The sequence below is a fragment of the Pseudophryne corroboree genome, chromosome 3, assembly GCF_028390025.1.
Source record: "Pseudophryne corroboree isolate aPseCor3 chromosome 3, aPseCor3.hap2, whole genome shotgun sequence".
In the NCBI taxonomy this organism is placed as follows: domain Eukaryota; kingdom Metazoa; phylum Chordata; class Amphibia; order Anura; family Myobatrachidae; genus Pseudophryne; species Pseudophryne corroboree.
In genome coordinates, this window is record NC_086446.1 from 386768690 (window position 1) to 386840778 (window position 72089).

At 46.0% G+C, this 72089-nt stretch overlaps 1 protein-coding gene across 1 annotated transcript; it reads left to right on the top strand.

The window, feature by feature from the left end:
• Positions 1-714: 714 nt before the first annotated feature.
• COASY (Coenzyme A synthase) lies at positions 715-50578 on the top strand. The gene is made up of 10 exons (XM_063960022.1): positions 715-898; positions 4025-4695; positions 5735-5949; positions 8285-8416; positions 14690-14879; positions 16368-16432; positions 17299-17383; positions 19853-19950; positions 33289-33435; positions 50055-50578. Exons 2-10 carry the CDS (start codon positions 4038-4040, stop codon positions 50136-50138), a joined length of 1674 nt encoding a protein of 557 aa, XP_063816092.1. The 5' UTR covers positions 715-898; positions 4025-4037; the 3' UTR covers positions 50139-50578.
• Positions 50579-72089: the final 21511 nt, after the last annotated feature.

A 72089-nucleotide genomic window follows, 5' to 3' on the forward strand; every position in this document is an offset into this window, starting at 1 on the left:
TCCCTCTTAATTTATGATAGCCATCACCTGTGCTGAAACGCCTTTCTTAGCCATTAACCTGTTCAACACAGGTGCCAGCAATCATAAATTAAGAGAAAAGTCCAGAAGTAGAGCATTGTGTCCCTCCTGGAGAGGGACATGTTGGGAGGTATGCCTCTAGTGTCTATGCTGTGCTATGGGAGAGACGTCATGACGTCTTTCCCATAGATCCGAGGAGAGGAGAGGAGCGGCGCCGGCGGAGGTCTGCAGCGGTCGGAACTCAGGAGCGGGGATTGTAAGTATTCATTTTTTTTTTTTTAAGCGGCGCTACTAGGGTACAAATGGGGGCGCAACTGGGGGCACAACTCTACAGGGGGCGTGACCGACCACGCCCCTGTATGAAGCCACACCCCTATTTTCCGCCTGGGGCGCCACAAGGGCTAGAACCGGCCCTGGCACCAACCCCGACTACTATATTACTATTATAGCTCTACTAACTGCCACCAACAGCATGCCAGCAGAGGACCTAGGAGTCTTATGAGTTTGAAGCTGTCATTTTTCTTTACCTATTTACATACAGTGTATATGTATTGCCCAATTAGCGAAGTGCTCTTCGGGAAAATGGCCGCCTCCTTAGATCTACATTGCAAAAGAAACCACGTCTCTTGTAAGGACGCCACTGTGTACAGTACAGTCAGTGTAGTTACTTCTGCAGCTCTATGCCTGACGCTCAGCACGTTCACCATTCTGTCCGCTTTTCATAAAGTTGTTGTTGAATAAAAAAAAACCGGCAAGTAGAGCTGTCAGAGAGATCTGCAGACTCGATCTCAGCAGGGAATCCGGAGGTGATCCTGCAGGAGGAGGGGGCACCGGGCGGCCTGGCTTACCTGGGGCATCTTAAAGGGGGCTTCCATTTGCTGTGAGTTTTTGTTATCTGTTCACGTTACAGTACATGCATGTGATCAAGTGTTGCACCCCGTATACCGGTGTCACTGCGGCTTGTATCTTGCATAATTCAGGTGTGCTGCTGCTACTGTGTGTTACAACCTGGATGGCTGTGTTGTGGGTGTGCGGCAGGCCATTAAAGAGCTGAGTTTACGCATTTCTGTACAGTTCTTATCTGTCACTCTTTGTGCCAAAGATGAAGCACTGATAGCCATGCCTATTGTTTCATCCATAACACATCTGATCACTATTTCTTTTTCCATTTTGGATATAAAGTGAATTCACTTACAGAAAATGATTCCCATTGTTCACTTTAGTCAGAATTCTCAGAATATTCTTCCTAGAATATCACTGCACGAGAAACATTTCCATTTTAAAAATGTGGATCTTTATCCAATAAGCTGAGAACTATGGGATCCGTCTTAGTAAATTCGAGGTGGTATAATACAGAGGTGTGATTGTAGTCTGGCATGATTGCGTATAAGATTGGATCTGATAGCATAAATAGCACACAGTACAGTACACTGTGTGACTGACAAATACTTTAATTTTTTTTATTTATTTGACTGATTAAAAATACAAAACCGTACAATAACAAATTATAACTTTCTCAGCTGGCAAGACACCTACAAAAACTCTCATGGAAAGTTGTATATCAGTGGCGTAAATCTCGTATTCTAAGCGGCTTCCTCACATAGAGACTGTTTATCACTCTTATCGTAATGCCCATATTTCCAAACTCTCATCTCTTCTCAAGCCTCTACCCCCAAACAACTTTTTAATACATTTAAATCACTTCTGATCCCTTCCTCACCCAACCCACCAGCCACTATCTAGACGCAAGATCTTGCTTCCTACTTCTCGGACAAGATTGATAAAATCCAAGATGAAATGATATGCGCTACCTCAGCCAGTGACCTACTCAATTCTCTACCTGAACCCTCTGGCACTCTCTCTCTCTTCACTTGATCCCACAAATGAAGATGAGTGTCAACACCCTTCTCATCCTGCTACTCTACTACCTCTCCTCTTGAGCCTCACAAGTAAGTACATTTCTGTCTCCTGTGCTCATCCCAACATCAACTAAAATCTGTAATCTCTCTCTCTCTACTGGTATATTTCCTTCACTGTTCAAGCATGCAGTGATTACTCCCATTCTGAAAAAAACAAAATTCTGACCCTAACTCTCTCTCAAGATACCGCCCCATCTCTCAGTTTCCATGCCTCTCCAAGCTACTTGAGAGACTTGCCTACGCTCGCCTCAAACACCTTCTTAATTCACACAATTTATTGGACCCACTTCAGTCAGGCTTTCGTTCCCAACACTCTACAGCAGGCATGTCAAACTCATGGTCATCCAGCTGTTGTAAAACTACAAGTCCCAGCATGCTTTACCAGCTGATCAGTGGAAGGTATGCTGGCAAAGCATGCTGGGACTTATAGTTTCACAACAGCTGGAGGGCCACAAGTTTGACATGCCTGCTCTACAGAGACCGCACTGACTAAAGTAGTGAATGATCTGGTCACTGCAAAGTCCAAAGGCCATTACTCACTACTTATTCTTCTAGATCTCTCTGCTGCTTTTGACACTGTTGACCATTCTCTTCTCATACAAACACTGCAATTCCTAGGTCTTCAAGACACAGCCCTCTCTTGGTTCCTATCCTACTTATCTAATCGCTCCTTCAGTGTCCGCTTCTCTGAATCCTTCTCCTCTTCACTACCTCTTTCAGTTGGAGTACCGCAAGGCTCGGTCTTAGGTCCTCTGCTTTTCTCAATCTATACCTCATCTCTTGGTAAACTAATCAGCTCTTTTGGATTTCAGTATCATCTGTATGCAGATGTTACTCAAATCTACCTATCCTCCCCAGATTTGTCACCATCTGTAATGGTCCGAGTCGCAATGCCTTTCTGACGTTTCATCTTGGATGTCATCTCACCACATCCAACTTAATATTTCCAAAACAGAGTTAATTATGCTTCCACAGGCCAATAGTAGTTACCAACCTGATGTCTCTATCACTGTTGAGAACTCAACAATCAATCCTACCCCACAAGCTCGCTGCCCAGGTGTCATACTTGACTCAGAACTGTCCTTTGCACCCCACATTCAGTTTGTCTCAAAATCATGTTACATGCATCTGAAAGACATATCCAAAATACAACCATACCTTACACAAGACACTGCAAAATCTCTGTATTGTATTGGTAAGAGACTCTTACCAATACAATCCATTCTGAATGCAGCTGCAATGCTAATCTTCCTCTCTAGATGTTCATCGGTTGCAGATCCGCTCTGTCAGTCCCTCCATTGGTTACCTGTATTCTACCGTATTCAATATAAAATACTTTTACTCACACACAAGGCCATTAACCTAACTACACCAATGTGCATCTATTCGCTTATCTCAAAATATCTCTCAATTTCGACCTCTCCGTTCTTCACGAGATCTACGTCTTTCATCCACACTCATTACCTGCTCCCAGGAACGATTCCAGGACTTTCTTCGGGCTGTATCCACTCTCTGGAATGCCCTACCACGTACAATAAGACTCTCCCCTAGTATCCAAACTTTCACGCGTTCCCTAAAAACTCACCTCTTCAGGCTAGCTTATCACATTCCAGAACCAGTCATTCAACCTCATAAGCTTTCCTATCTACTTATATCCCCACTGTACAGTCCATACATATATATTCCTCCACATATTTTTTCTTACTTCACTTTCCCTTCTTTCTGACCCTGGTTCATCATTGCTGTGATGTGATGTCATGCAGCCCACCAAGAACTTTTGCAATCCAATGGACAACTATGCAATAGATAGCACCTATCCTTACGTATCAATGCCTATTTCCCTATATATTGTAAGTTTGCGAGCAGGGCAAACCTCTATGACTGTTTGTAATTACCCAGTTTTGTTTTATCATTGTGTCCAATTGTAAAGCGCAACGGAATGTGCTGCGCTATATAAGAAACTGTTAATAAATAAATTGCTATGTGCCAGCGCTATTTTAGATTTAACAGTTTAATTTATCTTTTGTTTTATCTAGAAACAAAAATAAAGGTCATCCAAGTAACTGTTTGTTATTTCTGTTTTAAAGGTGAGCTTCAGCAATGTCTGTCTTTCGCTCGGGTGTACTGGTGTTAACCTCTCCACTCTCTGCGTTGTCTATGAGGCTCGCACCCATTTTAGCCTGTGCATCAAAGATTGTCCAAGAAACCCTATATGTCCATCTCCAACCAGGGCTTCTCCTAACGGGTTCATCTCAGCCAAGTTCCACCTACATTCCCGCCACCCAGGAAATCTGCAACCTCATCTCCAAACTGTATTCAGATGCAGATGTTCATAGCAATCTGGATGTACGTGTGCTCTTAACCAATATTAAAAACCAAAGCAACAACCAGCAGACTCTTTCCCTTGTTCAGAACCTGTCTCACCCCCCAGAAGTCGTTCTCACAGACTTTCAGACCAGTGATGGTGGGCAGTATAACCCTGTCAAGCAGCAGCTGGAGCGTTATGCTACAAACTGTTATAGTTGTCAACCAAACCTAATATCTGTATTACTGTACCCAGAATATGGTCTGACAGACGAAGTTATTAATCATAAAGAACCGGATGGTGGAGGAAAAGTACTGCAGAGTCACAGTGATGTTGTGGTCGGAGGAACCTTTGATAGGTTACACAATGCTCACAAAATCTTACTGAGTGTCTGTTGTTTGTTGTCTGAAAGGCGTCTTCTTATCGGTGTTGCTGACAAAGAACTGCTGGACAGTAAGTAATATTCCCATTGAAGGTTGTATCGTATGGTGGGGCAGATGTCCTAAGCTTTAGAGAGTGATAAAGTGAAGAGATACTACCGACCAATCAGCTCCTGACATTTTTCAAACACAGCCTGTAATGTTACTTAGGAGCTGATTGATCGGTACTTTCTCTCTCCACTTTTTAATCTCCAAGGCTTAGTTCATCTCCCCTGTTGTCTGAACAGTTTTTGAAACATGTGAACCTAATGGTGGGCAAAAAATCTATATGACAGGCGATTGTATCAGTGAACAGTTTGGCAAAACCGTTCTGGCCAGATTTTCCCAAACTAGTTATTTAAATCCAGATTGATCAAGCTGATATGAAAGTTTGTATTGCCACAACCACTTCTGGAATAAATGATAAACAAACACGTGCCACAATGAAGGATCATTATTTATACCTATTGCACCATATCAAAACAAATCTGATCTAAATAATTAGTTTTTGATTGTGTAGAATTGGCTCCAAACAATTGTTGGTTAGATTGAAATAACAGAATTGCAAAGGTTAGGAGCCAATCGTTTTCTAACCATTAATTATGAGCCATACAAAAAATATGTTTGGTGATATATGATGCACATTATCAGGTGACATAACATATTAATGATAGATATAGCTACTTGTATGATAATTGTAATATGCCAGCATTTTTAGTGGCCACAAGGTGGGGCTGATATGTGCACTAATCTCTAATAAGCCACCACTATCAGAAAGACAGGTGCTTGATTAGTTTCTCCATGTGGGCTAGTCCCCTCCACAGCAGCTCCTCATTGAACTGAATGGTTTCATGCCTGCATCATGCAGTGTCAGCCTGAAGTTGATTTTAGATACAGGTGTAAATGACCACATCTAAGCAAGCATCTGTGTAGGCAGATAAAACTGGTGGCTCAGAGCAGATTAAGCCGCTATGGTGATTTGCCATCCAGGACTTGTCTTTGTACGCCCATGATACCAATTATCTCGGAATCCTATAAATAACACTAACGTACGTATCTCTTTATTGTTTCAGATAAGGTCTTAAAGGAACTGATTGAACCCTATGAGAAAAGAGTAGAAATATTGTCCCTGTTCCTGGTTGATGTGAAGCCATCCCTGCTATATCACATAGTGCCTATATCTGATCCTTATGGTCCTTCGATAACTGACCAAGAGCTAAAATGCATCGTGGTCAGTGAAGAAACCCACAAGGGTGGACTGTCCGTGAACAGGAAACGACAAGAAAATGTAATGTTTATTATACTTTTTTTCCTCCTTATTTATAACTATAATATGTACTCTTTGGAGGTGTAAGACTTTATTACTTTTTCCTAGGCTGAAGAGCTACTTGTCCAATCTATAAATCTATAGTAAGATATTATTTTATTTTTTATTCCAAAGATTTTTGGAAAATTCGTAAATGAGGTGAAGGGGTACAGGATGGAAAAAGGGTGGGAATATTTGTACAGGAGAAGGGGTACATATATATTACATGTTATCAATATGATTTGATAAACAGTCTTGACATATCAGCAGGGGAAATTACACTTAAAAGTATAAGTTGGTTGCAAGTGCATTGTTAGAGAAACAATTGCAATTTTTGATTGAGGGCTTTTAGAGGGGTAGGGCGATAAAGAAAGGCATTAAACAAGGAGAAGATGGTGGGTTCAAGTCTGTGTCTTCATATATTGAATTATACAAGAGGCCTGAGGTGAGTGGTGGGTGGGCAGTGACTGACTCTAAGGTAGGAAGACCAATATTTATTTAATGTGGAATTATTGCTTATTACATTTTTTCTGAGAGAGATGCCATGTTATATTTATTATGGGGGTAGCGAATGAGGTTCTGGAGTCTTTCAACAAGCTGCAATTTGGCAGTTGTGCCTTTTTTATTTTCTCTGTACATCTGAATTCCTGGAATATATTGCAGCGTAAAAGAAGAGAGTAACATGCACTTGGAAGCAATGTTTTGGTGATTCTGCAAATTTGCCTGTGCATTTCATTTCCAAGAGAAGCTATCTAGAACTGTCCCACCAAATGTGAGACAGAATGCCCTGACTGCACAATCGCCACCACAAAATAGAGGTACTAGGAAACATTGGGCCCGATTCCGATTTGTATGGCAGTGCACAACCGCAAGGAAGTGGCTGTGCAGTTTTGTACAATTAAAATGCAAATGCAGCAGGAGACGTCTGTTGGGGATAGACGCCTTGAGTTGGGCTGGGTGTTGGTATAACGATGCCTGAGCTGGAGGTATTGCTAGCTACTTAAACAAGGCATGTGGAACATTTTTTGATTCTGTCTGTAAAAGTTGGGGGATAAAAATATATATTTTATGACTTCATAAATCCAATGTGAGAATGGTCAAAGGCTCAAGTCTTAGAAGAGGAACACTGTTGTTCCTCGGAATGAGCATCATTGTTTAGGTGTTGGTGAAATGACAGTATGTTGTTGAATGCTGGACTCCCAAATTATGTTGAAAACCTTATACCAGGTATCAGAGCTTGGAGACGTTGCAGAGGGACAGACCTTAAATATAGTGGATGTGTTGTTAATGATCATGAACCCAATCTTCGCCCATACTTTTTGATAGGAGGAGGGATGAAATAAAAATAAGTTACAGGCCAGACGTTCTGACAGGTCTGCATTTATCTTGAAGCTGTATGCACACTTTTGGGCAGGTTGGAGAGGAAGAGAAGTGGTTGAGATATTGTGATATTAACATCAGCTATGTACAGTACTAGCTTATGCTCTTGGTGTAGACTTGATTTCAGAGATGTGTGTATTAGTGCGGAAGACTAATTCATTCTGGGTTATGGTTGGTGTAAAAGTAGTGGTAGAAACTCCAAGAAGTATAACACAAATGTCACTCCCCATCACCCTTTCTTTGAACCTTAGTAAGCATGTCTTTTTTTCCCCCCCACAACGTTTGTTGACTATTTTGTATGGCGTAGACATTGCAGATACAGGTACAACATTGATTATCCAGCACCTGATGGTTCAACACCTCCTTTAATCTGGACACATCAGGCGCTGGGGGGAGTTAGGCTGCCGGAAGGCTCAGTCGGGGTGGAAGGAAGGGGGGGGGGGGGTGTATTAGTCTGCAGGAGGGCTCAGGTAGGCTGTGGAAGAGAGTTAGGCTGCTGGCGATTTAGGATTAGATGTGGGGGGCGGGAGGATAAACCGCCAGGATGCCACTGTATGTACCTCCGTTAATCCGGCAAAATGGATAATCCGGCACAGTGCTGGAACCAAGGATGCCGGATTATCTGTGGTGTACCTGTATTTGTTATTTTGCAAATTAATAGTCCATGATACAGAAGCAAAAACTTAATCCAAACACTTGGACAACTCGTGGTTCAGTCGCTGACTACAATAAACCAATACCTTTGCTGTAAGTGTATACTTGATGTGAAATATATTGAGTTCTGTCATTGGATTGGCATTTTAAGTATACTAAATGTATTTCCAAATATTAGAATGTGACTTTATAGAAATGTACCTGCACTTTAGATTTTGGAGCCTTATAGGTCTGCAATACACTTTATGCCTTTCTTATTTACACGTTATCCAATATTCCTCAGGGCCTTGATGATCTGGCCATTCAAGAAATCAAGCTTGTTACAGATCCTCTACATTCTGAAAATGAAGAGGAGAAAATCAGTTCTTCCAGCTTCAGGAAGAGATTGTTGGGGACTCTGCTGAAGCTACCAGCTGTAAGAACCGTTGGCTCCAACTTTTACCAGTAAACGCGGCACTTGTTTCTAAGTGCCTTTAAATATTATTATTATTATGGTTGTTTGTTTATAAAGTTCCACCAGTTATATAAATAGAATATATGTAATTCAGATCATTTAAAATTTCTGTCATGTAATGTGCTGGCTGTTTGTTAAACCATTTTTGGGATTAGTATACAGTAGACCAAATATTGGAGAATGGAAATTAAATATAGTAATTTCTCTAACGTCCTAAGTGGATGCTGGGGACTCCGTAAGGACCATGGGGATTAGCGGCTCTGCAGGAGACTGGGCACAACTACAAAGAAAGCTTTAGACTACTGGTGTGCACTGGCTCCTCCCACTAAGACCCTCCTCCAGACCTCAGTTAGATTCTTGTGCCCGGCCGAGCTGGATGCACAGTAGGGGCTCTCCTGAGCACCTAGAAAGAAAGTATATTTAGGTTTTTTATTTTCAGTGAGATCTGCTGGCAACAGACTCACTGCAGCGAGGGACTAAGGGGAGAAGAAGCGAACCTACCTAACAGGTGGTAGTTTGGGCTTCTTAGGCTACTGGACACCATTAGCTCCAGAGGGATCGACCGCAGGACCCGACCTTGGTGTTCGTTCCCGGAGCCGCGCCGCCGTCCCCCTTACAGAGCCAGAAGCACGAAGAAGGTCCGGAAAATCGGCGGCAGAAGACTTCAGTCTTCACCAAGGTAGCGCACAGCACTGCAGCTGTGCGCCATTGCTCCTCATGTACACCTCATACTTCGGTCACTGATGGGTGCAGGGCGCTGGGGGGGGGCGCCCTGAGGGCAATAGATAACACCTTGGCTGGCAAAATATACATCATATATAGTCCCAGAGGCTATATAGATGTAAAATTACCCCTGCCAGTATCACAGAAAAAGCGGGAGAAAGTCAGCCGAAAAGGGGGCGGGGCTTCTCCCTCAGCACACTGGCGCCATTTTTCCCTCACAGTTCCGCTGGAAGGAAGCTCCCTGGCTCTCCCCTGCAGTCTGAGAAAACTACAAAAGGGTAAAAAAGAGAGGGGGGGCACTAAATTTAGGCGCAGTATACATACATATATATGTAATATATATAAAAAAGCAGCTATAGGGAAAACACTCATTGATAGTGGGATCCCAGTGTTCTATAGCGCTCTGGTGTGTGATGGTATACTCTCTCTCTGTCTCCGCAAAGGGCTTTGTGGGGTCCTGTCCTCTGTCAGAGCATTCCCTGTGTGTTTGCGGTGTGTCGGTACGGCTGTGTCGACATGTTTGATGAGGAGGCTTATGTGGAGGCGGAGCAGATGGCTGTAAATGTGATGTCACCCCCTGCGGGGTCGACACCTGAGTGGATGGTGCTGTGGAAGGAATTACGTGATAGTGTCGACTCCTTACATAAAAGGTTTGACGACATACCTAATGTGGGACAGCCGGCTTCTCAGCCTGTGCCTGCCCAGGCGTCTCAAAAACCATCAGGGGCTCTAAAACGCCTGCTACCTCAGATGGTTGACACAGATGTCGACACGGATACTGACTCCAGTGTCGACGACGATGAGACTAATGTAACTTCCAGTAGGGCCACACGTTACATGATTGAGGCAATGAAAAATGTGTTGCACATTTCTGATGTTACCCCCGGTACCACAAAAAAGGGTATAATGTTTGGAGAGAAAAAACTACCAATAGCTTTTCCTCCATCTGAAGAGTTAAATGAAGTGTGTGAAGAAGCGTGTGCTTCCCCTGATAAAAAGATGGTAATTTCTAAGAGGTTACTAATGGCGTACCCTTTCCCGCCAGAGGATAGGTCACGCTGGGAAACATCCCCTAGGGTGGATAAAGCGCTCACACGCTTGTCAAAGAAGGTGGCACTACCGTCTCCGGATACGGCCGCCCTGAAGGAATCTGCTGATAGAAAGCAGGAGGCTATCCTGAAATCTATATATACACACACAGGTGTGATACTGAGACCGGCTATAGCTTCAGCCTGGATGTGCAGCGCTGCTGCTGCGTGGTCAGATTCCCTGTCAGAAAATATAGATACCCTAGACAGGGACACTATTTTGCTGAACGTAGAGCATATAAAAGACGCACTTTTATACATGAGGGATGCACAGAGGGATATTTGCCGGCTGGCATCCAAAATTAGTGCAATGTCCATTTCTGCCAGGAGAGGGTTATGGACTCGGCAGTGGACAGGTGATGCAGATTCCAAACGACACATGGAAGTTCTGCCTTTATAAGGGTGAGGAATTGTTCGGGGATGGTCTCTCGGACCTCGTTTCCACAGCAACAGCTGGGAAGTCTACATTTTTGCCCCATGTTCCCTCACAACCAAAGAAAGCACCGTATTATCAGGTACAGTCCTTTCTGCCCAATAGGGGCAAGCGGGTTAAAGGCGCGTCCTTTCTGCCCAGAGGCAGAGGTAGAGGGAAAAAGCTGCAGCATACAGCCAGTTCCCAGGAGCAAAAGTCCTCCCCCGCTTCCTCTAAGTCCACAGCATGACGCTGGGGCTCCACAGGCGGAGCCAGGTACGGTGGGGGCCCGTCTCAAGCATTTCAGCAAGCAGTGGGCTCGCTCACGGGTGGATCCCTTCAAATAGTATCTCAGGGGTACAAACTGGAATTCGAGACGTCTTCCCCCCGCCGTTTCCTCAAATCTGCCTTGCCAACCACTCCCTCAGGCAGGGAGGCAGTGTTACAGGCAATTCAAAAGCTGTATTCACAACAAGTGATAGTAAAGGTGCCCCTACTTCAACAAGGAAGGGGTTACTATTCCACAATGTTTGTGGTACCGAAACCGGACGGTTCGGTGAGACCCATTTTAAATTTGAAATCCTTGAACACATATATTAAAAAAATTCAAGTTCAAGATGGAATCGCTCAGGGCGGTTATTGCGAGCCTGGACGAGGGAGATTACATGGTATCGCTGGACATCAAGGATGCTTACCTACATGTCCCCATTTACCATCCTCACCAGGAGTACCTCAGGTTTGTGGTACAAGATTGTCATTACCAATTCCAGACGTTGCCGTTCGGTCTCTCCACGGCTCCGAGGGTCTTTACCAAGGTAATGGCGGAAATGATGATACTCCTTCGAAGGAAGGGAGTTTTAATTATCCCGTACTTGGACGATCTCCTGATAAAGGCGAGGTCCAGAGAACAGTTATTGGTAGGGGTAGCACTATCTCGGGAAGTGCTGCAACAGCACGGCTGGATTCTAAACATTCCAAAGTCACAGCTGGTCCCTACGACACGCCTGCTGTTCCTAGGGATGGTTCTGGACACAGAACAGAGAAAAGTGTTTCTCCCGGAGGAGAAGGCCAAGGAGCTGTCATCTCTAGTCAGAGGCCTCCTAAAACCAAAACAGGTGTCGGTGCATCACTGCACGCGGATCCTGGGAAAAATGGTAGCTTCCTACGAAGCGATTCCATTCGGCAGGTTTCATGCAAGAACCTTTCAGTGGGACCTGTTGGACAAGTGGTCCGGATCGCATCTTCAGATGCATCGTCTGATAACCCTGTCTCCAAGGACAAGGGTGTCTCTGCTGTGGTGGCTGCAGAGTGCTCATCTTCAAGAGGGCCGCAGATTCGGCATACAGGACTGGGTCCTGGTGACCACGGATGCCAGCCTTCGAGGCTGGGGAGCAGTCACACAGGGAAGAAACTTCCAAGGACTATGGTCAAGTCAGGAGACTTCCCTGCACATAAATATTCTGGAACTAAGGGCCATTTACAATGCCCTAAGTCAGGCAAAACCCCTGCTTCAAAACCAGCCGGTACTGATCCAGTCAGACAACATCACGGCAGTCGCCCATGTAAATCGACAGGGCGGCACGAGAAGCAGGACGGCGATGGCAGAAGCCACAAGGATTCTCCGATGGGCGGAAAATCACGTGTTAGCACTGTCAGCAGTGTTCATTCCGGGAGTGGACAACTGGGAAGCAGACTTCCTCAGCAGGCACGACCTCCACCCGGGAGAGTGGGGACTTCATCCAGAAGTCTTTCAAATGATTGTAAACCAGTGGGAAAAACCACAGGTGGACATGATGGCGTCCCGCCTAAACAAAAAGCTAGAAAAATATTGCGCCAGGTCAAGAGACCCGCAGGCGATAGCTGTGGACGCTCTGGTAACACGTGGGTGTACCGATCGGTTTATGTGTTCCCTCCTCTTCCTCTCATACCAAAGGTACTGAGGATAATAAGAAAAAGAGGAGTAAGAACTATACTCATTGTTTCGGATTGGCCAAGAAAAGCGTGGTATCCGGAACTTCAAGAAATGATGTCAGAGGACCCATGGCCTCTACCGCTCAGACAGGACCTGCTGCAGCAGGGGCCCTGTCTGTTCCAAGACTTACCGCGGCTGCATTTGACGGCATGGCGGTTGAACACCGGATCCTGAAGGAAAAGGGCATTCCGGAGGAAGTCATTCCTACGCTGATAAAAGCTAGGAAAGAAGTAACCGCGAACCATTATCACCGCATTTGGCGAAAATATGTTGCGTGGTGTGAGGCCAGGAAGGCCCCAACGGAAGAATTTCAGCTGGGCTGGTTCCTGCACTTCCTACAGTCAGGGGTGACTATGGGCCTTAAATTGGGTTCCATTAAGGTCCAGATTTCGGCTTTATCGATTTTCTTCCAGAGAGAATTGGCTTCACTACCTGAAGTTCAGACTTTTGTTAAGGGAGTGCTGCATATTCAGCCCTCTTTTGTGCCTCCAGTGGCACCTTGGGATCTCAACGTGGTGTTGGATTTCCTAAAGTCACATTGGTTTGAGCCACTGAAAACCGTGGATTTAAAATATCTCGCGTGCAAAGTGGTCATGTTGTTGGCCTTGGCTTCGGCCAGGCGTGTTTCAGAATTGGCGGCTTTGTCATGTAAAAGCCCTTATCTGATTTTCCATATGGATAGGGCAGAATTGAGGACTCGTCCCCAGTTTCTCCCCAAAGTGGTATCAGCTTTTCATCTGAACCAACCTATCGTGGTGCCTGCGGCTACAAATGACTTGGAGGCTTCCAAGTTGTGGGATGTAGTCAGGGCCCTAAAAATTTATGTTTCCAGGACAGCTGGAGTCAGAAAGACTGACTCGCTCTTTATCCTGTATGCGCCCAACAAGTTGGGTGCACCTGCTTCTAAGCAGACTATTGCTCGCTGGATCTGTAGTACGATTCAGCTTGCACATTCTGCGGCTGGACTGCCGCATCCTAAATCAGTAAAAGCCCATTCCACGAGGAAAGTGGGCTCTTCTTGGGCGGCTGCCCGAGGGGTCTCGGCTCTTCAACTTTGCCGAGCTGCTACTTGGTCAGGGGCAAACACGTTTGCTAAATTCTACAAATTTGATACCCTGGCTGAGGAGGACCTTGAGTTCTCTCATTCGGTGCTGCAGAGTCATCCGCACTCTCCCGCCCGTTTGGGAGCTTTGGTATAATCCCCATTGTCCTTACGGAGTCCCCAGCATCCACTTAGGACGTTAGAGAAAATAAGAATTTACTCACCGGTAATTCTATTTCTCATAGTCCGTAGTGGATGCTAGGCGCCCATCCCAAGTGCTGATTGTCTGCAATACTTGTATATAGTTATTGCTTAACTAAAGGGTTATTGTTGAGCTATCTGTTGAGAGGCTCAGTTGTTATCATGCTGTTAACTGGGTATTGTATCACGAGTTATACGGTGTGGCTGGTATGAGTCTTACCCGGGATTCAAAATCCTTCCTAATTGTGTCAGCTCTTCCGGGCACAGTATCCTAACTGAGGTCTGGAGGAGGGTCTTAGAGGGAGGAGCCAGTGCACACCAGTAGTCTAAAGCTTTCTTTGTAGTTGTGCCCAGTCTCCTGCGGAGCCGCTAATCCCCATGGTCCTTACGGAGTCCCCAGCATCCACTACGGACTATGAGAAATAGAATTACCGGTGAGTAAATTCTTATTTTAGATTGTTGAATAATAGGAAAGGAGAATAGATGACTTTAGAAGTCCATCAGTAGTTTGATTTCTGGGAAATGAAGCATTTTTAATTAAAGGTGATCAGTGGCAAGGCTAATCTGCCCTCGGGAAACAGGCATGTCTCCCAATAGCTTTCACCAGACAAATCAAAGATGTCTTTTTAAAAAAATTAAAAAGTGAAACCATGGGAACTGTATCAAGTGCATGGGGAGTCAAACCCCAATGTCTCCCAAATGGTGACTACAGTTTTGTAGCCCACAAGATTGTCTTTATAAAAGTCTACGTTCTGCATCCATTGTCACAAGTGAAGATTGCAGTGTGTTTCCACAGGAGAACCCCAACATCCCTGCCCGACCCTACGTCATTGGTCTGACAGGAGGCAGTGGCAGTGGGAAGACCTCTATTGCAAAGAGACTGGAAGCATTGGGAGCGGCTGTGATCGACTGTGATCGGTTAGGACACCAGAGTTACAAACCTGGAGGAGCAGCCTATCAGCAAGTTATAAATGAGTTTGGTTCAGGTATATTTTGTATTCCTACATGTCAGTCTACAGCATAGATCGGGGTGGGGGAGGGTATGTTTTTTTTTATTCTGGGCTTCATATTGTTCCTTTTATCTGTGGAACTCAACCACTAGGTAGGAACACATACATGCTCATTCATGAGACGAAGGGGTAAATTTACTAAGATGGGAGTTCTATTTAAGATGTGTTAAGTTCGTTTAACTTACAGGGAAAAAGGAGTACCTTATAATACTATGGTGCCGTTGAATGCAGATAATACCCCTATGACTTGAATACACATCGTGTATGCATGCCGACACGCTATGCGCACTATACAGCGACACATGTGGCTGAATACACTTCTATACCCAAACAAGAACGGAATGCGACACCAGTTGTATATGTTATGTTGTGGTCCAATGCAGCAACAAATATTTACTAAAAGGGATATACACAGAAATACAACAATATCACAGAGAAGAGCTACAACCAATAATACATACGTTTGTTCGCGAGCACTCCTGGACCCAGGACTCAGTCTGTCTTAGCAAGATGACCTTCAGAGAATTAGCACTGAGCCTGGCCAGGAAGCCTCTTTTAAACAATGGGTCCAAAAACAATACAATAGGAAATGTAAGCTCTTCTTCCATTGGTCCAGGGGTGGGACATATCCAATATACTACTCCCAAACAATTGGGGCAAACAACGGTATTCACACATTCCCTCAGTCCAAGGTCCATCTTCCATGATCACAATGTCTGCTTAAACAAGACAGTCTGATACGTTTAGGAAAAACACTGTTTGTATTGTATTCTTGGAAGTATCACCTTTGAATGTGTGTATAAGAGAGATTTGCTATTTTGTGACAATATGATTTTTAATTAACACATGCATCTTCTACAGTAATGCACACAGTAACTTGGTTGAGCTGGTGAAGTGTGTATAGACTATGTGTAAATTATGCACTATATAGATAAAATATTGAATATGGCTTTGTGGCTTTTCCATGCGAATGCGTATGTTACCGTATTTACTCATACCACGCGCTAATACGCAGGGCTTCACGAGCCAATGTACGCAGCGTGTGGGCATGCGCACGCACGGCAAGTACGCACTCGCACAGAGGCCACTCTGTGTCGTGTTTGCACGTGTTGAGTGTAGGTGTAATATTTTCGACTTCGACAGATGGGATGTTGCCCATAGCAACCAATCTGATTCTACTTCTTATTTATCTACCACCTTCTAGAAGATAATACCTGGAATATGATTGGTTGCTATGGGCAACATCCTAAATAGAACTCCCATCTTAGTAAATTTACCCCTAAGATTATGTGCATTTCTGTAGATTGCTGCGAAAGGGCATGTATCTTGTTCGAGCATAAATAGCTATGTAACTGAATCCATGAGATAATGAAACTCCCAGTATCCATATGAAGACTTCCTGCAACTTCATTGGCTATGAATCTTTATAGACTGTTGCACAATGACCTTTGTGTCTTCTTCCAGATATTCTCTGTGCAGATGGGACGATAGACAGAAAGACGATGGGAAGCAAAGTGTTTGCCAATAAGGTGAAAAATTAACACAATTAACTTCTCTTGAATGTGATTAATTTGCATATTCACCTTTGTACAATAACCTGCATGCATATGTCAAAGGCTAATTCCAGACAAAGCTTAGAGTTCAGTTTTGTGTGGAGTTTCGTTAGTTATATCAGGTCCCTGGAGATTTCTGACCTGAAGTCTACTGATCAGGCCATTTGGAGGGTACACTGCTGGAGCTGACCTTCTTGTGCACTGTTCCGCAGTGGAAAACACACTAAGTGAAAAAAAGACAAAGCCAACAGGAACAGAGATAGTGGGCTAGATGCATCTTCGCTTGTAAAGTGATACAATGGAGAGTGAAAAAGTACCAGCCAGTCAGCTCATACTGCCATCACACAGGCTGTATTTGAAAAATGGTAGTTATGTGCTGATTGGCTGGTACTTTTTCACTCTCCATTTTGTCACTGTCCAAGCGATGATGCATCTAGCCCATAGTGTCAGAAAATCCAGAATGCAAGGCCCCAGGTACTGGTTTCACTTAGGATGTTCATCCCAAAAGTGAATTTGAAGTTGGCTGTACACAGCTTATTCTAGCTGCAACAATTCAAGACTGTTTCACATGTTGTACCTGTCTTCCCTTCATACCTTTTAAGCTCATCCTATTCACCCAAAATTATTTGATTCCCAATATTCAGTAATATGCTGACTTGTCTTAATTATCATAGTTTCTCTTTTCCAGAATGCTCTCTATATTTCAAAATATTTGTAATATTCTATCATTACCTTGATAAATACACTGTATTATAAAGCAGTAATAGACCTTGGACAAGTAGCAACTGTAATACATGTATATGCACTTTTTTCTCTAACAGAAGCCATTTTGTTCCTTGTAGGACCACTTAAAGCGCCTGACAAATATTGTGTGGCCAGCGATAGCTGCACTTGCTAAAGAGGCTGTGGCAGTCGCTGCATCCAAAGGTTACATTTGTATTCACATTGCAGTGTTATGTTGACTTGGGTGGGAATGTACAGATTAGAGATAAATTGGCCTTTTTGCAGAAAGTGAGTGTATCCTCACCCGGTTTTTCACCTTGACACACAACCAATATTATACCATGCAAAGTTTCTCTGCAGTGACGCCCCAGATCGCTGGTTATTTTTCACTGAAGCACACGTACTGACCTCAGTTGACTAGTACTACACACCAGGGACGTGCAGTCAGGGGAGGCAGGGGAGGCAGTGCCTCCCCTGTCATTAATGAGTAAAATAATACAAAGAAGATACTTATGACACATAAGTATCTTCTTTATTATTTTACCTATCATTATATATGTTAAAATCACTTTGGGAGACACCGATCGTGGTGCCTCCCGTAGTGATTAGGAAAAGTATGGGGGGCGGGCACAGGCGGGCCCTAGCAATGGGCTGGAAAAGCCCATTGAAATAACATGGGAAAGCGGCACCATTAGTGGTGCCGCTTTCCTACAGGGACGTGCTTTCAACCTATGAAAGCACGTCCCTGTGAGTGAGGCCACAGTGATTGGCCAGCGGATCCGTCACTGGATCCGCTGTCAATCACTGTATGGGGCGGCATCGTTACCTGCGGAGGTGCGGAGGTACGGGAAGCGGCGGGCCGGGCGGCGGAGGTACGGGATGCGGAGAGGCGGGCGGCGGTAGCAGAGTTTTGGCAGCGGAAGCGGTACCCATTTCAAAAATGGCGCCTCAGCGTCATTTTTTAAATTCAAGATGGCCGCCGCGAGCCAATCATGGCTCGCCGCGTCATCGCCCCGCCCCCTCCCGCTGACTTATATAAGTCAGCGCGAGGCAGCGGCTGTCAGTCCGACGGCGGAGGAGGAGCGGAGAAGAGCTCCTGAAGACGCCGTGGAAGTCCTGGATGGGCGGCGGCTATGCAAAAGAGCTTAGCAGCCGCCGCCCACCAGGTGAAGATGCTGGAAGTCCTGGGAAGGCGGCGGCCATGCAAAAGAGCTTAAAGGCCGCCGCCTCCCAGGTGAAGACGTCGTGGAAGTCCTGGATGGGCGGCGGCTATGCAAAAGAGCTTAGCAGCCGCCGCCCACCAGGTGAAGACGCCGGAGGAAGACCACAGAAGCCCTGGGGAGGTGGCGCCCTCCCAGGTGAAGACGCCGGAAGCCCTGGGAAGGCGGCGGCCATGCAAAAGAGCTTAAAGGCCGCTGCCCCCAGGTGAAGACCCAGTTTAATAAAGGATTTTTTAAAGAATGTGTTGTGTTTTTTTTTTAATATTTTCTTTACAGGTGGACTACAGGTGCCAGCGGGCCCTTTATGTCCGGGCATGCTGGCACTTGTGGTTCTCCAAGTGCCAGCATGCTGGGGCAGGCTTGCTGGGACCTGTAGGCCACCTGTAAAGAACAATATTACTATTCTTTGCAGGTGGACTACAGGTGCCAGCGGCCCTATATGTTCGGGCATGCTGGCACTTGTGGTTCTCCAAGTGACAGCATGCTGGGGCAGGCTTGCTGGGATCTGTAGGCCACCTGTAAAGAACAGAACATACAATGAACCCCGCACCCACCGCCACCAGGGGTGCGGGGCATAGCACTGGGCTATCAGCCCAGTGCTGGTTGTTGCTCGGGAGGGGGGACCCCATTTTGATTTTTTGGGGACCCCACTTTCCGGGGAATTCCAGCCCTGGGCTGACTGGTTTGGGGGGTGTTTAATGGCATGGCAGGGGGACCCCACACTGAGTGTCTCCCCTGCTATGGCATTATCCCCCCTGGCTGGTTCTGCCTGGTGCTGGTTTTAGTGGTGTGGGGGGACTGCACTTTTTTTTTTTTTTTGGGGGGGGGGGGGCGAGTTTAGCTGCAGTGCCTCCCCAGGCCCTGACCTCACCGCACGTCACTGCTACACACTGACCATGTGTCAGGTCTCCACTGGGCTTCAGTATGATATCCCGGCTGTCAGAAGACCACGCCGGTATCTCAAAGGTTGCAGTGTTCTCCCCTAACACTAACCCTCCCTTCCCGCAGCCTAACCCTAACCTCCCACTATAGCGCATAACCCTAACCTCCCTGTGGCTGTACCTAAACCTCCCTCCCTGCAGCCTAACCCTAACCTTGGCGGCTAAATTATCCCCCTCTCCCACCCCCTGGCTCTAAACCTAAACCTGCCGCTATACTTGCATAGGTCGGGATGCCAACTGTCGGGATTCCGAAGTCTGTTTCCTGACAATTTCTGGATTCCAGCGCAGGCATTGTGACAGGTGTCAGGATTGTGGCGTCTGCATTCCGACTGCTGGCAAATGAACTGCATCCCCTCCACTGATAGGGCCAAGCTACAGTTAGCTGGGACTTGACACTTTGGGTCAACCCTTTGCACTTGTTGGGAAGAAGTGTATATATGTGGTGGCGTGTGTGAGGAGCTTATTGTGTTGCCTTCAGACCAAGAATGATTAACTGTGCATTTTTAATGCAGGCATATCCGTATGTGTGATGGATGCTGCTGTACTTTTAGAAGCTGGATGGACAGAAATGGTTCATGAGGTTTGGACAGCGATCATACCAGAAAAAGAGGTGGGCGGTTTTCTTTCTGCCATAAACTAATAATGGAAGTATGGTTCTGAGTGTTGCATTCATCCATACAATGGCTGTCTCTACAGTGTGTAGGTGACAACTGCACTTTATATTCGATCAGTACTTTCTGCACACTTAAAATGAATGGACAAAGGTAGTGTAATGCATCTTTTTTAGAAACATGAAACCGAGTACTGTTTGTGCAGTCTGTTGCAGGACCTTTTGTCCGAGAACCGTCCTCCTTATTCATGGTTCAGAAATAGCTCGCATTGATAGACTTGTTGTAGATCTTAGGGGGTCATTCCGAGTTGATCGCTCGCTAGCTGCTTTTAGCAGCCGTGCAAACGCATAGTCGCCGCCCACGGGGGAGTGTATTTTCGCTTTGCAAGTGTGCAAACGCCTGTGCAGCCAAGCGGTACAAACACATTTTGTGCAAAACAAGACCAGCCCTGTAGTTACTTATTCTGTGCGATGATTGCAGCGACGAAGGTCCCACGGAATTGACGTCAGATACCCGCCCTGCAAACGCCTGGACACGCCTGCGTTTTCCCAAACACTCCCAGAAAACGGTCAGTTGACACCCATAAACGCTCTCTTCCTGTCAATCTCCTTACGATCGGCTGTGCAAATGGTATCTTCGATAGATCCAGTGTACAGCAGGGATGCTCTTTGTGCCCGTACGATGCAAGTGCGCATTGCGACGCATGCACACTTTTGCCGTTTCTTCATCTGACCGCTGCGCTGCGAAAATCGTCAGCGAGCGATCAACTCGGAATGACCCCCTTAGTGTGAAGCCCAGTACCCTGTGTCACTTTATCTCAACCTTAAACCCTGAAAATTTAGATTGTAAGGTAACAACAAGCGATATCTGAACTTGCACTATAACAAGAAATAAACAAACTACTGACATTCCGAAGTACAAATATAGAATCGGCCTCATCCCTTGATGATTTCACTGGCAATAACAAATAAACTCTCATAGGAGTAATTAGGTAACACATGTAGCTTAACAATAAAGGTTACATAGAGACGTACAACAAGGGACACAAAACATATACTTCTAATCTTCCTGTAGTGAAGCTGTATTATCTGCAAAGCCTGACCCAGGTTCTACGTGCAGGTTTTTTTTTTTTTCCTAGCATGTTTTTATGCGTATAAGTGGTGTTACTGTACTGTATTTATTGCTGGGACAGTATAAAGTATAATTATATGTCCTATGTATGAATCAGCAAAACAAGGCCTCACATGACCTGTTGCTGAATGCTTGTATGGAATTCTAGAACCTGAGAAATCATTTACACCTTTCCCCTATGCCAGATAAACTCTACACATCTGTTTTAGAAATACCAGTTATTTCTCGGCAGAATCTATAAAAAAAAGAAAGATACTCTGCGCTATATAACACTGTATCAAACAGAAGTGTGCAGTCTGTCATAGAGAGTAATTGACTCAGTAAGACTTGAATATGAATAAACAAATTTATATTAAATCTGTTTTCTCTAACGTCCTAGAGGATGCTGGGACTCCGTAAGGACCATGGGTATAAACGGGCTCCGCAGGAGACATGGGCACTTTAAGAAAGACTTTGGATCTGGGTGTGCACTGGCTCCTCCCTCTATGCCCCTCCTCCAGACCTCAGTTTGATACTGTGCCCAGTGGTGCTTTCAGGGAGCTCTCCTGAGTTTCCTGTAAAAGAAAGTATTTTAGTTAGGTTTTTTATTTTCAGGGAGCCTGCTGGCAACAGACTCCCTGCATCGAGGGACTGAGGAGAGAGAAACAGACCCAATTCTCTGAGTTTCAGGGCTCTGTTTCTTAGGCTACTGGACACCATTAGCTCCAGAGGGATTGGTACGTAGGTCTCACCCTCGCCGTCCGTCCCAGAGCCGCGCCGCTGTCTTCCTCGCAGAGCCGGAAGAAAGAAGCCGGGTGAGTATGTGAGGAAAAGACTTCAGAGGCGGCAGAAGACATGATCTTCATAAGAGGTAACGCACAGCAGTGAAGCGGTGCGCCATTGCTCCCATTCACCTCACACACTCCGGTCACTGTAAGGGTGCAGGGCGCAGGGGGGGCGCCCTGGGCAGCAATAAACGCCTCAGGCGGCAAATACACATATATACATGTACAGCTGGGCACTGTACATGTATAAAAAGAGCCCCCGCCATGTTATTAGTAAATTTGAGCGGGACAGAAGCCCGCCGCCGAGGGGGCGGGTCTTCTCCCTCAGCACTCACCAGCGCCATTTTTTCTCCACAGCACCGCTGAGAGGAAGCTCCCCGGACTCTCACCTGCTTGACACACGGTGAAAGAGGGTTTTAAAGTAGAGGGGGGGGCACATAATTGGCGCATATACATTATACATAAGCGCTGCTGGGTAAACATTCTGTGTTTTTTCCTGGGTTATATAGCGCTGGGGTGTGTGCTGGCATACTCTCTCTCTGTCTCTCCAAAGGGCCTGGTGGGGAACCTGTCTTCAGAAAAGAGCTTCCCTGTGTGTGTGTGGTGTGTCGGTACGCGTGTGTCGACATGTCTGAGGTTGAAGGCTCACCTAAGGAGAAGGGGGAGTGTATGAATATTAGGTCTCCGTCGGCAGCGCCGACACCTGACTGGATGGATATGTGGAATGTTTTAAGTGCTAATGTTAATTTATTGCACAAAAGATTAGACAAAGCTGAAGCTAGAGTACAGTCAGGGAGTCAACCCATGTCTGTCCCTATGTCGCCGGGACCTTCGGGGTCTCAGAAGCGCCCACTATCCCAAATAGTTGACACAGATACCGACACGGATTCAGACTCCAGTGTCGACTACGATGATGCAAAATTGCAGCGAAGGGTGGCTAAATGTATTCGATATATGATTATCGCAATTAAAGATGTTTTCCATATTACTGAGGAACCCCCTGTCCCTGACACGAGGATACACATGTATAAGGGAAAGAAACCTGAGGTCACCTTTCCCTCCTCACATGAGCTGAACGAATTATGCGAAAAAGCGTGGGAAACTCCAGACAAAAAACTGCAGATTCCCAAAAGGATTCTAACAGCGTATCCTTTCCCGTCACAGGACAGAATACGGTGGGAATCCTCCCCTAGGGTAGACAAAGCTTTGACACTCTTATCAAAAAAGATAGCGCTCCCGTCCCAAGATACGGCTACCCTGAAGGATCCTGCTGACCGCAAGCAGGAGGTTACCTTGAGGTCCATTTACACTCATTCTGGTACGTTGCTCAGGCCGGCAATTGCGTCGGCCTGGGTTTGTAGTGCTGTAGCAGCATGGACAGATTCTTTATCAGCGGATATTGAGACCCTTGATAAGGATACCATTTTAATGACCCTAGGGCATATAAAAGATGCTATCTTATATATGAGGGATGCTCAAAGAGACAGTTTACTGGGTTCCAGAATAAACGCTATGTCCATTTCTGCTAGGCGAGTCCTATGGACCCGACAGTGGACGGGGGATGCCGACTCAAAGAGGCCGTACAAGGGTGAGGAATTGTTTGGAGAGGGCCTCTCGGACCTCGTCTCCACAGCTACGGCAGGTAAATCAAATTTTTTGCCTTATGTTCCCTCACAATCTAAGAAAGCGCCTCATTATCAAATGCAGTACTTTCGTTCAAATAAAAGCAAAAGAGTACGTGGATCGTCCTTTCTTGTCAGGGGTAAGGGCAGAGAAAAAAAGCTGCACAACACAGCTAGTTCCCAGGAACAGAAGTCCTCCCCGGCCTCTGCAAAATCCACCGCATGACGCTGGGGCTCCCCTGAGGGAGTCCGCTCCAGTGGGGGCACGTCTTCGACTTTTCAGCCACATCTAGGTTCGATCACAGGTAGATCCCTGGGCAATGGAAATTGTTTCACAGGGATACAGGCTGGAATTCGAAGAGGTGCCTCCTCGCCGGTTTTTCAAATCTGCGCTACCAACTTCTCTGGAAAGGGAGATAGTGTTACAGGCCATTCAAAAATTGTGTCTTCAACAAGTGGTGGTCGAGGTTCCCCTGCTTCAGAGGGGGAAGGGGTACTACTCAACCCTGTTTGTGGTCCCGAAACCGGACGGTTCGGTCAGACCCATTTTGAATTTAAAATCCCTGAACCTTCACTTAAAACGGTTCAAGTTCAAAATGGAATCGCTCAGAGCGGTCATCGCCAGCCTGGAAGGGGGGGATTTTATGGTTTCGCTGGACATAAAGGATGCATACCTGCATGTTCCCATATATCCTCCTCATCAGGCGTACCTGAGATTTGCGATACAGGATTGTCATTACCAATTTCAGACGTTGCCGTTTGGGCTTTCCACGGCCCCGAGAATTTTCACCAAGGTAATGGCGGAAATGATGGTGCTCCTGCGAAAGCAGGGTGTCACAATTATCCCGTACTTGGACGATCTCCTCATAAATGCGAGATCACGGGAGAAGTTGCAGAACAGCGTATCCCTTTCACTGAAGGTGTTACAGCGACACGGCTGGATTCTCAATATTCCAAAGTCGCAGCTGGATCCTACGACTCGCCTGTCCTTCTTGGGCATGATTCTGGACACAGACCAGAAAAGGGTTTCTCTTCCGGAAGAAAAAGCGCAGGAACTCATGACTCTAGTCAAGAACCTGTTGAAACCGAAACAAGTGTCAGTGCATCATTGCACTCAAGTCCTGGGAAAAATGGTGGTGACATACGAAGCCATTCCCTTCGGCAGGTTCCATGCAAAGACTTTCCAGTGGGACCTATTGGACAAATGGTCCGGGTCACATCTGCACATGCATCAGCGGCTCACCCTGTCCCCCAGGGCCAGGGTTTCTCTCCTGTGGTGGCTGCAGAATGCTCACCTTCTAGAGGGCCGCAGGTTTGGCATTCAGGATTGGATCCTGGTGACCACGGATGCGAGCCTCCGCGGTTGGGGAGCAGTCACACAGGGAAGAAATTTCCAAGGCCTTTGGTCAAGTCAAGAGACTTGTCTTCACATCAACATCCTGGAACTGAGGGCCATATTCAACGCCCTACGTCAAGCGGAGACCTTACTTCGCGACCGACCGGTGCTGATTCAGTCGGACAACGTCACCGCAGTAGCTCATGTAAACCGCCAAGGCGGCACAAGGAGCAGAGTGGCGATGGTGGAAGCCACCAGAATTCTTCGCTGGGCGGAGAATCATGTAAGTGCACTGTCAGCAGTGTTCATTCCGGGAGTGGACAACTGGGAAACAGACTTCCTCAGCCGACACGACCTGCATCCAGGAGAGTGGGGACTTCATCAGGAAGTCTTCGCACAGATTGCAAGTCGGTAGGGATTGCCCCAAATAGACATGATGGCGTCGCATCTCAACAAAAATCTACAAAGGTATTGCGCCAGGTCAAGAGATCCTCAGGCGGTAGCTGTGGACGCCCTAGTGACACCGTTGGTGTTTCAGTCGGTCTATGTATTTCTTCCTCTTCCTCTCATACCCAAGGTGTTGAGAATAATAAGAAAAAGAGGAGTGAGAACAATACTCATTGTTCCGGATTGGCCACGAAGGACCTGGTATCCGGATCTGCAGGAAATGCTCACAGAAGATCCGTGGCCTCTTCCTCTAAGACAGGACCTGTTGCAACAGGGTCCCTGTCTGTTCCAAGACTTACCGCGGCTGCGTTTGACGGCATGGCGGTTGAACGCCGGATCCTAGCGGAAAAAGGTATTCCGGAGGAGGTCATTCCTACGTTAATACAGGCTAGGAAGGGCGTGACTTCTAAACATTCTCACCGGATATGGTGAAAATATGTTTCTTGGTGCGAGGCCAGGAATGCTCCTACGGAAGAATTCCATCTAGGCCGTTTTCTTCACTTCCTACAGACTGGAGTGAATTTGGGCCTAAAGTTAGGCTCCATTAAAGTTCAGATTTCGGCCTTATCCATTTTCTTTCAAAAGGAATTGGCCTCTCTGCCTGAAGTACAGACTTTTGTGAAGGGAGTACTGCACATTCAGCCTCCTTTTGTGCCTCCGGTGGCACCTTAACGTGTTGTTAAGTTTTCTTAAGTCACATTGGTTTGAACCACTTCAAACAGTGGAGTTGAAATATCTCACTTGGAAGGTGGTTATGTTGTTGGCTTCGGCGAGGCGAGTTTCGGAATTGGCGGCTTTATCACATAAAAGCCCTATCTGGTTTTCCATATGCGGACCCGTCCTCAGTTCCTACCTAAGGTGGTCTCATCCTATCATATGAACCAACCTATTGTCGTGCCTGTGGCTACACGGGACCTGGAGGATTCCGAGTCCCTTGATGTGGTCAGGGCTTTGAAGATTTACGTGGCCAGAAAAACAGAAGCACTGTTTGTCCTATATGCAGCCAACAGGGTTGGCGGCCCTGCTTCAAAGCAGACTATTGCTCGCTGGATCTGTAACACGATTCAGCAGGCGTATTCTACGGCAGGATTGCCGTTACCAAAATCGGTTAAGGCCCATTCCACTAGGAAGGTGGGCTCGTCTTGGGCGGCTGCCCGAGGGGTCTCGGCACTACAGCTGTGCCGAGCTGCTACTTGGTCGGGGTCAAACACCTTTGCAAAGTTCTATAAGTTTGATACCCTGGCTGAGGAGGACCTCCTGTTTGCTCGTTCGGTGCTGCAGAGTCATCCGCACTCTCCCACCCGTTTGGGAGCTTTGGTATAATCCCCATGGTCCTTAAGGAGTCCCAGCATCCTCTAGGACGTTAGAGAAAATAAGATTTTAAACCTACCGGTAAATCTTTTTCTCGTAGTCCGTAGAGGATGCTGGGCGCCCGTCCCAAGTGCGGACTATTTCTGCAAGACTTGTATATAGTTGTTGCTTTCATAAGGGTTATGTTATAGTTTTGTCGGTTATGGACCGATGATATGTTGTTGTTCATACTGTTGACTAGATTGTATATCACAGGTTATACGGTGTGATTGGTGTGGCTGGTATGAATCTTGCCCTTAGGTTAACTAAAATCCTTTCCTCGTACTGTCCGTCTCCTCTGGGCACAGTTTCTCTAACTGAGGTCTGGAGGAGGGGCATAGAGGGAGGAGCCAGTGCACACCCAGATCCAAAGTCTTTCTTAAAGTGCCCATGTCTCCTGCGGAGCCCGTCTATCCCCATGGTCCTTACGGAGTCCCAGCATCCTCTACGGACTACGAGAAAAAGATTTACCGGTAGGTTTAAAATCTTATTAAAAACAACAAATGTAATAAACATTCAGCATGCAATTATTAGCATGGATTTTAACAAACCGATGACAATTGTCTCGATTTGTTTTTGAAATTTCTCGGCAGAATGGCCATTGTGATATAGCAGGCATGTGGTATACAATGCTGGAACACTATCCATGTGTGCTTCAACCTAATGTAATAATAAGATTTTAAACCTACCTGTAAATCTATTTCTCCTAGTCCGTAGAGGATGCTGGGGACTCCGTAAGGACCATGGGGTATAGACGGGCTCTGCAGGAGAGAGGGCACCTAAAAAGAACTTTGACTATGGGTGTGCACTGGCTCCTCCCTCTATGCCCCTCCTCCAGACCTCAGTTAGAGAACTGTGCCCAGAGGAGATGGACAATACAAGGCAGGATTTAGCAATCCAAGGGCAAGATTCATACCAGCCCACACCAATCATACCATGTAACCTGGAACATACATAACCAGTTAACAGTATGAACAAAACAACAGTAACGGTCCAAGACCTATTCCAACTGTAACATAACCCTTATGTAAGCAACAACTATATACAAGTCTTGCAGAGTTTCCGCACTGGGACGGGTGCCCAGCATCCTCTACGGACTAGGAGAAATAGATTTACCGGTAGGTTTAAAATCTTATTTCCTCTTACGTCCTAGAGGATGCTGGGGACTCCGTAAGGACCATGGGGTTTATACCAAGGCATCCAATCGGGCGGGAGAGTGCGTATGACTCTGCAGCAGCGACTGAGCAAACGCTAGGTCCTCATCAGCCAGGGTATCAAACTTGTAGAATTTAGCAAAAGTGTTTGACCCCGACCAAGTCGCCGCTCGGCAAAGCTGTAATGCCGAGACGCCTCGGGCAGCCGCCCAAGAAGAGCCCACCTTCCTAGTGGAATGGGCTTTAACCGAATTTGGTACCGGCAAACCAGCCGTAGAATGAGCCTGCTGAATCGTATTACAGATCCAGCGAGCAATAGTCTACTTCGAAGCAGGTGCGCCAATCTTATTAGCAGCATACAGGACAAACAGAACCTCTGTTTTCCTAATTTTAGCCGTTCTGGCTACATAAATCTTTAAGGCCCTGACTACATCCAGGTATCCGGAATCCTCCAGGTCACTTGTAGCCACAGGCACCACAATAGGTTGATTCATATGGAACGAAGAAACCACTTTAGGCAAAAATTGCGGACATGTCCTCAATTCAGCTCGATCCACATGAAAAATCAAGTAGGGGCTCTTGTGTGACAAAGCCGCCAATTCAGACACTCACCTTGCTGATGCCAAGGACAACAGCATGACCACCTTCCAGGTAAGAAATTTCAACTCAACCTTGTTAAGCGGTTCAAACCAGTGTGATTTTAGGAACTGCAACACCACGTTCAGGTCCGATGGTGCCACTGGAGGCTGGATATGCAGCACTCCCTTTACAAACGTCTGTACTTCTGGAAGAGAAGCCAATTCCTTCTGAAAGAAAATCGAGAGGGCCGAAATCTGTACCTTAACAGAGCCTAATCTCAGGCCCATATCCACTCCTGTCTGTAGGAAGTGGAGAAAACGACCCAGATGAAAATCTTCCGTAGGTGCATTCTTGGTCTCACACCAAGATACATACTTTCGCCAGATACGGTGATAATGCTTAACCGTCACCTCCTTCCTAGCCTTTATTAAAGTAGGGATGACCTCTTCCGGAATCCCCTTTTTCGCAAGGATTCGGCGTTCAACCGCCATGCCGTCAAACGTAGCCGCGGTAAGTCTTGAAATACACAGGGCCCCTGTTGCAACAGGTCTTCCCTCAGAGAAAGAGGCCAGGGATCTCCTGTGAGCATCTCTTGTAGATCTGAGTACCAGGCCCTTCGAGGTCAGTCTGGGACAACGAGTATTGTCTGTACGTTTCTTTGCCTTATGATCCTCAACACTTTTGTGATGAGTGGAAGAGGAGGAAACACGCAGACCGATTTGAACAGCCACTGTGTTATTAGAGCATCTACTGCCACTGCCTGAGGGTCCCGAGACTGGCACAGTACCTCTGAAGCTTTTTGTTGAGGCGTGACGCCATCATGTCTATTTGAGGAGTTCCCCAAAGACGTGTTATGTCTGCAAAGACTTCTTGATGAAGACCCAACTCTCCTGGATGGAGATCGTGTCTGCTGAGGAAGTCTGCTTCCCAGTTGTCCACTCCCGGAATGGAGACAGCCGACAGAGCGCTTACATGATTTTCCGCCCAGCGAAGAATCCTTGTGGCTTCCGCCATCGCGACTCTGTGACATTGTCTGATTGAATCAGAACCGGTAGGTTTCGAAGAAGACGCTCCGCTTGTCGAAGGCCGTTGTAAATGGCCCTGAGTTCCAACACATTGATGTGTAGACAGGACTCCTGGTCTGACCAAAGACCCTGAAATTTTTTTCCCTGTGTGACCGCTCCCCATCCTCGGAGGCTCGCGTCAGTGGTAACCAGGATCCAATCCTGAATTCCGAACCTACGACCCTCCAGCATGTGAGCACTTTGCAACCACCACAGGAGAGACACTCTGGCCCCTGGGGACAGAGTTATTTTCCGATATAAGTGCAGATGGGACCCAGACCACTTGTCCAGAAGGTCCCATTGAAAAGTCCTTGCATGGAACCTTCCGAAGGGAATGGCCTCGTAGGCCGCCACCATTTTTCCCAGAACTCGCGTGCATTGGTGAACTGACACCCTTTTCGGTTTTAGCATGTCTCTGACCATATTCTGGATGTCCTGGGCTTTCTCTATTGGGAGGAAGACCTTCATTTGTTCCGTATCCAGTATCATACCTAAGAACGGTAGTCGAGTTGTCGGAATCAACTGTGACTTCGGTAGATTTAGAATCCAGCCGTGTTGCTGGAGCACTCTCAGAGAGAGCGCCACACTGCTCAGCAATTTCTCCCTTGATCTCGCTTTTATCAGGAGATCGTCCAAGTATGGGATAATTGTGACTCCATGCTTGCGCAGGACCACCATCATTTCCGCCATTATCTTGGTGAAAATCCTCGGGGCCGTGGAAAGTCCAAACTGCAACGTCTGAAATTGGTAATGACAATCCTGTACAGCGAATCTCAGGTATTCCTGATGGGGGGCATAAATGGGGACATGAAGGTACGCATCCTTTATGTCCAGAGACACCATAAACTCCCCCTCCACCATATTGGCTATTATCGCTCTGAGTGATTCCATTTTGAATTTGAATCTTTTTATATACAGGTTTAGGGATTTCAGATTCAAAATAGGTCTGACCGAACCGTCCGGTTTCGGGACCACAAATAGGGTTGAGTAGTAACCTCTTCCCTGCTGGTGCAGGGGAACCTCGATTATCACTTGCTGTATACACAGCGTTTGAATTGCGGCTAACACTATATCCCTCTCCGATGTGGAAGCTGGTAGGGCCGATTTGAAAAATCGGCGCGGGGGACACCTCCTCGAATTCCAATTTGTAACCCTGGGAAACTATTTCCAACACCAAGGGATTCAGGTCTGAACTGACCCAGGCCTAACTGAAAAGTCGAAGACGTGCCCCCACCGGTGCGGACTCCCTCAGGGGAGCCTCAGCGTCATGCTGTGGGTTTTGGAGCAGCCGGGGAGGACTTTTGTTCCTGGGCACCTGCCGAAGCAGGTGCTCTTTTGCCTCTGCCCTTACCTCTGGCGAGGAAAGAGGATCCCCGACCTCTTCTGGACTTGTGCGACCGAAAGGACTGCATCTGATAGGGTGTTACTTTCTTTTGCTGTTGGGGAATATATGGTAAAAAAATTTGATTTACCTGCTGTAGCTGTGGAAACCAGGTCCGTCAGCCCATTCCCAAACAATACATAACCCTTATAGGGTAGTACTTCCATATGTTTTTTGGAATCCGCATCACCCGTCCATTGGCGAGTCCATAAGGATCTTCTCGCTGAGATAGACATGGCATTGGCCCTAGAAGCTAGCAATCCAATGTCCCTTTGAGCATCCCTCATAAATAAGACTGCTTCTTTTATGTGGGCTAGAGTTAAGAATATAGTATCCTTAATCCTTATCCATATTATCAAAGTGATCTGTCAGCACATCTGTCCAAGCTGCAATTGCGCTACACACCCATGCCGACGCAATTGTCGGTCTTAGCACAGCACCCGTATGAGAATAAATACACTTTAAGGTAGTTTCTTGCCTGCGATCTGCAGGGTCCTTAAGGGCCGCTGTGTCAGGAGACGGTAGCGCCACTTTCTTGGACAAACGCGTCAGGGCCTTGTCCACAGTGGGGGATGATTCCCAAATCTCCCTGTCCTGCTTAGGGAAGGGGTATGCCATATAAATTCTTTTGGGGATCTGCGGTCTCTTTTCCGGAGTCTCCCAAGCTTTTCCAAAGAAATCATTTAATTCATGAGATGCGGGAAAATTTATAATCTGTTTCTTTCCCTTAAACATGTGTACCCTTGTGTCGGGGACCGAGGGTTCATCTTCAATATGTAACACATCCCTTATTGCCACAGTCATACACTGAATGGTTTTAGTCAGCCTAGGGTGCAATTTTACTTCGTCGTAGTCGACACTGGAGTCAGAATCCGTGTCGGTAGTAGTGTCTTGTGTTAAGGGACGCTTTTGAGACCCCGACGGGCCCTGTGAGTCGGTCCAATCCGAGGATTGACCCCCTGATGTCCCCCCTAATTCAGCCTTATCAAGCCTTTTATGTAAAGATGCCACACTTGCATTCAACATATGCCACATGTCCATCCAATCCGGAGTCGGCACAACCGACGGGGACACACCACTCATTTGCTCCACCTCCTCCTTGGAGAAGCCTTCCGCCTCAGACATGTCGACACACACGTACCGACACCCCACACACACACAGGGATTAACCTATAAGGGGACAAAACCCCAACCAGGCCCTTAGGAGAGACAGAGAGAGAGTATGCCAGCACACACCAGCGCTTAAAAACACTGGAAAAAATATGACCAGATAGCGCTTTTTTATATATAATATACCAATTCCCACTCACTGCGTCGCTAATGTGCCCCCCTCCTCTTTTTTCCAGCCTGTGAAGTTCAGCAGGGGAGAAACCAGGGAGCCAGCGTTCATGCATGCAGCTTCTGTGGAGAAAATGGCGCTGGTTAGTGCTGAGGATCAAGCCCCGCCCACCCGACGGCGGGCTTCGGTCCCAGTGACTTTTCTATTAAAATGGCGGGGGATCTTAGATTTACTGCCTCCGCAGCCTAATCTATCTGAATTTGCCCAAAAGTGAGGAATATTGCTGCCCAGGGCGCCCCCCCCTGCACCCTTCAGTGCTGCTCTGTGTGTGTGACTGGGGGCAACCTCATGAAGATCTGATATCTTCTGCCTTCTCATCCGGCTTCTATCTTCGGCATCTGTGAGGAGGACGGCGGCGCGGCTCCGGGACGAACCCCAGGTGAGACCTGTGTTCCGACTCCCTCTGGAGCTAATGGTGTCCAGTAGCCTTAGAAGCAGTGCCCAACTTGACAAGCCAGCTCTGCTTCTCTCTCCTCGGTCCCACGATGCAGGGAGCCTGTTGCCAACAGGACTCCCTGAAAATAAAAAACCTAACAAAATTCTTTAAAACAGAAAACTCTGGAGAGCTCTCTGCAGTGCACCCATTCTCCTCTGGGCACAAGATCTAACAGGTCTGGAGGAGGGGCATAGAGGGAGGAGCCAGTGCACACCCATAGTCAAAGTTCTTTTTAGGTGCCCTATCTCCTGCGGAGCCCGTCTATACCCCATGGTCCTTACGGAGTCCCCAGCATCCTCTAGGACGTAAGAGAAATAGAAGAACTAGAAAATGATTAGAACATACAGTATGTGCTATGTTACCTTATAGCAAAGTGGTTATTTATATGTTTACAATGGAGCTATCTAATAATGAGTTATGTATGATGTCAAATATCCTTAAAATGTAATTTATTTTAACCCCTTCCCAAACATTTTTGCTGCGTAGGCACCACAGAATTGTGATATGACTTAAATTTATGTTGCACGGTAAGTAACCGTGTCTGACCTTACATAACAGTGTTGTGCCTGGGAAATGAATAGCTCACTGATACAGAATAACGGATGAGAACAACTCACCATATCCAGTTTGCCCTTGTATTATTTAATAGAGCTAGTCCTGTAATATGAATGTAGTAATGTTTCCTTGTTAAGGAGAAGGGTACAGTGAAATAATCCATTTATGTCTGCATTCAGGCTGTTCTGCGTATAATGAATAGGGATGGTGTCAGCGAGGAATCGGCTAAGAACAGATTGGCCAGCCAGATGTCTAACAGTGAACGGGTAGAATTATCCAATGTGGTCTTATGCACTCTATGGGAGCCAGAGATCACACAGAAACAGGTGAGTAAGAAGGGTCTTATGGTGCGGAAGTGAAAGTAATAGAAAATGACACCATGCTCCACTGTCTGCTGTCCCTGCTCTGCCATTCACCTCTGTAAACTGCTGTCTGCAGTGCACTGGAGTCATCATCATTTACTTGTTGCTAGAAAAACCCACAGTGCCAGACAGTGAGAATTACATTATTATACAAATTGCGTATAAACCAGGAGAAGTGAGAGGGCCCTGCTCGTACAGCCCAGTCGGAGAGAGCTATGCTGAAACAATAGGAGCTAGTGTGATATGCAGTGGTAGAACATACAGCGGGCGTAGTAATATGTTAGGGGAAAGGACAGGTTATAGTGAAGAGGTAAGTGTTCACAGCACTTTGAGAGAGGATTTAGAGAGACACTATTCTGAAAGACCGGGTCAGGTAACCCCAACCAGGGCATTTCCTAGATGGGGAGCAGCATGGAAGAAATCTTGGAGGAGGGAGTGAATTTCGTGATGAGATTAGGCATGTATGAAGGGGAGGAGTTGGTGAAGGCTTTGATGGTGAGTAGCTTTAAATTAAGGTAATGGAGAGGAAGGCTAGGGATTTGTGGACTACAGTTTTGAAGTGGCATTTAGGTCAGGTTGGAGACGGGTCAAGGAATGGTCAGATAGCAGAAGGTTGCAGTAGATGAGACGTGAGATAATAAAAGAATGGAGACGGAACATTTATGTTAAGAGGACTCTAAACTCCTATATCAGAAGGTTGATGATTTTCATAAGGTCCATCTACCCTCATTCATACGCCCTATGTTGGTGGCATTGTGGGCGAAAGGGTTCCATCCTTCAAATTTAGTTGGATTGCCTGATTGCACTCCCCCAGGAACTATGGGATCTGTTATTGCTCTTCCCACTGTGCTATCTGTGCCCTTTTGGATCATCTGTTGCAAGACCCGACCTCCAGCATTTTACCCTACTACTTAGTTGCAATGGCCAAATTATTCCTCATGGGTGTGGCTCATTAGATCTACAGTCAGTAGGTTGACCACTAATGTCAACTTATTGGCCCTGTCGACCTAATGCATGTCGACCATTAGTGTAGTTCTATAGACCGGATACCATTCCTTACTGCCCCCTCCCATCCTCTCCCTTCCTGACATTTTGTTTCCTCCCACTTATTCCTTCCTTAGATGCCCCTTATATGGCTGCACATTCTTTATCTCTAATATAAATAGCCAAGCAGTGTCTTTTACCTCCTTTTGTATATGAGGTTGTACTCCTACACATCTCTGACTTGTTCATTTCCTACTTTCCCCATGTACTACAGTATTTGCCAGATCATTATGATACGCTTTTCTTAGTATTGCTTTTGTATATTTTGTTGTTTTGCATACCTGTATACCGTTTTATACACGAAAACTCCTGTTATATGACCTATGCCTCCCACTGCTGTCATAAGTAGAGACTTAACAAAATCCTTGAACATTATTTTTTTAACATCCTTTCAATATTCCAAGATCTACCACCTGTGTTTATAAGTGGGAGCAAATGACAGGACACAGATATCAGTGGCATAAAGAGAGCCTGGTGGTATAAACCTGGTTAGAGCTGATCACCCTTCTGCGGCCAATATCTTGGCCTCTACCAGAGATGGAAAAAATAGGATTTAAAATAACCTACCTGTAAATCCTTTTCTCGTAGTCTGTAGAGGATACTGGGGTCCATTTGGTACCATGGGGGTATAGACTGGTCCTTTAGGAGCCTTGGGCACTTTAAGAAATCAATAGTGTGTGCTGGCTCCTCCTTCTATGCCCCTCCTACCAGACTCAGTCTAGAAACTGTGCCCGAAGGAGACGAACATACTTTGAGAGAAGGATTTAAAGGACAGTGGTGAGATTCGAACCAGCACACACAAACAAGAGGAAAGCCATGCTAACCAAACTTGACGAGGGACAGCAACAGCTGAACCAACAACAATATTTAACCAAGTAACAATGCAGGAACACACGAAGCACTGGGCGGGCGCCCAGTATCCTCTGCGGACTACGAGAAAAGGATTTACTGGTAGGTAATTAAAATCCTGTTTTCTCTTACGTCCTAGAGGATACTGGGGTCCATTTAGTACCATGGGGACGTACCCAAGCTCCCAAACCGGGTGGGAGAGTACTGAGGTTCCTGCAGAAGTGATTGACCAAACTGAAGGTCCTCAGAGGCCAAAGTATCGAACTTGTGGAACTTAGCCAACGTGTTCGAACCCACCGACCCAGTAGAGTGGGCCAGTACAGGATTAGGAACCGGCAAACCTGCCGTACAGTAAGCACGCTGGATAGTAAGCCTGATCCAGCGAGCCATAGACTGCTTTGAAGCAGGACACCCAATTTTATTGGGATCATAGAGCACAAACAGCGAGTATGATTTTCTGTGACGCGCTGTCTGCTTAACATAGATTTTCAAAGCCCCACAACATCCAGGGACTTTTAAGTAGCAGAGGTGTCGGTAACCACTGGGACCACAAGAGGTTGGTTGATATGAAACGCAGACACCACCTTTGGAAGAAATTGCTGATGAGTTCTGAGTTCAGCTCTATCTTCATGAAAAATCAAGTAGGGGCTCTTATGAGACAACGCCGCCAGTTCCGACACACGTCTTGAAGAAGCCAAGGCCAACAGTGTTATGGTATTCCACGTAAAAGAAACTTTACGTCTACCTCCTGTAAAGGCTCAAACCATTCAGATTATAGAAACTGCAACACCACGTTGAGATCCATAGGTGTCATGGGAGGCACAAAGGGCAGTTGGATGTGCAGAACACCCTTCAAGAATGTCTGAACCTCAGGGAGGGAAGCTAAATGTTTCTGGAAGAAAATGGATAAGGCCAAAATCTAGACTTTTATGGAGCCCAGGTGTAGGCCCACATCCACACCTGACTGCAGAAAAAGCAGAAAACGTCCCAGTTGAAACTTTCCTGTTTGCACACCAAGAGGCGTTGCCCCTTTTCTGGCTTGGATCAAGGTAGGAATTACCCTGTCCGGAATGCCTTTCCGGGCTTGAATTTGACGCTCAACCTCCATGCCGTCAAACGTAGCCGCGGTAAGTCTTGATAGACAAACGGCCCCTGTTGCAGAAGATCCTCTCAAAGAGGTAGAGGCCAAGGATCCTCCAGGAGCATTTCCAGTAGATCTGCTTACCAAGCCCTTCTCTGCCAATCCGGAGCAATGAGAATTGCTTGAACCTTTTCCCTTTTTATTCTTTTGAGAATTCTTGGGATCATTGGAAGTGGTGGAAACCCATATACCATCTGATAGACCCATGGAGTCACCAGAGTGTCCACTGCCACTGCCTGTGGTTCTCTCGACCTGAAACAATACCGCCTGAGCTTCTTGTTGTTGAGACGAGATGCCATCATGACGATCTGTGGAATTCCCCACCGACGTGTCAAGCACCCGAACACTTCCGGGTGAAGGCCCCACTCTCCTGGGTAGAGTTTGTGTCTGCTGAGGAAGTCTGCTTCCCAGTTGTCTACTCCTGGAATGAAGATTGCGGACAATGCCACAGCGTGTGTTTCTGTCCAGAGGATAATCCTTGTTACCTCTGACATTGCAGTTCTGCTCTTCATTCCACCCTGTTGGTTTATGTACGTTTACCGCCGTCACATTGTCCGACTGAACCTGGATGGCCTGATCTTGAAGGAGATGTGATGCCTGTAGAAGGGCGTTGTATATGGCCCTTAGTTCCAGAATGTTGAATGGAAGAATGGTTTCCTGACTTGACCATTTTCCTTGGAAGTGTTCCCCCTGGGTAACTGCACCCCAACCTCTGAGGCTTGCATCTGTGATTAGCAGAATCCAATTTTGAATCCCGAACCTTCAGCCCTCTGTCAGGTGAGAAGTCTGAAGCCACCACAGAAGAGAGATCCTGGCTCTTGGCGACAGATGTAGCCTCTGGTGCATGTGGAGATGCGATCCGGTCCATTTGTCCAACAGATCCAGCTGGAAGGACCTTGCTTGAAACCTTCCGTACTGCAGCGCCTCGTAAGCAGCTAACATCTTTCCCAGAAGGCGAATGCATAGATGCACCGATATCCAGGTTGGTTTTAGAACATCCCACACCATTGACTGGATTACCAATGCCTTTTCCAATGGAAGGAATACCTTCTGTGTCTCAATATCCAGTATCATCCCCAGGAACGGAAGCCTCCGTGTTGGTTCCAGGTGAGATGTTTGTAGGTTCAGAATCCACCCGTGATCCCGGAGTAGTCGAGTTGAGAGGGCAATGTTGTCCAACTACTGCTCCTTGGATGGTGCTTTTATCAGCAGATCGTCCAGGTACGGGATTATGTTCACTCCCTGTTTGCAGAGGAAAAACATAATCTCTGCCATTACCTTGGTGAACACCCTCGGTGCGTGGGGAGGCCAAATGGCAGGGCCTGGAACTGGTAGTGACAGTCCTGTAATGCAAACCTTAGATAAGCCTGATGAGGCGGCCAGATTGGGATATGAAGGTACGCATCCTTGATATCCAGAGACACCAAGAATTCCCCTTCCTCCAGACCTGAGATCACCACTCTGAGACTCCATCTTGAATTTGAACACCCGTAAATATGAGTTCAGTGACTTGAGGTTTAAAATGGGTCTTACTGAACCGTCTGGTTTCGGTACCACAAACAGGTTGGAATAATAACCTTTGTTCTGTAGCTGAGGTGGAACTGGAACAATGACCTGAGTCTGTACCAGTTTTTCAATTGCATCCTGTAAAATTATACTTGCCTCCTGAGAAGCTGGAAAGCCTGATTTGAAGAATCTGTGAGGTGGGAGTTCCTGAAACTCCAGTCTGTACCCCCGGGCGATGAGCTCTTTCACCCAGGGATCCTGGCATGATGTCGCCCATATGTGACTGAAGTCTCTTAATCGGGCTCCCACCTGCCTATCTTCCAGGCAATGCGGTCCACTGTCATGCTGAAGGCTTTAAGGAAACAGAACCTGAGTTCTGTTCCAGTGAACCTGCAGTTGCTTGTTTTCTGGGTTTACCTCTATTGCCTTTGAAGGCTGTAAAAGAACCTTTGGTTTTATTTGAAAATTTTGCTGTCTGAAAGGACTGCAGAGTTGGAGCAGAGTAGGTCTTCCCAGCTGGGGGGCTGTGGAAGGAAGGTATGTAGACTTACCCGCCGTAGCCTTGGATATCCACGTATCCAGTTTATCTCCAAACAGGGCCTCACCTGTGAATGGTAGGCTTTCCACACCTTTTCTGGAATCCGCATCCGCAGTCCACTGACGTAGCCATAGGCCCCTGCGTGCTGACACTGCCATGGCTGTGGTGCGTGCATGGAGCAAGCCTATCTCTTTTTTAGCCTACACCATAAAATTTGCAGAGTTCTGTATATGCTGTAAGAAGTAAAACTATCTCCCCTCTCTGAGTACGGAATCTAACCCCTCAATTAGGTTACCTGACCATTGCCCTAGTGATCCATGCACAAGCTGTAGTGGGTCTTTGGGCCACTCCGCAGCTGTGTACAGAGATTTGAGAGTGGTCTCAATCTTGCGGTCAGCCGTGTCCTTTAAGGAGGCTGCCCCCGGGACAAGTAAGATTATCTTACGTGACAACCGAGATACCAATGCATCAACAATCGGTGGGTTTTCCCATTTTTTTTTTCTATCATCCTGAAGAAAAGGGAAGGATGCTAGTAACCTTTTAGGGATCTGAAACTTCTTGTCAGGATTAATCCAAGTTTCTTCAAATAGGGAATTTAATTCCTTAGATGCAGGGAAAGTAGCAGAGGATTCCTTTTTTACATTAAAATAAGATTCCTCATCTTCCTCTGTCACTTTGTCAGGAATGTGCAGGATGTCTCTAATAGCTTCTATCAGGGCCTGTATTCCTTGTGACAGAGCTGCATCTCCCCCTCCCGAGTCCACCTCACCCTCCTCTGCGTCTGATACATCATCATCAGTGTCAGCCTGCAGGATTTGGGCCAGTGTACGCTTTTGTGGACAAATGGTAGGAGTCTGAGACGCTGGTATGGACACTGAATCTCTATTCATCAGGTCTTCCACAGACTGTCTTAAGTATTGCGTCACTTTCTCATTTTGGGACAATTTATGTGAAATATTTGAGATCTTCCATTTTAATGAATCCAACCATACTGGTTCGGACCCACTAGCCTGAGAATGTGAACTATCCTGAGTACACTGTAGTGAATCCCCCTTGGGAAGAAAAACTCTCTGCCGTGTATATGAGACGCTTCTTTGACATTTGTAAAATGTGAAAGAACACACCCACACAGGAGAAAGGTTAAAAGCACAGTTGTTGTTGTTGTTGTTATTATTATCCTTTTATTTATATGGCGCCACAAGGGTTCCGCAGCGCCCAATTACAGAGTACATAAATAATCAAACAGGAAAAAAGCAACTTACAGTTGATGACAGTATAGGACAAGTACAGGGTAAATAAACATAGTTACATCAGCAGATGACACTGGAATAAGTATCAGGTGGCAGAAGACTGCTGGATTTGGTGCAGTTGAAGATTATTAAAGTAAGAAAGGATAAGCACATGAGGGAAGAGGGCCCTGCTCGTGAGAGCTTACATTCTAAAGGGGAGGGGTAGACAGACGGGTGACACAGATGGGGTACATAGAGCGCGTAGAACAGAGGGTTAGGATGAGATTTGGCTGGGTTTGGTGAAGAAGTGGGTCTTGAGAGCCCGTTTGAAGTTTTGTAGAGAGGTGGAGAGTCTGAGGGGGAGAGGTAGGGAATTCCAGAGAAGTGGTGCAGCACGTAAAAATCTTGGAGGTAGGAGTGGGAGGAAGTAATCCGTAGGCAGGAGAGTCTGCGTGCATTAGCAGAGCGAAGAGGACGGGTGGGAGTGTAAAGGGAGATAAGGGTGGGTGAGGGCTTTGTAAGCGAGTGTGAGAAGCTTGAAATGGATTCTGAAAGGGAAGGGGAGACAGTGAAGGTCTTGTAAGAGAGGAGAGGTGGACGTAGTGCGTTTGGTGAGGAAGATGAGCCGGGCAGCAGCATTGAGGATAGATTTGAGTGGAGAGATGTATTTGTCAGGAATGCCAGTCAGGAGGAGATTACAGTAGTCCAGTCTGGAGATGACCAGTGAGTGGATAAGAGTCTTAGTAGCATCCTGGGTCAGAAAGGGTCTGATCCTGGAAATATTTTTTAGATGAAAACGGCAGGTTTGTGAGAGGTGCTGAATGTGTGGTTTGAAGGAGAGGGAGGAGTCAAGGATTACTCCAAGACAGCGCACTTGGGGGCTAGAGGAGATAGTAGTGCCATCAATCGATAATGAGATTGTAGGAAGTGAGGTTATGCGGGAGGGAGGGAAGATGATCAGCTCGGTCTTAGACATGTTAAGTTTAAGAAAGCGCTGGGACATCCAGGAAGAGGTAGCAGAGAGAAAGTTGGAGATATGAGTGAGGAGAGCAGGGGAGAGGTCTGGAGAGGAAAGATAGATTTGGGTGTCATCAGCATAGAGATGATATTGGAAACCAAAAGAACTAATGAGCTTACCTAGTGAAGACGTATAGAGAGAGAAGAGGACCAAGGACAGAACCTTGGGGTACCCCTACAGTTAGTGGAAGTGAGGTGGAGTGATGAGAGGAGACAGAGAATGAACGGTCAGAAAGGTAGGAAGACAGCCAAGAGAGGGCAGTGTCACGCAGACCAATGGAGTGAAGGATTTGCAATAGGAGAGAATGGTCCACAGTGTCAATAGCAGCAGAGAGATTAAGTAGAGAGTAGTGTCCCTTAGATTTATCAGCATGGAGGTCATTGCATACTTTTGTAAGGACAGTTTCAGTGGAGTGGAGAGGACAGAAGCCAGACTAGAATGGGTCAAGCAGTGAGTGTGAGGAAAGAAAGGAAGTAAGGCGGTTGTAGACAATACGCTCAAAGAGTTTGGAGGCAAAAGGGAGGAGAGAGATGGGTCAGTAGTTGGAGAGAGTGTTTGGATCAAGTGTAGGTTTTTTAAGAATAGGAGAGATGAGTGCATGCTTGAAGGCAGAGGGGACAGTGCCTGATGAGAGGGAGAGATTGAGAAGGTGGGAAAGATGGGAACAAGCAGGAGAGAGGTAGCGGAGGAGGTGGTGAGGGGACAGGAACGAATGAGGGCCATGACTTCCTCTCCAGATGCATGGGAGAAAGATGTCAGAGTAGGTGCGAGGGATGGGGAGGGTTGGTAAGGGATGGGAGAAGGCTGGTTACTGATGGTCTGGTGTGATGTGATGTCCTGACGTATGGATTCATTTTTGGATGTGAAGTAAGTGGCAAAGTCAAGAGCAGAGAGTGAGGAGGGAGACGAGGTGGAGGTCGGCAGAGGAGTGAGTTGAGAGTGGCAAAGAGGCGCCGGGGGTTGGAAGACTGGGAGGAGATGAGGTTCTTGAAGTATGACTGTTTAGCAAGAGAAAGGGCAGCACTGAAGGATGAGAGCATAAGTTTGAAATGGAGGAAGTCTGCCTTAGAGCGTGATTTCCTCCAGTGTCGCTCAGCAGTACGTGAGCATTTTTGCAGATATCTGGTGCATTTGGTGTGCCAGGGTTGAGGTGTTAATTTGCGAGGGTGAATAGTGGTTGGTGGAGCAACAGAGTCAAGAGCAGAAGTAAGGGATGCATTGTATGTGGAAGTGGCTTGTTCAGGGCATGAGAGAGAGAGAGAGAATAGGAGAGAGAAGTGAGTCAAACAGGGAGGAAAGGAATGTGGTGTCAATAGCTTCAATGGTACGCAATCTGTTAACCCACACAGAGCCCTCTAAGGAGAGACAGAGTATGATGGAGCCAGCCACCCCGCGCCCTTATAGCTAATGCCAAGCTTAACTGTGTCGCAAACTAAGTACCCTTAATAGGGCTTAGTATTCTAATATTGTTCTCCCCCTTGCTATGACCCCCTGGTACCGCTGAGGTAATCTGGAGTCCTTGTGGAGGAGCTGCGCTTCCCTGCCAGTCTGTCTGTGTAAGCTGCAGAAGGAAAATGGTGCTGGTGAGCTGCTGGATCCGCTCATAGTGAAGCCCCGCCCCCTCAATGGCGCGCGGTCTTCCCGGCTTTTTTATACTGGCTGAGGTGATTTTGGTGCTCAACAGTGGGTCAGAGCCCCTGTAAGCGCTGAACCAGTGTGGGTAGTTGTTTAAAAACGGCGCAGCTCACCCTTCATAGCGGTGCAGCAAAGATCTGAGCCTGGAGACGCAGCCTGCACTCAGTGCTGCGCTCCTACCCTTGTGCCGCCATAATAGCCAGCGACCCGCTAACCGGGACGCCGGCATAGTACCCACCACTCTTCTAACTTCTGGCACTGTTAGGGGTGGCGGCATGCTGCGGGAATGTACGCTCGCCGTGGTGGGGCTTGCAAATGGTTCCCTCAGGAGCTCAGTGTCCTGTCAGCGGGGAACGGAACCATTAACCCTATAGGAGGTTGGGCCGTCTCCCCCCCCATCCCCCCTGAGTCCCACGAAGCAGGCAGGCTGGTGCCAACCAGCCCTGTCTGAAAATAACAAACAGAAATAAATGCAGAAAATCTTCAGGAGCTTCCCTAAGCATGACCGGCTCCTCCGGGCACATTTTCTAAACTGAGTCTGGTAGGAAGGGCATAGAGGGAGGAGCCAGCGCAGACTAATTTCTTAAAGTGCCCAAGGCTCCTAGTGGACCCGTCTATACCCCATGGTACTAAATGGACCCTAGTATCCTCAAGGACGTAAGAGAAATAAGCTGGTACCAGCTGGTAGCTGGTACCAGTTATTACGTTTTAGCCATCAGCCACCAGAATGGATATCCTGCATTGGGCACCAGTATGGAGATCCATTTGATATACTAGCCACCATACTGGAGAACTGCTTTCCATACTAGCAACCCATGAGACTGCAAATGACTGGAATGAAAGGTCGGTCAGTTGGGGTCCCTGCTTTAATAGGTTGTAAACAGCCCAAGATTTGTAGAGACCAAAAAAAAGGCATTAAAGGATAGACCCAAATATGCCATGTTTAATCACAAGACTCATGGATATGTAGCTCTGTTATCAAAAGATGATTTTTATTATTGCTATCAGAATTTATTTGGTTCAACAATACTGTACAGCGATTAACACTACAATTGGACATTAGTACATTGGATAACTATTAACAAAATGGTATAACCAAGCCCAGAGCGGAGGGATGTCATTATGACTAGTAATAGCAAGTAATGATAATTGTTTTACAGAATAAATGTTGATTTCTCAAAATAAACACACTACATATTATCAGAACTACAAAACAAAAAATGTTTAAGATCAATTTAATAATAAAAAAAATGATGCTCCTGTTTAGTGAATCAGCCAGTAAATGGATATTACTAGTCAATGAATATTTTCAGGTTTAATGCAATAACACAGCTTTAAACTTCTCAGCCAGTTGTAAGAAGTGTCTGATTTTATGCTTGGAGTCATTTCTACTTTCATACTTGTTCATTCACTGGATTTGTGTGATCATTTACCGGCTTTCTGCATTCAATCTCTGGTCATTTCTGTTCCTCCCCTGGTTTTTGGTTTCAAAATTGTAACTTTCTCTATCGTCCTAGTGGATGCTGGGGTTCCTGAAAGGACCATGGGGAATAGCGGCTCCGCAGGAGACAGGGCACAAAAGTAAAGCTTTCCGATCAGGTGGTGTGCACTGGCTCCTCCCCCTATGACCCTCCTCCAAGCCAGTTAGATTTTTGTGCCCGGCCGAGAAGGGTGCAATCTAGGTGGCTCTCCTAAAGAGCTGCTTAGAAAAGTTTAGCTTAGGTTTTTTATTTTACAGTGAGTCCTGCTGGCAACAGGATCACTGCAACGAGGGACTTAGGGGAGAAGAAGTGAACTCACCTGCGTGCAGGATGGATTGGCTTCTTGGCTACTGGACATTAGCTCCAGAGGGACGATCACAGGTACAGCCTGGATGGTCACCGGAGCCTTGCCGCCGGCCCCCTTGCAGATGCTGAAGTAAGAAGAGGTCCAGAATCGGCGGCAGAAGACTCCTCAGTCTTCTTAAGGTAGCGCACAGCACTGCAGCTGTGCGCCATTTTCCTCTCAGCACACTTCACACGGCAGTCACTGAGGGTGCAGGGCGCTGGGAGGGGGGCGCCCTGGGAGGCAAATGAATACCTATTTTGGCTAAAAATACCTCACATATAGCCTCCGGAGGCTATATGGAGATATTTACCCCCTGCCAGAATCCGTTAAGAGCGGGAGACGAGGCCGCCGAAAAAGGGGCGGGGCCTATCTCCTCAGCACACAGCGCCATTTTCCCTCACAGAAAGGCTGGAGGGAAGGTTCCCAGGCTCTCCCCTGCACTGCACTACAGAAACAGGGTTAAAACAGAGAGGGGGGGCACTAAATTGGCGTTAGAAATATATAAAAAAGATGCTATAAGGGAAAACACTTATATAAGGTTGTCCCTATATAATTATAGCGTTTTTGGTGTGTGCTGGTAAACTCTCCCTCTGTCTCTCCAAAGGGCTAGTGGGTCCTGTCCTCTATCAGAGCATTCCCTGTGTGTGTGCTGTGTGTCGGTACGTGTGTGTCGACATGTATGAGGACGATGTTGGTGAGGAGGCGGAGCAATTGCCTGTAATGGTGATGTCACTCTCTAGGGAGTCGACACCGGAATGGATGGCTTATTTAGGGAATTACGTGATAATGTCAACACGCTGCAAAGTCGGTTGACGACATGAGACGGCCGACAAACAATTAGTACCGGTCCAGACGTCTCAAAAACACCGTCAGGGGTTTTAAAACGCCCGTTTACTTTAGTCGGTCGACACAGACACAGACAGGGACACTGAATCCAGTGTCGACGGTGAATAAACAAACGTATTCCTTATTAGGGCCACACGTTAAAGGCAATGAAGGAGGTGTTACATATTTCTGATACTACAAGTACCACAAAAGAGGGTATTATGTGGGATGTGAAAAAACTACCGTAGTTTTTCCTGAATCAGATAAATTAAATAAAGTGTGTGATGATGCGTGGGTTCCCCCCGATAGAAAATTATGGGCGGTATACCCTTTCCCGCCAGAAGTTAGGGCGCGTTGGGAAACACCCCTTAGGGTGGATAAGGCGCTCACACGCTTATCAAAACAAGTGGCGGTACCGTCTATAGATAGGGCCGTCCTCAAGGACCAGCTGACAGGAGGCTGGAAAATATCATAAAAAGTATATACACACATACTGGTGTTATACTGCGACCAGCGATCGCCTCAGCCTGGATGTGCAGAGCTGGGGTGGCTTGGTCGGATTCCCTGACTAAAAATATTGATACCCTTGACAGGGACAGTATTTTATTGACTATAGAGCATTTAAAGGATGCATTTCTATATATGCGAGATGCACAGAGGGATATTTGCACTCTGGCATCAAGAGTAAATGCGATGTCCATATCTGCCAGAAGATGTTATGGACACGACAGTGGTCAGGTGATGCAGATTCCAAACGGCACAAAGGTGTATTGCCGTATAAAGGAAGAGGAGTTATTTGGGGTCGGTCCATCGGACCTGGTGGCCACGGCAACTGCTGGAAAATCCGCCGTTTTTACCCTAAGTCACATCTCTGCAGAAAAAGACACCGTCTTTTCAGCCTCAGTCCTTTCGTCCCTATAAGATCATATCTGCCCAGGGATAGAGGAAAGGGAAGAAGACTGCAGCAGGCAGCCCATTCCCAGGAACAGAAGCGTTCCACCGCTTCTGACAAGTTCTCAGCATGGCGCTGAGACCGTACAGGACCCCTGGATCCTACAAGTAGTATCCCAGGGGTACAGATTGGAATGTCGAGACGTTTCCCCTTCGCAGGCTCCTGAAGTCTGCTTTACCAAGGTCTCCCTCCGACAAGGAGGCAGTATGGGAAAAAATTCACAAGCTGTATTCCCAGCAGGTGATAATTAAATTACCCCTCCTACTACAAGAAAAGGGGTATTATTCCACACTATATTGTGGTACTGAAGCCAGAAGGCTAGGTGAGACTTATTCTAAAAAATTTTTTGAACACTTACAAAGGTTCAAATCAAGATGGAGTCACTCAGAGCAGTGATAACGAACCAGGAAGAAGGGGACTATATAGTGTCCCGGGACATCAGGGATGCTTACCTCTATGTCCCAAATTTGCCCTTCTCACTAAGGGTACCTCAGGTTCGTGGTGCAGAACTGTCACTATCAGTTTCAGACGCTGCCGTTTGGATTGTCCACGGCACCCCGGGTCTTTACCAAGGTAATGGCCGAAATGATGATTCTTCTTCGAAGAAAAGGCGTCTTAATTATCCCTTACTTGGACGATCTCCTGATAAGGGCATAGTCCAGGGAACAGTTGGAGGCCGGAGTAGCACTATCTCGGATACTGCTACAACAGCACGGGTGGATTCTAAATATTCCAAAATCGCAGCTGATCCCGACGACACGTCTGCTGTGCCTAGGGATGATTCTGGACACAGTCCAGAAAAAGGTGTTTCTCCCGGAAGAGAAAGCCAGGGAGTTATCCGAGCTAGTCAGGAACCTCCTAAAAACAGTGCATCATTGCACAAGGGTCCTGGTAAAAATGGTGGCTTCCTACGAAGCAATTCCATTCGGCAGATTTCACGCAAGAACTTTTCAGTGGGATCTGCTGGACAAATGGTCCGGATCGCATCTTCAGATGCATCAGCGGATAACCCTATATCCAAGGACAAGGGTGTCTCTCCTGTGGTGGTTATAGAGTGCTCATCTTCTAGAGGGCCGCAGATTCGGCATTCAGGATTGGATGCTGGTGACCACGGAGCCCAGCCCGAGAGGCTGGGGAGCAGTCACACAAGGAAAAAATTTCCAGGGAGTGTGATCAAGTCTGGAGACTTTTCTCCACATAAATATACTGGAGCTAAGGGTAAATTTATAATGCTCTAAGCTTAGCAAGACCTCTGCTTCAAGGTCAGCCGGTATTGATCCAGTGGGAAAAACATCACGGCAGTCGCCCACGTAAACAGACAGGGCGACACAAGAAGCAGGAGGGCAATGGCAAAAACTGCAAGGACTTTTCGCTGGGCGGAAAATCATGTGATAGCACTGTCAGCAGTGTTTCATCCCGGGAATGGAAACTGGGAAGCAGACTTCCTCAGCAGGCACGACCTCCACCCGGGAGAGTGGAAACTTCATCGGGAAGTTTTTTCCACATGATTGTAAACCGTTGGGAAATACCAAAGGTGGACATGATGGCGTCCCGTCTGAACAAAAAACGGGACAGGTATTGCGCCAGGTTAAGAGACCCTCAGGCAATAGCTGTGGACGTTCTGGTAACACCGTGGGTGTACCAGTCGGTGTATGTGTTCCCTCCTCTGCTTCTCATACCTAAGGTGCTGAGAATTATAAGACGTAGAGGAGTAAGAACTATACTCATGGCTCCGGATTGGCCAAGAAGGACTTGGTACCCGGAACTTCAAGAGATGCTTACAGAGGTCTTATGGCCTCTGCCGCTAAGAAGGGACTTGCTTCAGCAAGTACCAGGTCTGTTCCAAGACTTACCGCAGCTGCGTTTGTCGGCATGGCGGTGGAAAGCCGGATCCTAAGGGAAAAGGCATTCCGGAAGAGGTCATTCCTACCCTGGTCAAAGCCAGAAAGGAGGTGACCGCACAACGTTATCACCACATGTGGCGAAAATATGTTGCGTGGTGTGAGGCCAGGAAGGCCCCACAAAGAAATTTCAACTCGGTCGTTTCCTGCATTTCCTGCAAACAGGAGTGTCTATGGGCCTCAAATTGGGGTCCATTAAGGTTCAAATTTCGGCCCTGTCGATTTTCTTCCAGAAAGAATTGGCTTCAGTTCCTGAAGTCCAGAAGTTTGTCAAGGGAGTATTGCATATACAACCCCCTTTTGTGCCTCCAGTGGCACTGTGGGATCTCAACGTAGTTCTGGGATTCCTCAAATCACATTGGTTTAAAACCAGTCAAATCTGTGGATTTGAAGCATCTCACATGAAAAGTGACCATGCTCTTGGCCCTGGCATGGACCAGGCGAGTGTCAAATTGGTGGTTTTTTTTTCTCAAAAAAGCCCATATCTGTTTGTCCATTCGGACAGGGCAGAGCTGCGGACTCGTCCCCAGTTCTCTCCCTAAGGTGGTGTCAGTGTTTCACCTGAACCAGCTTATTGTGGTGCCTTGCACCTACTAGGGACTTGGAGGACTCCAAGTTGCTAGATGTTGTCAGGGCCCTGAAAATATGTTCCAGGACGGCTGGAGTCAGGAAAACTGACTTGCTGTTATCCTGTATGCACCCAACAAACTGGGTGCTCTTGCTTCTAAGCAGACTATTGCTAGTTGGATGTGTAATACAATTCAGCTTGCACATTCTGTGGCAGGCCTGCCACAGCCAAAATATGTAAATGCCCATTCCACAAGGAAGGTGGGCTCATCTTGGGCGGCTGCCCGAGGGGTCTCGGCTTTACAACTTTGCCGAGCAGCTACTTGGTCAGGGGCAAACACGTTTGCTAAATTCTACAAATTTGATACCCTGGCTAAGGAGGACCTGGAGTTCTCTCATTCGGTGCTGCAGAGTCATCCGCACTCTCCCGCCCGTTTGGGAGCTTTGGTATAATCCCCATGGTCCTTTCAGGAACCCCAGCATCCACTAGGACGATAGAGAAAATAAGAATTTACTTACCGATAATTCTATTTCTCGGAGTCCGTAGTGGATGCTGGGCGCCCATCCCAAGTGCGGATTATCTGCAATACTTGTACATAGTTACAAAAAGCGGGTTATTATTGTTGTGAGCCATCTTTTCAGAGGCTCCGCTGTTATCATACTGTTAACTGGGTTTAGATCACAAGTTGTACGGTGTGATTGGTGTGGCTGGTATGAGTCTTACCCGGGATTCAAAATTCCTCCCTTATTGTGTACGCTCGTCCGGGCACAGTACCTAACTGGCTTGGAGGAGGGTCATAGGGGGAGGAGCCAGTGCACACCACCTGATCGGAAAGCTTTACTTTTGTGCCCTGTCTCCTGCGGAGCTGCTATTCCCCATGGTCCTTTCAGGAACCCCAGCATCCACTACGGACTCCGAGAAATAGAATTATCGGTAAGTAAATTCTTATTATTACCTCAATCTTTAAACCAAAAATGGATTTTATTTGTAGACATCGTAACCATGATGGGACATGAAAATATAAAAATTGGTTTAAAGTTTTATATTCTGCATACACCATTTACTTGAACCACGGAATTCCATTAACTGTTCATACACTGGGCGATTCACCCAACAAGCAAAAATTATACACCCCAACTTTTTATTAGAAGGATATTAGAAGTCATTTTCGTGATCCAGAATCCATTTGAAAGCGCTTTATTTGTGACTTGTACCTTAGAAATGAGCACCTAGGTGATAGCTAATATCCTGTTTCACAGTAAATAGCTTTTTGGATGATTTGTCTTTAACAGTTTGCCTGTAATAAACATTTTGTTAATGTAAGAATTTGGGTGATAGCGGCTATGGGGGTGATTCAGACTGGATTGTAGATCTGCTAAATTACTTTTGCATCTCACTGGGCCCCACGGGGTACGCACACTGCGCGAGCGCACTCCCCAAAGGCCTTCAGACTGCGATCGCTGCCGTTGCAGCGATGGGGTCTGAATAAGGCCCTATCTGCTTACAAAATGCTAGCTAGTAGGTGCTGATTAATGTTTTCTGCTTTTCAGGTTCAGAAAGCCTGGTATCTACTCCAACAGCGTATCAATCGGAACATTTCCGGTGACAAACCTGTTTTAAAATCGAGATTTTAAATTTGTAATCCACCAAGCTAAATAATTTACATATGAGATTAACTGTGAAGACTTCACTGTGGCTGGAACATGGAAGATGCCAGGAGTGCAGGAAAACGCATGCCTTATTTAAGAAGAGTGAACATTTTAACCCTTCACAATTTTTGTCTGTGTGGTTATTTTAGATCTGTGTTGTGTGTCTAAACGGTTTACAATTTGTGCTGCGTACCACTGATCCCTCTTTAAGTACTTTTCATTGTTCTGCATCTCTCTAACATTTATTACATTTAAGAATCTAATTTCATTTCCATTCCTCAATGGCTCAGCAAAAGATTAAAACAAATTGTATGATTGTAGAAGAACTGAATCATCGCTATAGTCTATATTTCTTCATAGGTTTTATAAAGCTCCATTGTTATGGGCTAGAGTGTAATATGAGAAAATAAATTGTGAAATTGTAACCAGTATCATGCAGAATTTTTTTGGTGATGAGCGACTGATACGGCGGCATATATGGCGAGTATGGGGTAAATTTACTAAGGTGGGAGTTTTTTAGAACTGGTGATGTTGCTCATAGCAATCAATCAGATTCTACTTAACATTATCCAGCTGCTTCTAGAAGATAATAGAATCTGGTTGCTATGGGCAACATCACCAGTTCTAAAGAAACTCCCACCTTAGTAAATTAACCCCTATGTGTACAGATACACTAATGCTGCAGTCACGACTCTGCTTGTGCTAAGTATTTATTTTTCTTGCTAGAATGTGCATCTTAATCGCAGTGCGATGCGACAACACTGCTTCACGAGAGACTGCACTGATTCATTTGATATGCAACACTTTTATATCTCAGCGATGGAGCCTGAATCTGTATAGGAAGTGCTGCAACGCAGCAGCCATGGCTATTTTCACACCTAGTTCCGTTGTGCTTCATTCAGTTTTGTTGCGTCACACTGCGATTAAGATGCACATATGAGGGAAAATGATACTACACTGCTCAGCACAGCTCACTCGCACCGCATGGAGTATTGAGGCTAGGTGGGTGAGGACACATCTGTATGTACAGTAGGTAATATGACCATATATCTGAGCATTAGCAAATACAGATTTAAGCAGTAAGTATAGATTAGAAACTGCAGCAATGTAAACCTGTAGTGTAAGTGTTCTTGTGTGACATCAATTGTCTGCAGTACCACTTTCATTGATGTTTGCATTTCGGGCAAAAGTGCACACTTGATGGCATCTGTTGTAGGCAACCACATGGTTCAGTTTTAAAACTAAAATGTAGTGCAATTGCTGTTGTGTGATATAACGGGCTTCTTTTGCACGGGATCCGGTCTCTAGGTCAACAGTAACTAGGTTGACACTATCTAGGTTGACCACTATTTGTCGACAGGGTCACTAGGTCGACATGTTCTAGGTCGACAGGTCAAAAGGTAGACATGAGTTTTTCACAATTTTCTTTTTTTTTAACCTTTTCATATTTAACGATCCACGTGGACTACAATTGGTAACGGTAACCATGGCGAGCAAAGCGGTGCACTAATTGGGGTTCCCGGTCACACAACGAAGAAAACAACACAAAAAAAACATTCAAAACTCATGTCGACCGTTTGACCTGTCGACCTAGAGATCCTGTCGACCTAGTTACTGTCGACCTAGACACTACCTTCCATACCACACCCCTTTTGCACAGTGCACGGGTTTATGAGTAGGCTCGTAATGGCCGTGTATGTTGGTTGCCTCTGATGGGAGACGGTAGGCATATTGATCGTTTCCTGCAGAATACAGATTAGATATATGCGTTTGCATATTTGTTTCACCACACGCAAAAATGTATTTTGGTTTGATTTATATTTTTTTTAATGGAGATAAAGAGATGGAGATGATGCATTCATTGCTATGTTCTCTGCTTGACGGGAGGGTCTTTTTCTTCCCTCAAGAGGGCCTGATTGTGTTTAGTTATTATTTTCCCCTACCTCTTAGGTGGCAGAAATATAGTCTCCCCCTATCCATTTAATGGGGTGCATTTTGCACTTTCCATCAACCCTTTTCTGTGGTTTTTACTACATTGCGCTTTTCTTTCTGTATTAAAATGAAAGTTAGTGTTCCCTTACTGTCATGATTCATTTCGGATATACTGTATGTAGTAGTTAGCAGACTTTAAAGGGATTTTTTTTCTGATTATTTCCTGCTAGAATTAAAACTAATTGCAGATTATTTCTTTCTTTAAGTGTATGGGAGGTGAGGTGGAACAGGGTCAGGTTTAAGGTTTAATAAGTAGGAACACATTTTCTTACAAAGCATGACCAATGCAGTTGCACAAATAATGATTCCGCCAGCATTCTGCAGATTGTAAGTGGGTTCTTTTAAGCTTGGCACATGAAGATAATTTATTACTGTTTTTTCCAATTGACTGCAGGAACGCAGTTTCTAAAAGTATTTCAAATAAAGGGGGGAATTCAATTTAACGCAACTCTTGAAAAGCCGCTATTCAGTTGTCTGTGAAAATTTACCAGCGATAATTCTCCATAGGTTTAACACAAATTTCTTTGCACCACCCTCTGAGCAAGTGAAAAGTTATGAAAAATCCAGGTAAAAAATTTTGTTATTTGGGGGTTATTCAGGTTTGTTAAAAAAAAAAAAAAAAAAAAGTTAGCAATTGGGCAAAGCCATACTGCGCCGCAGGTGGGGCAGATGTAACATGTGCAGAGAGAGTTAGATTTGGGTGGATTATATTGTTTCTGTGCAGAGTAAATATTGGCTGCTTTATATTAAAACTGCAATTTCAGTTTGAACACACCCCACCCAAATCTAACTCTCTCTGCACATGTTACATCTGCCCCACCTGCAGTGCAACATGGTTTTGCCCAATTGCTAACTTTTTTGGTTTGCTAACAATTTTAAATAACCCCCTTGGTTCAGAACACTTGGAATATCCCCTTATTGACTAATTAAGGACTTAGAAGGTTTTAATTATTTTTAATTGTTCAATAATGACATGTCATTTTTGTGGTGAAAAAGTGCAAAATGATGGAAATTCGGGTACAAGGTATGTGACAGGTATATTTGGGTGCTTTATGATTGGGATAAGTGTTTTTAGGCTTGCAGGTGGGAAGTTTATTTTAGGTTTTTTTTCACTTTTTTAGACAAATGCATATAACAGCCATTTGACACATTTAAGTACCCCAAATACTTTTATAATGACTACTAACACACTTCTACACCGTGATATTAGTTTGGCTATTGGGGGAAGGAGGGGGGGTGGTCCAGGTAGGTTTCCCCACTTTCGCCTACACCTTTTGCAGGAAAGAATTATACAGTGAATCTCGTTTTCTGCAGCAGGGTACATTGGTTTCCACAAGGAAACATCGGGGTGTAGATTGAATCTTGATCCAGAGGCACCAACAGGATAAAGCTTTAGGCTGTCCGAGGTTGCATTTGGGCCTCCTCTATAACCCCACCTCCAGGCACTGAGAGCTCAGTTTCGAGTTGGTGCCTGCAGCAGCAGGTCACCTAACAGGAGGGCTGCACTGGGCAGCCCTGAAAAAGCTTTTCTTTAGAAGATTTCTTCTCTGGGCTGTCAGCGCTATATGTCAGAGTGACACTTCAGCGCTGCAGCTCCATCACCTCCCAAGCGGTGTTGCATACTCCCACAGCTCAGTTTCCGGGCACTTGCGGCGGAGACGTCCTGGCTTAGGCACAGAGTCGCAGACTGCTCTCCTGGTTCGCATGGCTGCTACGGGGAGGAGGTAAGAGGGTCCCCCAGGCGGGACCCGCCATTAAATCGTGTTCCGACCATGACCTAGGGAGACGGGTTGCGGCGCTGCCGTGGATAATGTGTTAATAAGGATCGCTAGTACCTGGGGTGGACGTTCAGCACAGGGGAGCCGGCGCTTGACCTGTAGCCCCTCCCCCGGCCCAGGGCGCCATCTACTGCAGATTTCCCACCCTGGAGCTGCCTCACACTCTCCCTCATTCCCTCACAGACACACTGGGCGCCATTTTACAGCATAGCAGCAGCAGCTGGTCTCTGGGATTGCAGGGCAAAGTCTCCCATGTAAAGCCGCCTGTATACAGAGTCGTGCCTTTATGTTCACTTGAGTATCCTGCATGTCTTGACACAGACAACGTTAGTTGAGAAAAAGTGTACTGTTTACAGAATATAATGTACAAATATTCTGCTATATCCTCCGGTCTCGGACCGCACTGTGATTATATGTATAATAAATACAGTGCAGCTATATTGTGATAATCATTTCTGCATTGCCTGTGACTGTGTGCCTGTATCTGCTGTGTGGTTTTACTCTCAGTGTTTCCCAGATATATCTGTCAGTATATTCTGTACCCTAAGGGCTAGGTGCGTCTGGGTCCGCTAATATAGTGCGACACAGTATTTATCCAATACGTATATTCTACTGTGTATTCAATCACATAATACTGGGTTAATTCGGAGGTAGTGTACTTTGTCTGGCTTTATCGTACTAAGTCGCTCTGGTGTTGCATTCTCACATAGGGGTGTATTCAATAAGTGTCGGAAGCTGCCGTCTTGTCGGAAAGACGGCAGCTTCCGACAGATTTAGGTCAGAAGGGGTTCCGACCTATTCATTAGGGCCCCGTTTTTTCCGACAAGTCGGGAAATCCAACTTGTTGGAAGCCTGTTGGAATACACGCGGATCGGCAGCTTCAACCGCTGAGCCATGTGTATTGTCGGAAGTGCTGCCAAACCCGACAGGTTTTAGCCCCGTTTCCGACCATGTCAATCCTACTTTAAAAAAAGTCGGATTGGCAGTGTCGGAAACGGGTCAAACCTGTCGGGTTTGGCCACGGCACTGAATACTGACCTGTCGAATCCTTTCTGTCGGAATGGATCCAACAGGTATTGAATATACCCCATAATGTCTAACAGAAAGGGCAGCAAATCAGTGGAAGCTCCTGCATCATACAGAGCATGCTCCAAGGATTTACCAGAGGGGGAAGTGTATAATGGTGTGTGTACTATTTGTCATACAGTACATCTCCCAGTCAGTCCGCAGCTCCTGCATCTACACTGGAGCCTACCTGGGTTGCGTTCACCTACCTACTGGGTACTCTGGTAGAACGCCTAGCGCCCTATGGGACCACCTGTGTAACTACAGTGACAAATTGTCCCCCTGGATGATCCGCTTTGGGCGGAAAATCTGTCTAACCAGCTGCAGAAAAATCAGTCATTGGTAAGATAAAAAAATCGTCCCCAGGTCACACCTGTGTCCCTGGATCCTTTCAGCGAGCTGCTTCCTCCTCACAGTCCACAATCCTCTCTGATTTTTCATCAGAAGAGGGGGGAGCATACAGTCCTGTCAGACACTGAATCCTGTGTTACTGATGCGGATTCTCCCTTGCAGATTGATGTCCCTGCCTTAGTGGGTGCTCTTAAGCATATTCTACAAGTCACATGATGTGAGAACTGACAAGTGTAAACAGCAGAGGGTGGTTAAAACTGTAACACCCAATTCTGACCACGGTCATCAGGTGGGAACCCTGGTCTTATGCAGGAAAGAAATTTCCTCTACATAAACGGGCGTTGGCTCGCAATCCTCTCCCTGCAGAGTCGTGTAACAAATTAGAGATTCCACCGCCGGGGATTCTTACGTCACCCGCCTCGTGGTGTCAAAGTCTACTCTGCCCATCACCACTGTCACTTCACTGAAGTAACCAACAAATAAGTGTGTGAAGGGTTGCCTGAAATTATATATATATATATATATATAAACAGAAAAAGAAAGAGGCGGCACTCGGAGACTTGCAAATATAGGTGTATTCACAGTGGCATCTACGTTTCGGGGACCAAACTCCCCTTCGTCAGGATAAAGTGACAGTGCATCAAAAAAACTTAAATAGCATAACTCATTACTCACCCCATGTGCACATGAGTTCAATCATCCGTTTGTTACCAACTGGGCATCCGTCGGAGCCTCCGCTCCGTGCTTCCGCCCTGATCAGCGTGGACCGGAAGTGACGTCGCGGGACCCCTCCGTTGTGTCCATGGCAACACTACGTGTTATACAAATGTAACATCAGTGCAAAAAACGATAACACTACAATCATATCAAAAAGCAAAAAACAGTACATCAACACTTACATAGGATATGATTGTGCATAAAAAAGTGATATTTAACTAAGACTTACTTTACATATTCTTATATTAAAACATGTTAATTACATGATCGTGAAATTCCTATAAAAACGGTAGCATATTACACCTGGCCCTATCAATCTGATTAATAGTTTGGAATGTCCATCAGGCATCCTTTATTTCGGGTTTCAATTAACCCTTAAACTGTCATGCTATTATTACAAAGTAGACGGCTTATCCAAACTGACAGCCCTTACTCGCTGCCCTTTTACTGGATCTATTACTGGGCCAGAACAAGAGGTATGTTTAATGAAAGAGCATAAATTGTTACTGACGACCTGACCAAAAAGGTGGTTATTAAATAAAGTTAATTAGGCCCAAATTATCATTGAGCCCATTGGGTTTTAGCGTGTTTAACCTGTGGATCCACATGGATTCGAGTTGTAGGAGCCTCTTGCCCCTGTTGCCCCCCCGTAAAGCTTCCGGGACGTGATCTATGATGCGATGTTTGAGGGTGGCCATACCGTGGCGAAATTCAGCAAAATGTTTAGCAACAGGCTGGTCACCCCCTCCTGTGGCTAGTGCATTTCTAATGGCCAGCCTGTGCTGTGCCATCCTAACTTTGAATTGGCACTCTGTTTTGCCTATATAATAACGCCCGCATGGGCATATGATGGCATATATAACGAATTTTGTGCTACAGGTTAAGGGCCATTTGATTTTAAACTTCTTTCCTGTGTATGGGTGGGCGATGGAATCTCCAGGTGACATATATGTACAAGTAGTACACCCAATACACTTAAAACATCCATTTTTTCTTGTCATAAAGTGGGTGGGTCTTGTTTTAAATTTGGACATATCGGTTTTCACCAAATGGTCTCTAATGCTCCTACCCCTTGTGTAACTGGACATCACTCGAGTACCCTTGAACATTTCCAGATCAGGATCGCTTGCGACTATCGGCCAAAGGGTACGTAATTTATATTGTACTTGTCTGCTATTCGTTTTGTATTCACATGCCCAAGGGATGGTTTTGGACATGTCTTTGACTCTATTTGGTGTAAATAGGTCATTTCTCTTGGCTGCAGTCGCCTTAGTATTTCTGTTGGAGAAATTAGAAACACAAGTCGAGCAGTATCGCATCAATTTGCTAAAATTCAAAAAAGAAAAATTCACCAAAGTCCAGTTGGATTATTCACAACACAGGGTATACCCATGGTTAGGTGGTTCGGCCAATATCAACCATAGGCCACGTCCACCCTTTAGGTTCAGACCACGGAGAGGTACGACAGACAACATGACTTCAGCCAGTGACTCTGATGATGCCCGAGGTTCCTCAAAATCTGGATCACAACGGGGGACCCCTTTAGGGGCAAGAACCCGTGCAGGGTTTGCAGCACGGGGAGAAAACGTCGTAACACCAGAAGAGGTGGTCAAAACAAAAGACAAAATCAAGAAAAAACCCCCGAAGGGCAAGAATCACTAATCTTCAACCTCTCGTCGACTCCATTGGCACAGGCGGAGGAGAGGGTTATGAACAAAGGGCTCACGTTCGTGCCCACTCAGTTTGGAGACGATTTTAGATGGAAGGTAAACACCTATAAACTGCACCGCACTTTAAAATTAAAAGAGCACTTTAGTAAACAACCAACTGTACCGGTGAAAAATCCGCTACCGCAGAGACTACAGAAACTGGGCCCAAGGTCGAGATTTGACCCGGTGTCACACAATGCCTCGATCAAAACTTTTCATAGGATGCTGGAAGCCGCCGACACAACGGATGAAAAGAGGTTACCAATACACCATAACCTCCGACCAGATGAGAGAGCAGCCCTTAAGTCATTAAGTAATAGAAAAGACATAGTCATACGCGGGGCTGATAAAGGCGGATCCATCGTCATCCAGGACATTGGGGATTATATGGAGGAATGCTTGAAATTGCTCCAGGACTATAACACCTATAGTACTCTAAGTAAAGATCCATCACAAGAATTTAAAGAAGAACTTAAAGAACTGTTGGAGCAGGCTCGTGTTGAAGGCATCATCACTACTGAAATATATGCCAAATTATTCTGTGAACACCCAGTATCCCCTGTGTTTTATACTATACCCAAGGTCCACAAGGACGCACAGAGACCACCGGGCAGACCCATCATTTCTGCCCGAGGGTCTCTGTGTGAGCCAGTGGCCATATACCTTGATGTCTTTTTGCAACCTTGTGTACAGGGTACCAGTACACACCTAAAAGATTCCAGTTCCCTGTTGAAATTGCTGGCTAGCATAGAACGGGTACCTGATGGTGTGTCTCTGGTTACCATAGATGTTGCCAGCCTGTATACCTGCATTCCCCACCAGGCGGGTATACAGGCAGTCAGAAGGTTGATTACAGGCAACATCGCTTATTTAGGCCCAGACATCGATTTTCTGATACAGTTGTTACAATTTACTTTATCACATAATTATTTTATTTTTGATGATAAGTTTTTTCTCCAACGGACGGGGTGTGCTATGGGATCTTCCGTAGCACCCTCGTTCGCGAATTCTTACATGTGGGGGGTTGAAGGTGATCTCTTCTTTTCCAATCCAGCAACAGCAGCACGGTTATTTTTATACCGTCGGTACATTGATGATGTACTCATTCTATGGCGAGGAGAGATTTCGGATTTAATTGAGATAGTTGAGATTCACAATCAATCTGACTGCCCAGCCAAACTCACGCTGGTTAGCAGCCCCCATGAAATTTGTTTTCTTGATATTCTGATTAAATTGAAAAATGGCAGGCTAGAAACTTGTTTGTATAGGAAACCTACAGACCGCAATACTATACTGCGACATGACAGCTTCCATCCACCAGCGACCATTAAAGGCCTGCCTTATTCACAGTTTCTTAGAGTATGCAGAACCAACAGCCAAATCCATACTAGAGATGTCCAACTTGATGAGATGGAACAGAGGTTCCGAGAGAGAGGGTACCCTCAGCAATTACTTTCAGCAGCTCGCACTAAGGCGACTGCAGCCAAGAGAAATGACCTATTTACACCAAATAGAGTCAAAGACATGTCCAAAACCATCCCTTGGGCATGTGAATACAAAACGAATAGCAGACAAGTACAATATAAATTACGTACCCTTTGGCCGATAGTCGCAAGCGATCCTGATCTGGAAATGTTCAAGGGTACTCGAGTGATGTCCAGTTACACAAGGGGTAGGAGCATTAGAGACCATTTGGTGAAAACCGATATGTCCAAATTTAAAACAAGACCCACCCACTTTATGACAAGAAAAAATGGATGTTTTAAGTGTATTGGGTGTACTACTTGTACATATATGTCACCTGGAGATTCCATCGCCCACCCATACACAGGAAAGAAGTTTAAAATCAAATGGCCCTTAACCTGTAGCACAAAATTCGTTATATATGCCATCATATGCCCATGCGGGCGTTATTATATAGGCAAAACAGAGTGCCAATTCAAAGTTAGGATGGCACAGCACAGGCTGGCCATTAGAAATGCACTAGCCACAGGAGGGGGTGACCAGCCTGTTGCTAAACATTTTGCTGAATTTCGCCACGGTATGGCCACCCTCAAACATCGCATCATAGATCACGTCCCGGAAGCTTTACGGGGGGGCAACAGGGGCAAGAGGCTCCTACAACTCGAATCCATGTGGATCCACAGGTTAAACACGCTAAAACCCAATGGGCTCAATGATAATTTGGGCCTAATTAACTTTATTTAATAACCACCTTTTTGGTCAGGTCGTCAGTAACAATTTATGCTCTTTCATTAAACATACCTCTTGTTCTGGCCCAGTAATAGATCCAGTAAAAGGGCAGCGAGTAAGGGCTGTCAGTTTGGATAAGCCGTCTACTTTGTAATAATAGCATGACAGTTTAAGGGTTAATTGAAACCCGAAATAAAGGATGCCTGATGGACATTCCAAACTATTAATCAGATTGATAGGGCCAGGTGTAATATGCTACCGTTTTTATAGGAATTTCACGATCATGTAATTAACATGTTTTAATATAAGAATATGTAAAGTAAGTCTTAGTTAAATATCACTTTTTTATGCACAATCATATCCTATGTAAGTGTTGATGTACTGTTTTTTGCTTTTTGATATGATTGTAGTGTTATCGTTTTTTGCACTGATGTTACATTTGTATAACACGTAGTGTTGCCATGGACACAACGGAGGGGTCCCGCGACGTCACTTCCGGTCCACGCTGATCAGGGCGGAAGCACGGAGCGGAGGCTCCGACGGATGCCCAGTTGGTAACAAACGGATGATTGAACTCATGTGCACATGGGGTGAGTAATGAGTTATGCTATTTAAGTTTTTTTGATGCACTGTCACTTTATCCTGACGAAGGGGAGTTTGGTCCCCGAAACGTAGATGCCACTGTGAATACACCTATATTTGCAAGTCTCCGAGTGCCGCCTCTTTCTTTTTCTGTTTATCTACACCGGAGGGGAACCTGCGGATGGGGAAGGCACAGGAGCAAGCTATATCCCGCTGCGGAGAAAGTGAGTGCCGGGGTTAAAGCACAAGGATATATATATATATATATATATATATATATATATATATATATATATATATATATAAACATTACACTCCCTTTTAAGGGGGGCTAATCATAGACCCACTATAACTGCCTCCTGGGCTGTAAAAAGAACGTGGGTTCAGGCACTAGAGGAAGAGCTGCCAGAGGATATATCTGTCATTGCCAGACAACATCTGTCTCATATTACCACCGCCACCTCTTACGTTCGGGAGGCGGGACGTCAGGGGTGGGAGGCCAACTTCTACAGTTGCCAAGGTCTGGTTAAAGACCACTTCAGATGCATGGTTACTGGAAGTTGTCTCTCACGGGTACACTGTCTCCTGCAGGAGACGTCCCCCTCGCCAGTTTTGCAATACTGCCCTCCTTTCGGATCTGTTAAAGGTGCAAACTCTACAAACTGTGGTGAGTTCCCGTATGAGTACAGGAGTAATTGTGCCGGTACCGCAGTCCCAGAGAGGCAGAGGTTATTACTCAACCCTGTTTGTGGTCCCGAAACTCAATGGATCCTTCCGGCCTATACTATATCTCAAATCTTTGGATAAGTTTGTGAGAGTGCCCAGGTTTCATATAGAAACACTGCGCTCCATTGTACAGGCTATGGAACCCAGAGACTATATGATATCCCTGGATATACAGGATGCATATCTGCATAATCCTATTGCCATGTCGCATCAGCAGTTCCTGCGGTTTGCTATTGGCAACCTTCACTATCAATTCCAGGCGCTGACATTTGGACTGGCTATGGCTCCTCGGATCTTCATGGCCATGACGATGGCCCGCCTCCATCACCAGGGAGTCAGAATCCTGCCGTATTTGGACGACCTGCTGATTCTGGTAAATTCCAACGCAGCCCTCCTCTGTCATCTGCAACTGATGGTAACCTTCCTGCAAGCCCACAGGTGGCTTATCAGTTGGAAGAAGTCCTTGCTGGTCCCAGCTCAGAACATGGTGCACCTGGGGGCACTCCTGGACACGCACAGTCAGAGACTGTTTGTTTCTGTCTCCAGAAAAAGTCCTGAAGCTTCAGTCAATACACTCAGCGATTCAAGTACTTAGTCTGATGGTGTCGACCTTCGACATGGTAGAGTACGCTCAATTTCATTCCCGCCCACTACAGAGATTAATCCTTTCCAAGTGGGACGGCCTACCTCATCGGATCAGATCTCACATGATTTCTTTGACTCCGGAGGTTTGTCCGTCGCTGATCTGGTAGCTCCAGGACCATTAATTAAGCAGGGGCCGTCCCTTCTGGATCCCCGACTGGGTCCTGCTGACAACGGACGCCAGTCTGAGGGGATGGGGAGCGGTACTGGAACAACACTCTTCAGGGTCGCAGGACCAAGGAGGAATCATTCCTCCCGATAAACATCCTAGAGCTGAGGGCACTGCCTCTAGTACAGAACAGGCCTGTTCAAGTACGATCAGACAATGTCACCACAGTGGAATACATAAACCATCAAGGTGGCACTCGAAGCCGCATGGCAATGATGGAAGTGTCAAAAATCCTCTGTTGGGTGGAATGCCATCTGCCAGCCATTCAGCAGTGTTCATTCCGGGGGTCCTGAACTGGGAAGTGGAGTCTTCATCCAGAAGTCTTTCAACTCCTAGTGGACAGGTGGGGCCTACCGGGCATAGACCTCATGGCGTCTCGACACAATCATACGGTTCCAGTCTTCGGATCAAGGACCAGGGATCCTCAAGCAGCATTTGTGGACGCACTGGCGGTTCCATGGAACTTTCGGCTGCCCTGCGTGTTCCCTCCAGTGTCACTCCTGTCCAGGGTACTACGGAAGTTCAAACAAGGAGGAATACTACTTCCAGTCGCCCCAGCGTGGCCTTGACGGCATTGGTTCTCAGACCTGCAGGGTCTGTCGACAAAGCATCCCCTTCTACTTCCTCAGTGCCCAGACCTCCTCGTACAGGGCCCTTGTCTCTACCCAGACCAGGCCAGACTCGCTTTGATGGGGTGGTTCTTGAAGCATCACTCCTGACAGCCAAAGGATTCTCAGAGGTGGTTATCCAAACTATGTTGAAGGCCCGCAAACCGGCATCTGCTCGGATTTCTCACAGGGTCTGAAATTCTAACTTCACCTGGTGTGCTGATAAGAATTATGATGCATACAGATTCAGAACTTCCATAATTCTGGCTTTTCTGCAAAGAGGCCTAGACTTAGGCCTTCGTCTGTCCTCCCTCAAGGTTCACATATCTGCCTTGTCGGTATGGTTTCAGAGAAAAATTGCGTCTATACCTGACGTTCATACATTCACTCAGAGTGTCCTGCGGATTCAGCCTCCCTATGTCCCTCCTGTGGCTCCATCGGATCTGGCTGTTGTGCTAAATGCCCTGCAAGAGTCTCCATTTGAACCTCTTAAACCGATGGACCTTTAGTGGCTCACGGCCAAGGTCCTGTTCTTGCTGGCTAATGCATCTGCAAGACGGGTGTCGGACTTAGGCGCTTTGGGGGTCATTCCGAGTTAATCGCTCGCTAGCAACTTTTTGCAGTGCTGCGATCAGATAGTCGCCGCCTATGGGGGAGTGTATTTTCTCTTTGCAAGTGTGCGAACGCTTTTGCAGCCGACGGCACAAAAAAGTTTTTTGCAGTTTCTGAGTAGCTCTGGACTTACTCAGCAGCTGTGATCACTTCAGCCTGTCCGGTCCCGGAATTGACGTCCGACACCCAACCTGCAAACACTTGGACACTCCTGCGTTTTTCCAAACACTCCCAGAAAACGGTCAGTTGACACCAACAAACGCCCTCTTTCTATCAATCACGTTGCGGCTGTGCGAATGGATTCTTCGTTAAATCCATTCCCCAGCACCAACCGTACGACACGCCTGCACATTGCAGTGCATGCGCAGTTTTGCCGAGATTTAACCTGATCGCAGCGCTGCAAAAAAATGCTAGCGAGCGATCAACTCGGAATGACCCCCTTTGTCCTGTCGTCCACACTTTTTGATATTTCACTGTGACCGGGCAGATCTACGAACTCGCCCTGGTTATTTACCTAAGGTGGTGTCATCATTTCACATTAACCAAGAGATTGTGGTCCCGGCATTTATCTCTTCGGATTTGTCTTCCAAAGAACGTTCTTTGGATGTGGTTAGGGCTGTCCGAATCTATGTGGAGAGGACTTGCTCTATCAGGAGGTTAGATTCCCTTTTTGGGCTCAAGAAACAAGAACAAAGAATTGACAAAAAGCGCCTTAGATGACGGTACCCAGAGATATAGGTATTATAATTAAAATTGCTCTGCCACGTGCGCTGCCACAGAACACTGTGTGCGTGTTCAATATGAGATGAATGAGGTAAGGGAAGAAAATGGCTGCGCAATGTGTTAGAGCAAATTAATACTAATTAGGAGCTGGCGTGTAAGAATTTAAAATATTTTATTATTTAGATAACATCAAGTTTAACACATAAAAACAATAAAAGTAATATTAAAACCAAAATTAGAAGCAAGACACCTTGAGCTTATAAATATATATACTGGAAATAGTACCCTCCAATTTTGGTGAGGAAAGAGAGCCAATTAAATAACCATATGGAGATCCACAATCAGGTAAGCAGCTGATCCACAAGTGTCTATTAGTGATTGCCGTGGTGAGGATCTAAGTGCGGTAATGCAAGAAACTGCTGTATGAATGAAGAAGTACCTCTCCGTGGGCTGGTCCCGACCGAGCGTTCTCGGTCGTAGGTTCCTGCAGTGCCCAATGCTTGACAATACAGCAGAGGAAAGGACGTGCTTGTCCCTGAGTTGGTGAATACAGTTTATCAGCGGCGTGCTGGCAGGGGTCACCGGCAGCGATTGGAAAAGCCGGGACGGGAGCCGAGGTATCTCTGTGGCTCAACCTGATGGTAGAAGTCACCGTCGGCAGATGGAATAGCCGGGACGGAAGTCAGAGTCTGACTGGCTCAGCATGCAGGTAGAAATCACCGGCTGTGGAGGGAGAAGCCGGGGCGGGAGCCAAAGTATCACGAGCTCAGACAGCAGCTTGCTACCTGTATGGTAGGTGAGGTCAAGGTGTGCAAACAGGCGGGGTCCTAACGCGTTTCGTCACAGACCATGTGACTTTATCAAAGGTGTATCCCAGCCTATGAGACTATCAGTATTTAAAGCCCAAATGTAATAGGTAACATGTGTAAACAATTAGCGATCAATTAAACATAAATTATACGTCAGCTCCTAAAGACATAATTGATTACTGATCCACGTAAAGAAATGAATCATCAGTAAATATTTATATATAAAGATATAATACAATAAGAAATAAATCTATATAAATTAACATGACAATCTAAAAAATATATAGATGATTTCACTTTATATCCTTATTAAGGGTTGAATCCCAGTTAAAACGATATATGAGTTTTTACACAAAGTCAACCAACATGATGGATGAGTGGTAAATGGCTATAACACCTCCAGAGGTGAGAGTATCTGATAATAGTATACCAAAAAATAACTACAACATATGTAAATATATTAAAGGATGCGAGACAGCATAAGATTAAAAAATAAATAATACAAAATAACAGATAGCAGCTGAGGATCGAACACCCGGCCACGCCGGAAGAATTAGGGTTCACAGAGAGGGATTAGTCGTCCAACACGTTAAGCCTCAGGGTTTACTGGTAGGTAACATAGTGTAGAAAAAAGATTTAAGGCAGACAGAGAACCCGCAAATACTCTAAATCTATAGTTTAAGAATGGACTCGTAAATATAGCTTATATAACCTAACGGAGAGCTTCCGAAACGTCTGCACAATTGAGACAGACTAATATATATTATTTACTAAATAGTAAATGATAAAAGGACCTCTCACTAAGATGAATGTTAATATGAATAATGGATGGATTGACTGCCATATGTAACATAGACACAAAAATGATAAAAAAATTGAAAAGATATATAAATATAATAAATGAATAAAAAAGAAAGAGGATTACAAAAAAATTGCAATATCATATACTGTGATGGATGGTGTTTATGAGAAACAGATGAAAAATAAGGTCATTAATCTAATGAGGAAAGTAAGTAATTCATCAATATGATTAAGATTTATTCAGGTTATCTAATGTGTTTCAATTTTATTACGAGATGAAAGAGAGGACCAGATTATATAATTATACAGGAAGAGGAGGACTGCAGGGACAGTATCAGGATTAACATAAATCCATTTCAATGGATTCATTCAGTCCCTCGGGGACAAGAGTTTTAAGTTTATGTATCCAATAGTTTTCCCTGAGGCATAGTCTTCTATATCTATCACCGCCACGGGCGGTGGGAGATATAGTCTCAATGCCAATAAGTTTAATTTCCTCTGGATTTTTCTGATGTATTTCAGAAAAGTGTCTTGAGACACTATGAAACAGGAATCCCTTGAGAATATTCCATCTGTGCTCTAGGAATCTAATACGTAATTTGCGTGTCGTTCTGCCTACATAAATGAGATTGCAGCTACAGATTAATATATATATTACATAGGTGCTGTTACAGTTAATGAAAGAACGTATGTTAAATTGTGAGTTATCGGATGAAAAAAACATCTTAGAGTTATTCTGAACATAAGAGCAAGAAATGCATTGTCTAGCACTGCATTTAAAGCAGCCTGTAATTTTAGGAAGCCATTGTGACGTTTTGTCTGTGATAGCAGAAGTTTTGGAAGTCCTTTTATCTATAAAAAAACTAGGGGCAAGATGTCGCTGGAGACTGTTCGATTTTTTAAAGATGACTGACGGAGTGTCACTTAATTCATTTCTCAGAACTTGATCCGTAAGAAGAATGGAATAATTATTATGAATGATCTTCCTGATCCTTGAGGAGGAACTATTATATTGTGACATAAAATGTGGTTGGTCATGGTCAAATCTTGAATGATTTTTCTTATTATAAGTTAGCAACTCTTTTCGATCTAGAGCACCAACTTTTACACGAGCTGTTTGGATGAGAGACAATGGGTATCCTCTGTCACAAAGTGATAGAGATAGATCATCTGCCTGTGATCTGTAATTATCTTCATTGCTACAATTGCGTTTGATACGTCTTAGTTGACCATAAGGGATATTGTTTATCCAAGGTTTGTAATGTGAGCTATCATAATGTAAAAAAATTAAGGTATCAACATCTTTCCTAAATGTTTTGGTAGAAATTTGGCCATCAATTATGGTCAAAGGAATATCCAAAAAGGAAATCGAGGATTTATCCATAGTGCTAGTGAAACACAAATTGAAAGCATTGTCATTAAGTATATTGGCGAAATTAGAAAATAGTGAAATATCCCCATCAAAAATAAAGAAAAGGTCATCTATGTAACGGCCATAGTAGACGAGGTCCGCACCGAAGTCCTGCCCCCACACATGGGCAACCTCAAAGGCGCCCATGTACAGGTTGGCGAAGCTCGGCGCGAACCTCGGCCCCATGACCGTTCCAAGTGTCTGTAAATAATATTGTTTGTTGAAAATGAAAAAATTATGAGATAATATAAAAGAAATAGAATCAAGAATGAATTGCTGTAGTTCCATATCTATGGATTCTGATTTAGCAAGATAATCAGCAACAACAGAGATGCCCTTCTGATGGGGGATATTGGAATAGAGCGCCTGGACATCGCAAGTTAAAAAGAAAAAGGAGTCTTTCCATTTAATATTTGAAATCGCATTTAAAAAAGAGGTGGTATCTTTGATATGTGAACGGAGTGAAGATGCTATCGGTTGTAAAAAGTGATCAACAAAATGTGATAAATTAGAAGTGAGGGACCCAACACCAGAAATAGTTGGTCTCCCTGGGGGTGCAGTGATCAAGGACAAGGGATCCTCAAGCAGCATTCGTGGATGCGCTGGCGGTGCTGTGGAGGTTTCGGCTGCCGTACGTGTTCCCTCCGGTGTCACTCCTGCCCAGGGTAATTCGGAAGTTCAAGCAAGAAAAAGGAAATCTGCTTCTCATAGCTCCAGCTTGGCACAGACGGCACTGGTTCTCAGACATGCAGGGCCTATCGTCAGAGCGTCCAATTCTACTTCCACAATGCCCAGACCTACTCGTTCAGGGCCCCTGTGTCTACCAGGACCTAGCCCGGCTGTCTTTGACGGCGTGGCTCTTGAAGCTTCCGTCTTAAGGGCTAAAGGGTTTTCTGAGGCGGTCATTCAAACTATGTTGCGGGCCCGGAAACCGGCTTCTGCTCGGATTTACTATAGGGTCTGGCATTCTTACTTTGGTGCGCATCTAACGATTTTGACGCTTCCAAGTTTAGTACAGCCAAGTTGTTGGCCTTTCTTCAGCAGGGCCTGGACTTAGGCCTGCGTCTGGCCTCCCTCAAGGTTCAAATATCTGCCTTGTCGGTGTGGTTTCAGAGAAAAATTGCAACCTTACCTGATGTGCATACCTTTACTCAGGGTGTGTTGCATATCCAACCTCCCTATGTCCCGCCTGTGGCTCCTTGAGACTTGTCGGTGGTTTTGGAGGCGCTACAAGAGTCTCCGTTTGAACCTCTTGGTTCAGATGATCTTAAGTGGCTTTCCCTTAAGGTGGTGTTTCTGCTGGCTATTGCTTCAGCTAGAAGAGTGTCGGATTTGGGTGCCTGGTCCTGTAGTTCCCCATATCTGATATTTCACCGTGACCGGGCGGTTCTTAGGACTCGTCCCGGATATTTACCTAAGGTGGTTTCTTCGTTCCACCTTAACCAGGAGATCATGGTTCCGGCACTTGTTTCTCCTGATCTGTCTCCCAAAGAGCGGTCTTTGGATGTGGTACGGGCTCTCCGTATCTATGTGAAGAGAACTGCTTCTATTAGGAAATCTGATTCTCTCTTTGTGCTGTTTGGATTTCACAAACGGGGTTGGCCTGCTCACAAGCAAACTTTGGCCAGATGGATTAGAATGGTAATTGCACATGCTTATGTGAGGGCTGGTCTATCAGCTCCTGCTCACATTACGGCCCATTCTACTCGGTCTGTTGGACCTTCTTGGGCGGCCCGCCGTGGTGCGACCCTTGAACAATTGTGCAAGGCAGCTACGTGGTCCTCCGTGAACACGTTTATAAGGTTCTATGCCTTCGATACTGCCGCTTCCCAGGATGCTTCCTTTGGTCGTCGGGTTCTTGTGCCCGCTACAGTGCGTCCCCTCCCATAAGGAACTGCTTTAGGACATCCCCTATGTCTATCCTTGTGGAGCCCAGTGTACCCCACAGCAGAAAACAAGTTTTATGGTAAGAACTTACCTTTGTTAAAACTCTTTCTGCAAGGTACACTGGGCTCCACAAGGCGCCCACCCTGACGTACTTGGCTTCTTTGGGTTGGTATGGCATTAGCCGCTGACACTTCTCCTGTCGTGAGAGTGTGGTGTATGTGGCTACTAACCGTTGTTGTCTCTTTTCCTGCTACTGCATTGGACTGGTTAACTAAAAACTGAGCTCCTGTGCAGGGAGGCGGGGTTATAGAGGAGGCGGCGCTATGCATTCTGGGAACAGTCAAAGCTTTTCAGCCTGTTGGTGCCTCGGATCAAGATCCTACTCTACACCCCTATGTCTATCCTTGTGGAGCCCAGTGTACCTCGCAGAAAGAGTTTTAACAAAGGTAAGTTCTTACCATAAAACTCGTTTTTTGAATGATAGGAGTAAAGTTAAGGTTATATAAGTGTTCCGGTCTTCAAGGGATTTGAACTCCCAATGTTATATAGTCAGACCTCCAGGTCAACGACAAGCCACCGACACTCTCTGTAAGAGAATTACCTGAGCACAATCTAAGTGCCACCGATTTGGACCAGTTTACGCAAAATCCCGGAACATTTCCATAAGATTGTAAAAGTTGAAAAATGTGTTTTACAAAGACTGCAAGTCTGGAAATACATATTAAAATATTGTCATCGAAAGCTATCAGCTTGATTTCTCTGCGCACAATCTTTGCAAAACTACAACTCCTTCCACTATCATGCGGGGGGCCGCACAAGACACAGGGCAAGGCTGTTCTGCAGACCGGGTCCTTCCACCCGTTAAAAGCAAAGCTCTCGCATCTTTAGGGCAGCCCCTTGCCTGCACAGCCTAGCTGCAAGGCAGTTGCCGGGCCGCCATGTTGTGGGTCACAGTGGCTGCATGTGATGCCACACAAGCACTGTGGGCTGCCCTGCAAATGATCCGGACACGCCTCCATTGTCTGGAATGCGGCCCCCCAAACGCCGCGGATATGCCTAAAAAATGTTGTGACATCACCCTGTCATCGCCCCCCACCATCACTTAGACTCTGATCACATGCGATCGCAATGTTAGTCCTCTCGCATGCGTGCAGAAATTGTCGATTAGCGATTTCTGTGCTTCAATGAATTGGCCCCTTAATCCCTTGGAATTGAGAATAATTTTCTAAAAGGGGATCAATCGCCAAATTAAATAGAAGTGGAGAGAGGGGGCAGCCCTGGTGGGTTCCCCAGTGCATTGTGATGGGATAACTACAGTGGCCATTGAGTAATAGAAATTGATGGGGATGTGTACAAATACTGAATAGGTTTATATCCCTGAATATTTTAATAACAAAGAACATTTGCTGACTGAGGGCATAATTCAGCGCGAGTTGTAGTTTTGCGAATATTAGCAAAAATACAACTGCTTTTTCTAGCAAGTTCAAAGCCCCCCCCCCCCCCCTTCCCGCTGAAATGTGAGCGCTTTGCTGCGTGGGACATCACGCAGACGCCGTGGCCCGCCTTGCAAACAGTCCAGACACGCCTCCATTGACTGGACTGCCCCCCCCCCCCCCCCAACGCAACTTCACCACCTCCAAAACACAGCACCGCCGCACCTCCGCCTCCCCCCGCCGGCATTTAAACTACGATTGGATGCGATCACAGTTTGAGGCCCTGAGTACATCCTTGAATAATCATTTCTATTTCTACCAGATTTGTTGTTTGAACTGAATTGCAACTGATGGATATATTGTACATTCCTAGTATATCTTGGAAGAAAGCTGCTATTTTGGTATTAGCCGTGTTTATGTGTCTGCTTAACGACTTGTAGTTATCATCAAATCGCCCTATACCACGACAAGAATGTTTAGACAGAATTCCAGGTGTGCCTTTATAGAATACCCTTTACTGATTCTGCTATGCCATTTAACATCCTGTACAACACCTAGGAGTGCTTAACCCTTGCTGTGAATCCTAGTGCCATTTTTTTAATGCTTCAGTTTTATGATTATCATGCGAGTGCATTATGGGCCTAATTCAGGGTTGCATGCTAATGCAATTGCAATTCTCTAGGCTGTTTCTGCTAAAGTTAGCAAGTAAAGCTGCCGCGCAGAGATGAAAAGAGCCACCCACCGGTGCGATCACAAACCCATTCGCAACTGCGTACTCATTTGCAGCCTACACGCAACAACTAGGAACATCGACTGCTCGAGTAGGTCTATGGCTACGCACACTGGCCACGGCAGTAGCGACACAGGCACTCAAGATATACGCCCTATGAAAAAAACAGTAGCGATTATGACATACGTATGTTAAACACAATTATGATAGCTGAATGGTGCTCACACTGTCATGCCAGCATTACATTTGTGATAGAGCTCCATATGTAGCAGTGTGCGCTGTCCAGGGACTTTGGGGGGACCCATTTTTTTGGGCAGTGGCAACTGGAGGTTGCACAACTACACCAGCTCGCAACTATGGAGGCGTGATTGCAGCATTGAGGGGGTGTGGTTACGCTTCCCTACACTTCCAGGAAAGAAAAATGTGTACCCACCTCCCCCTTATGGCACCTCTGGTGGTGTCTTTTCTAGTTTATTATTGTTACTTAGATTTTGGTATGCTAAAGTTGTACAAAATGGTGTCAATTAGTCTTTCTTTCAGTTAAAGATTTGGGCCCTCATTCCGAGTTGTTCGCTCGTTATTTTTTTCTCGCAACGGAGCGATTAGTCGCTAATGCGAATGCGCAATGTTCGTAGTGCGTCTGCGCCAAGTAAATTTGCTAATAAGTTTGGTATTTTACTCACGGCTTTATGAAGAAATTTCTTCGTTCTGGTGATCGGAGTGTGATTGACAGGAAGTGGGTGTTTCTGGGCAGAAACTGGCCATTTTATGGGTGTGTGCGAAAAAACGCAGCCGTTTCTGGGAAAAACGGGGGAGTGTCTGGAGGAACGGGGGAGTGTCTGGGTGAACGCTGGGTGTGTGACTGAACTGATCGCAGTGGCAGAGTAAGTCTCGAGCTACTCAGAAACTGCAAAGAAATTTCTAATCGCAATTCTGCTAATCATGCGTTCGCAATTCTACTATGCTAAGATTCACTCCCAGTAGGCGGCGGCTTAGCG

Excerpts from the sequence above, each read along its gene's own strand:
- COASY (XM_063960022.1), top strand. The coding sequence starts at position 4,038 with ATGTCTGTCTTTCGCTCGGGTGTACTGGTGTTAACCTCTCCACTCTCT. Across the intron at positions 5,950-8,284 it reads ACAGGAAACGACAAGAAAAT|GGCCTTGATGATCTGGCCAT; the intron begins GTAATGTTTATT and ends AATATTCCTCAG. Across the intron at positions 17,384-19,852 it reads GGCAGTCGCTGCATCCAAAG|GCATATCCGTATGTGTGATG; the intron begins GTTACATTTGTA and ends TTTTTAATGCAG.